This window comes from Castanea sativa, chromosome 10, assembly GCF_040712315.1.
Source record: "Castanea sativa cultivar Marrone di Chiusa Pesio chromosome 10, ASM4071231v1".
Taxonomy (NCBI): Eukaryota; Viridiplantae; Streptophyta; class Magnoliopsida; order Fagales; family Fagaceae; genus Castanea; species Castanea sativa.
In genome coordinates, this window is record NC_134022.1 from 5,323,058 (window position 1) to 5,395,146 (window position 72,089).

General features: G+C 36.0%; 1 protein-coding gene and 1 pseudogene across 4 annotated transcripts; one reads left to right on the forward strand and one right to left on the reverse strand.

Annotated features, from left to right (window-relative positions):
- The first annotated feature begins 19,859 nt into the window (after positions 1-19,859).
- Positions 19,860-29,098, forward strand: LOC142613560 (mitochondrial carnitine/acylcarnitine carrier-like protein). 4 transcript variants are annotated; one of them, XM_075785946.1, is made up of 6 exons: positions 19,860-20,008; positions 20,134-20,217; positions 20,304-20,410; positions 21,748-21,870; positions 27,691-28,082; positions 28,375-29,098. In XM_075785946.1, exons 5-6 carry the CDS (start codon positions 27,691-27,693, stop codon positions 28,874-28,876), a joined length of 894 nt encoding a protein of 297 aa, XP_075642061.1. In that variant the 5' UTR covers positions 19,860-20,008; positions 20,134-20,217; positions 20,304-20,410; positions 21,748-21,870; the 3' UTR covers positions 28,877-29,098. The 4 variants fall into 4 exon arrangements, with proteins under 4 accessions (XP_075642061.1, XP_075642058.1, XP_075642060.1 ...); XM_075785943.1 differs by lacking the exon at positions 21,748-21,870 and having other exon boundaries at positions 19,864-20,008; XM_075785945.1 differs by lacking the exon at positions 21,748-21,870 and having other exon boundaries at positions 19,903-20,012.
- Positions 29,099-31,176: 2,078 nt separating this feature from the next.
- Positions 31,177-33,271, reverse strand: LOC142612875 (phosphopantothenoylcysteine decarboxylase HAL3a-like; annotated as a pseudogene).
- Positions 33,272-72,089: the final 38,818 nt, after the last annotated feature.

The window sequence follows — 72,089 nt, forward strand, 5'->3', positions numbered from 1 at the left end:
TAATAATAATAATAATAATAATAATAATAATAATAGGTAAAACTGAGAGAAAATTCAATTAAGTGTTAAATTGGATTCCAATTGTTGTCTAATTTTGCACCACATGTCCTATTAAGGTTTTTGTAATTTTTTTTTTAGATGAGTTAATGAGGTGCAAAAGATGAAGGGTCTAATATAAATAAATCATTAAAAACTCAATAAACAAAAAAAAAAAAAAGCTCATGTGTATATCTAAAAGAAATTAAAATAAAAAAAAATGAGAGAGAGAGAGAGAGAGAGAGAATGTTTTGAATCCATACATGTATGTAATTGTAATTTTTTTATTGTATCATGCATATGCAAAGGTTATACACTAGAATATATTAATAACCAAAACTGAGAGAAAATCTAATTAAATTATAAATTGGAGTATAATTTTGAGCCACGTGTCTCAATGCGTCTAAATTCAATTAGATTCTAAATTAAATTTTAATTGGAGTTCAATTTTGCTGAATCATATATATATATATATAACTCGTGCATTTGCACTATACAATTACAAACATTTACTGTAAGTGCACAATTGCACCTGGACCCAAAGACGATCACGGGCTCAGGCCCAATGAACCTTAAACAATAAAAATTTGTAAAGTGTGGGCTTGAAACCTAGGTTAGAAGTACTGGGAGCTTGATAACAAACTTTTATATATAAACATAAGTAAACAACGAACAATAATTGCAATGAATTTCCTCGGACTCGAGCCGAGGACTACTTCTTTATTATTTCTACTTCTTCCTTCAAGATTACACTTTCTCAATTTCTTTCTTAGCTACCGCCCCCCTTTCTTTGGCCTTTACCCCCCTTTTATACTTCATTCCCTGATACTTTTTGAACAGTGACTAGAAGTTTCCACCTCACTGTTCAGGGGTCACCTCCCCATTAATACGGCCAGGGAGGTAGGTGCAGAGCCTTTAATGCGGAGGTGGCAGCCTTTACTCTTGATATTTTCTTTAATATCGATGCATCTAGAAGATTCAGGATGTCCCCTTTTATCCATTAGTCTTTCCAGAGTTGTGCCTTTGACCTCTATAACAAAATCTTGAATTCTCCTGGATCTGTCTGAGGTGAAATTCTCCCTCGGCTGTATCCTCGGACCCTCGGCGTATGGGCCAACTCATAGAGTTTAATCCTGGAGCAAGTCGGCCCTCCATGTTACAGTCCAAAGGCCCATATGCCCATTTGGGCCCTTCTACTCCCCACAATAGCCCCTCAAAACTCTATTTTTTCATCATCCGAGGAGAAAAATAGGGTTTTGATCCAACGAACACTTCCTCCACACTTTCTGCAAATAACCACAAGTGTGAAAACCGTTTCGCGTTCCGGAGGGTGACACTTGGCGGTTTTATTTTCAAAAACACGCGCATTTATTATCGTAAGTTACACCTTGTCCCCCACGTTCAACGGTGAGATGAGCATGCAACGGTCCTTATTATCCCATGAAAATTTGGGCGGGACAAATATAATTTCGAGGCCGCTTCTCGCACGTCGTGACGCTTCGGGAATCTGCGCCTTCATTTATTTCTCCAGAGACTAATCCCATCAAAATATCAGCAATCACCTTTTGTCTACACAACTTCGTGGAAACTCGCACAACTTCAAGTCTGTAAGTTCTTATTCCTTTTTTTCTCTTAACCCTTTCTCCTCGGCCCCTGTCCTCGGCTCTCCTTATAATCATTTCCCATTTTAGAATTTAGCCTTTCGTTCATATTTGATGGGAAAATTCAAGTGTCTAGTTGATACCGCCGCTGGAATGGAAGGCTTCAGAGCCAAGTATCACATTCCCGGCGATGTAGGTTTAAAATATTGCCTGGCGGAAGCCGTGACCGGCTCTAGAAAGGAGGGAGAGGTTATCATCCCGATGATAGCCTTTGTAGAGGGTGGGATGACCTTCCCAATGAAGCCTGTAACCAGGGAGTACCTTCGCAACCATCGGTTGTGTCCTGATCAGTGCCTCCCAAACGTTTTTAGAGTTTTGGGTAGCGTCGATGCTCTAAACGAGCAAATGGGTCTAAACCTCACCTGGCACGACGTCGTCTTTCTGTACGAGTCCCATAAACTCTGCAAAGTAGGTTACTACATTAAATCCCACTCCAGCGTCGTTAGGCTAATCTCCTGTCTGCCCAAAGCCAACAAAGGCATGAAGGATGACTACCTGATCGTCTCTGGGAACTGGCACGACGGCCTCCACTGCCCAGTTGAGTGGGGAGATCCAGGTGCGACACCTTAGGATTAACCTCCCCCCCGCACAAACTCCTCTAACACTCATGAAAATGCGTATTCACATGTATTCATGTTTATTTAGATTTATTATATGTTGTGTGAATCTGACCATGTTCGTTTGATTTGATGTCTTCTTTTACAGATAAGCAACACGTGCGCCTACGCTTAAGTCACTGCAACGTCGCAGATCTCAACTGAGTACTGCGCTTCGAGGTGTTTGTCAGCGAGGACCTATAACTCAGGGCTGCTCATCTGAATCTGGGGTACACTCCCATTTCTTCGGACTTCCAGGAGATAGAAAACGCCATAGTCGCGGGTGACCGAAGGCGAAGGAAGATAAACGTAGCCCGGCCCCACTTTTTGGACGACCACGATCTCCCTGATGCCCCTCACACCATTTTGTACACACAGCCCATAGCGGCAATTCCCCTCGCCGTGCACTCTCAGGCAACCATTTTTCCAGAAGAGCAGGTGTCTTCTTCACACACGCTAGACGATGAGATAGAACAGTTCCAATTTGAAGACACCGAAAGACCTCGAGGGAACCAGTTCGTCGTACTCTCTGACGAGGAAGAAGAAGCCACTGAGGCTTCTGGAATTGCAGGGTTAGTCGTTGCCCAACCAGAGGACGAATCCGAGGAGGATATGGACAGGATGAAGGGTCTCCTAACCAATAGAGCTGCGAAGGTTGTTGAGAGAAAGACAGGGGGTCCCAAGCTCTTTCATCCTTGCCACCTCCCCCTCCTCTAGCTGAGCTAAAACTTCCAGCCGAGGATCCCAAAAAGAAAAGAAAGGGGGAGGCCGAGGGGACAGGCGGCAAGGAACCAAAGAAACCGCGACAACAACCGCCAGCCGTTCAGTAGCAGAAGCTGGATAAAGGCAAAGGCAGGGCCCGCTCAGTTGAAAGCGGGGAGATTAGGGACAAGGCCGAAGTGCGCCGAGCACCGGCCACCTGGTCCCCTGACTTAAGGCTGGACGGCGCACCTATCTCCTGCCAGTCCAGTATTAGGGCAGTTCAACAAGGCCATGCCCACCACTTGGCCGAAGTGTTGGAGCGCCCTCTTCTGCTGCCCAAGGACATGGAAACCTTGGAAAAAATGAGCCAGCCACAACTATTCCTCTCTTTAAAAAGGGATTTAGCGCTGGTAAGTTTAACCCTTTTAGGAAGATTCCACTTTTAACAATATCAGATTATTCATAAGTGCCTTGCTATATCTGACTTCCTCTCACTTTACTGCAGGCCATTCAAGAAGTCTTCGTAGCCGAGAAATTTATAGAAGACACTCTGAAGAAGGCCAGAACTGAGTTTGAAGTCAGGCTGGAGACTGAGAAGTCTTTGGGCACAGCCCTTGTTGAAAATGAGAAGCTTACCTCGGAGGTGGCTGAGCTAAAGAGAGAGAAAAATGGGGCCGAGGCGAACCTGAAGACCATGGAGACCCAGATAGAAGGGCAGCGCAAGCTTCTTCGTGAAAAAGATGACGAGCTCTCCCAAGCCCAAAAGGAGCGCTCGGATTTGGAGAAGGAATTTGCGCGAATGAAGGAGGAAGTCGGCGCATTCCATCGTTCTCTAGAAGCCGCCAAGCAGGCGAGTTATGAGGAAGGGGTAGCAGTCACCGAGGAGCAACTGACAGAAGCCTTTGCGGCCTTGTGCCGGGAGTACTGTCAAAAGGTCTGGGGGGAAGCTCTGAACGTAGCAGAAGTTCCTCTATCCTCGGATCTGAGGAAGTCCGAGAATGTTCGGCTTCCCCTGGAGATACAGGAGATTGAAGAGGCTCCTGCTGCTACTCCTACCCTTGAAACAACTCTTCCTGCTCTTCCTCCCATGGTCCCAAAGCTAATTCCAGATCCTACAGAACCTTCAGGTTCCAATAAAGAAAAGGAAGGAGACGGGGATGCCGAGAAGGACCTGAGCCAGAATGTGGAGTCCAAGGTCCCTCCAACAAAGGCAGCAGACAAAGGAAAGCTAGTGCTGTCTCCCTTTGAGCTGGAGTTGAGAAAGACCGAGGCCACCAGCACTTCTCAGCAAGACCCCCCTCCAAAAGCTTAGGACCTAGCTTAGGACTTCTCTTTTTCCATATTTGAATTAAATATGTAATGTATATTCGAATGATTAATGAAGAACAATTTCATTTGATTCTCACCTATGTTGCATCCATTTTACTTTATTCTTTTTGTATTTGTCATAAAGATTGCCATTAGTACATAGTCAAAAAGGGACAGAACAAACAAATCTAACTCCAAGTATTACACAATCATAACCTCCACGCAGTCATTCGCATGTTTTAGCATTAAAAACTTAACAGAAGATGACATGGTTGAGATATTTTAAACAATGCCTTGGTAAAAAAAAAAGACCTTATATAACGGTTAAACCCTTATAATGTGTGGTTTTGTTTTTAGTAGGATGTAGGATCCGAGGACCATTCCTTACATAAATTTGCTTAACACTTAAAGATACAAAACTTTAAAATCCGATCTAACAAACAGTAAGGCACTAATTTCCAGACGCAATAAGAAATTAACTTTAATCAAGTTTGCGGTTCGAGAACAAGACTTAACCAAGTTGCTGTTTGATTATTTAGATCAGTAACTTCAAATGTTAATTTTCCCAAAGTAGGAGGTCCGAGGACCCGGCATAACTAAGGTTCTGTTTAACAAATGACAAGACATCAATTTCCACAAGGTTTGTGGTCCGAGGACTACACTTAACTGAGTTTCTGTTTGATTCTTAGGAATAGTAACTTCAAATGTTAATTTTCCCAAAGTAGGAGGTCCGAGGACCCGGCATAACTAAGGTTCTGTTTAACAAGTGACAAGATATCAATTTCCACAAGGTTTGTGGTCCGAGGACTACACTTAACCAAGTTTCTGTTTGATTCTTAGGAATAGTAACTTCAAATGTTAATTTTCCCAAAGTAGGAGGTCCGAGGACCCGGCATAACTAATGTTCTGTTTAACAAGTGACAAGACATCAATTTCCACAAGGTTTGTGGTCCGAGGACTACACTTAACCGAGTTTCTATTTGATTCTTAGGAATAGTAACTTCCAATGTTAATTTTCCCAAAGTAGGAGGTCCGAGGACTCGGCATAACTAAGGTTCTGTTTAACAAATGACAATACATCAATTTCCACAAGGTTTGTGGTCCGAGGACTACACTTAACCGAGTTTCTGTTTGATTCTTAAAAGTAGTAATTGCATGCGTCAGAGGTACTCATAACTTTGAAATGTTAACTGACAAAAGCACATTTTATTAATAATAATACCTTCTAAGATTATTTACATTCCATGGGCGTGGTACAATTCTTTCATCTAGGTCAGCTAGCCGATATGACCCTATGCCTGCTACTGAAACAATGCGATAGGGGCCTTCCTAGTTGGGTCCTAGCTTACCCCAAGCTGGGTTCTTAGAGGTGCCAACAACTTTTCTTAGCACAAGATCACCAGGTGCAAGTGGCCTTAGCTTCACGTGGGCATCATATCCTTGTTTTAGCTACTGTTGATAATAAGCCATTTGGACCATAGCTGCCTCGCGCCGTTCCTCAAGTAAATCAAGACCTTTCTCCAGGAGTCCCTTGTTATTCTTTGGGCTAAAAGAGCTCGTATTTAGGGTAGGAAAACCAGATTCCAGAGGTATCACTGCCTCGGCTCCATAAGTCATAGAGAATGGCGTTTCTCTAGTGGATCTACGCGGTGTGGTCTGATACGTCCACAGAACATGAGGGAGCTCTTCTACCCTTCGCATCGTCCAACCTCTTCTTGAGCCCGTTGACTATGACCTTGTTAATGGCCTCGGCTTGTCCATTTCCCTGAGGATAAGCTGGGGTGGAGTACCCATTTATGATACCCATGTCACCGCAATACTTCTTGAAAGCTTTGCTGTCAAATTGGACACCATTATCTGATATAAGTGTATGTGGTATTCCAAATCTAGTGACGATGTTCTTCCACACAAACTTCTTGGAATCAACATCTCTAATGTTTGCCAAGGGCTCCGCCTCGACCCATTTAGTAAAGTAATCCGTTCCTACAAGCAGCCATCTTTTGTTACCTGCTGCCCTCGAAAATGACCCCACTATGTCCAATCCTCACTGTGCGAAGGGCCAAGGACTGGAAAGGGGGTTAAGAACTCCTCCAGGTTGATGGATGTTAGGGGCGAACCTCTGGCATTGATCACATTTCCTGGCGTAGCCTTGTGCCTCCCTTTGCATATTGGGCCACCAATAACCCTGAGTCAGAGCTCTGTGGGCCAAGGACCTTCCCCCAGTGTGGCTGCCATAAATCCCTTCATGCAGTTCTTCCAGAAGTGCTTCCGTTGAGTCAGGGTGCACACACAGCAAGTACGGTCCTGAAAAGGATCGTTTATACAGTTTCTGATCCTTGGACAACCAGAAGCGTGGCCCCTTTCGACGTATCTTATCTGCTTCCGATTTGTCCTCGGGAAGGATGTCATTCTTAAGAAAAGACACGACCGGGTCAATCCAACTAGGTCCAGGCCTTACTAGATGGATGCGAGCCACATTGATGGGGGTAAGAGTTGGCTTTAGCAAATAATCCACAAGGATAATCCTGGGCAAACCTTGAGCCGAAGATGTTGCCAATATGGCGAAAGAGTCTGCATGGGTGTTTCCACTCCTAGGAATGTGAGCCAAGGCAAAGGAGTCAAATTCAGCTTGCTGACGTTTGACCTGGGCCAAATATTCCTGCATTCTGGGGTCTCTAGCCTCCATGGTCCCCATGACTTGGCCGACCACTAACTGAGAGTCCGAGAACACATGAATTTCCCTTCCACCCATCCTACGTACCATCTGCATGCCTACCAAGACTGCTTTATACTCGGCCTCATTGTTAGTAGCCGAGAAAGCCAATCTTAAAGATTTTTCGAAGACAATTCCTTCAGGGGATATTAGAACAAGTCCAACACCAAACCCTCTCTGATTAGCAGCCCCATCCATATACACTTTCCAAGCTGAGGGCACTGCGGCCGTGATCACTCCAACTGATTTTCCATCCATGTGTGCTTCTTTTAGAGTTTCTTCTAGCAATGGTTCAGTAAACTCCGCCACCAAGTCAGCGAGGACCTGACCCTTCACCGAGGTGCGAGGCTTGTATTTAACGTCAAAAGCCCCCAGGACGGTCCCCCACTTTGCTATCCTGCCTGAGTAGTCGGCACTACGTAGCACTGCCTTGAGGGGCAACTGGGTCAGGACAACCACGGTGTGGGACTGGAAATAATGAGGAATCTTTCGCGTGGCATGAACTACGGCCAGAAGTGCTTTCTCCAAGGGTAGATAACGCACCTCGGCTTCGTTTAAAGATTTTCTAACGTAGTATACCGGCATTTGCACCCCGTCATCATTCCTTATAAGGACCAGGCTGACCGCATGGACAGCCACTGCCAGATAAGCAAATAAGACCTCGTCCGCCTCAGGACGAGACGAAATGGGCGGCCGAGAAAGATATTGCTTGAGTTGTTGGAAAGCTAACGCGCAGTCCTCGGTCCATTGGAACCCTTTCCATTTGTTCAACAACTGAAAGAAAGGACGACATCGGTCAGCCGACCGAGATATAAATCTATTCAAGGCGGCAATCATTCCGGTTAATTTCTGGACTTCTTTTGGGTTCCGAGGAGGTTGCAAGTCCTGAATAGCCTTAACCTGTGTTGGGTTTACCTCTATGCCTTTATGAGTGATCATGTATCCCAAAAATTTTCCAGACCCAACGCCGAAAGAGCATTTTGAGGCGTTAAGGCGCAGCTTATACTTTCTTAACACCTGAAAGGTGTCAGCCAGGTCTCTCACGTGCGAGGGTATTGTTTTGCTCTTCACCACCATATCATCCACATATACTTCAACGGTCTTTCCCAGTTGCTGTTCAAACATTCTAGTCATCATCCTCTGGTAGGTAGCCCCAGCATTCTTCAAACCAAATGGCATGACCTTATAATGATAATTTCCCGTTGGAGTAATGAAAGCAGTCTTCTCTTGATCCTCCAATGCCAAGGGAATCTGGTGATACCCCTGGAAGGCGTCTAGAAAACTCATCCTGGGATGTTCGACAGTAGCATCCACCAGTTGATCAATACGAGGCATTGGGAACGAATCCTTGGGGCAGGCCTTGTTCAGATCAGTAAAGTCCACACATACCCTTCATGTCCCATTCTTCTTTTTAACAACAACAGTATGGGCCAACCACTCGGGGTAGAAAAATTCTTTGATAGCCTCAGCCCTCTTGAGTTTAAGAACCTCTTCCTTCACAGCCTCAGAATGTTCTCTGGAAGATCGCCGAGGTGGCTACCTTCTCGAAGCAATAGCTGGGTTGACATTTAAATGATGACAAATGAAGCTCGGATCAACGCCTGGAGCTTCATAAGGATCCCACGCAAAAACATCAATATTGTCCTTTAAAAATTCTAACAATTCCATCTTCTCTTGGTGCGGCAAAAGTATACCGACTTGAAAGAACCTCTCTGGGTCTCTGGCTACTGGAAACTTTTCTAACTCCTCACAATGTGTCTCCTCTCCTGTCACCATTCCGGATGAATCAGGAGCTACTAACTACTATAAGTCTTTGGTGAGTAAAGCCGAAGGCTCGGCTTCTATCTGATGCAGTACTGCTGCCGATATGCACTGCCTGGCCACCGATTGGTTGCCGAGGATTTCCTCAACACATTCCTTCGAGGGGAACTTAACTTTAACATGCAAGGTAGAGGAGACAGCTCCAAGCACGTGCAGCCAAGGCCTGGCGAGGATGGTTGTATATGGAGAGTACGCGTCAACCACAATGAAATCCACTTCAACCGTTTCTGAGCCGGATTGAACGGGCAAACGGATCTGTCCCTTCGGCACAACGGCTCTCCCTTCAAAGCTTATAAGTGGCGAATCATAAGGAGTAAGATCTTCCAACTTCAACCTTAACCCCTTAAATAGATCAGGGTACATGATATCTGCACCGCTGCCCTGATCTATCATCACCCTCCTCACATCGTAATTCCCTATCCTAAGCGTAACTACAAGGGCATCTTCATGGGGCTGGATAGTCCCTACCTTATCCTCGTCGGAGAATCCTAAGACGGGCAAAGTGCCCTTCATCCTCTTCGGCCTGCTGCCCGCATCCTCGGCCTGAGAATGGGAAACCGCCATCACCCTAGTGGGACCTGAGCCGGTCCTACCAGGTGCAGCGAAGATAACATTGATTGTTCCCAATGCCGGCCGAGACGAATTGTTCCTCTGATTGTTTGAGCCGGACTGGCTGCCTTGACCAGTAGGTTGACACAAGTGCTGCTTCAGTTTTCCTTCACTGACAAGCTGCTCCAAATGGTTCCAAAGGGTCCGACAGTTCTCGGTAGTGTGGCCCACATCCTGATGGTACTGACAAAAGAGGTTCGGATTCCTCTTCGCAGGGTCTCCTGCTATCTTAACAGGCCATTTGAAGAAGGGTTCCTTACGAACTTTCTCTAACAACTGATGCACTGGTTCTCAGAACACAGTGCTCACGGCCTGAGGTGCTACCGAGCCGGACTGCCCAACGTAATCTCTCCTCGGCCTGTTGTTGTGGTACCTGTCCGACCTGAAATCCCTTCTCTCCTGCGGGATAACCTTCTCCTTTCCCTTACCTTGCTGTTGGTCTTCCTCCACTCTCTTATACTCGTCAATACGGTCCATGAGGTGACGTACACTACGGACGGGCTTTTTAGTCAAAGAATTTCTCAGGTCGTGATCAGTAGGAAGGCCTACCTTAAAGGTATTAAGCGCCACCTCATCAAAGTCGCCATCTATTTCATTAAACATCTCCCAGTAACGGTCGGAGTATGCTTTCATCGTCTCCCCTTCCCTCATGGTCATGGATAACAGCGAGTCCAATGGCCGGGGTACTCTGCTACACGTAATGAACCACGAAGCAAATGCTTGAGTAAGCTCCCCAAATGAACATATAGACCCCGCTTTAAGGCCGTTGAACCATCTCATAGCAACGGGTCCCAGGCTAGAGGGGAAAACTTTACACATCAGGGTCTCGTTGTGAGAGTGCACTGCCATCCTCTGGTTAAAGTGACTCACATGCTCCACCGGATCAGTCCGGCCATTGTATATGGTAAAAGTGGGTTGAGTAAACCTCCTGGGAAGCCTACCCTTCTCAATCCTCCGTGTAAACGGAGATTTGGAGAGTTGGTGCAACGCCCTACTCATAACATCGTTGCCTAAGCCCCTAGAACGAAGCTTCTTACGTCTGCGGGTTGGCTGGTCGTCCTCTTCACCGGAGGACGTTGCACTGGTGGGGGAGCGCGACCTTAAGCTGTAGCCACCTCCCCTATCCTCCTCCGAGGAAGAATTAGACGAGGACGGTGAAAACCTTCGTTTAGCACGGCGCAACTTCCTCTTCAAACGATTGATTTCCCTCTGCATGGACTCAGAACCCTCCTCGTGGGTAGTGCTACCCCCACCATGAGTATGGCTAGCCCCTGGGTATTTTGTGTGGACGCTTCCCTCACGATCCCTTCGACGTTCAAGACGCTCGAAATGATCCTCCGGTTGTGATCCCTGTGACTCTGCATGGTGAGCACCTAAGCCTGCCATAGTATCCCTACTCTTCTAGACTAGATTTCCCACAGACGGCGCCAATTGTAAGTGCACAATTGCACCTGGACCCAAAGACGATCACGGGCTCAGGCCCAATGAACCTTAAACAATAAAAATTTGTAGAGTGTGGGCTTGAAACCTAGGTTAGAAGTACTGGGAGCTTGATAACAAACTTTTATATATAAACACAAGTAAACAACGAACAAGAATTGCAATGGATCTCCTCGGACTCGAGCCGATGGCTATTTCTTTATTATTTCTACTTCTTCCTTAAAGATTAGACTTTCTCAATTTCTTTCTTAGCTACCGCCCCCCTTTCTTTGGCCTTTACCCCCCTTTTATACTTCCTTCCCTGATACTTTTTGAACAGTGATTAGAAATTTCCACCTCACTGTTCAGGGGTCACCTCCCCATTAATGCGGCCAGGGATGTAGAGCCTTTAATGCGGAGGTGACAGCCTTTACTCTTGACATTTTCTTTAATACTGGTGCATCTAGAAGATTCAGGATGTCCCCTTTTATCCATTAGTCTTTCCAGAGTTGTGCCTTTGACCTTTATAACAAAATCTTGAATTCTCCTGGATCTGTCCGAGGTGAAACTCTCCCTCGACTGTATCCTCGGACCCTCGGCGTATGGGCCAACTCATAGAGTTTAATCCTGGAGCAGGTCGGCCCTCCATGTTACAGCCCAAATGCCCATATGCCCATTTGGGCCCTTCTACTCCCCACATTTACAATTATAAATATATAGGTTCAAATTATATCTAGTGGAGTTACAAATTTTTTTAAGCCTTAAATATATACATGAGTTTTACTTTTATTTATATATTTTAGATATACATATGATTTTACTCTTTCTTCTTCTTTTTTTGTTTATTGGGTTTATTTTTATGGCTTATTTATGTGAATAATGCTAGAGATACAAACTATTTTACAAAAAATTTAAAAAATTGCAGATGTAGTGGGTGATTATTGGTAAATGAAAAAGTGATATTAATGGTGGGTCTAGATAAAAATCAATAAGAGGTTGGCCATATCAACATTTAGTAAAATGACAAAACTTAGGTACAGTATTTTAGGTGCTATTTCTTAGGTTCCCATCTTAATATTCAGCTATGTGGCTACTTAAATTAAAAATATACTTCTATCTTGTTAGAAAAAATCCACATGACAAAATCTTAAGAGGAGAACTTAAGGAACAGCACCTAAGTGTTGTACCTAAATCTTGCCATTTGTAAAAATATTGTAAAATAGTTTGTGATTGTAGTATTACTCTATTTATATTAATCTTTTTGTCTTTTGTACAACATTAATTCACTTAGAACAAAAATTTATGTAAAAAAAATAATAAGACACATGGTGCAAAATTAGACAACAATTAAAATCTAATTTAAAATCAAATGGATTTTCTCTCAGTTTTGACTATATATATATATATATATAGAGAGAGAGAGAGAGAGAGAGAGAGAGAGAGAGAGAGAGAGAGGTTTTTAAGTGGAAACAAAAAAAAAAAACTTACAGTACAATTGAAGTGGAAAAAAGAAATTATAGTTATCATGATCAAATGGGGGAAAAATTGAAAAAAATAAATTAGCATGACAATCGGTTGCTCTTATAACTTGGATTCAGATCCTCTAGAGTTCCTAGGAACTCTACCAAGTAGAGTTCATTAAATCCTAACCACTCTTTAATGATTTAATGGTTTAGATTCTGCCATGTCAGCATTTCATTAATAATATTCTTAAAATAATAAAATAATATTGTAAACAAAACAATTAAGATGATTGTTAATGAAATGCTGACATGGCAGAATCTAGACCATTAAATCATTAAAGAGTGGTTAAGATTTAATGAACTCTACTTGGTAGAGTACCCTAGGAACTCTAGAGGATCTGAATCCAACTTAAATGGGCCTTATTTATGTTCTTTATTAATAGCAATCGGTTGATTTTATATTTACAATATAAGTGAACAAAATTTATAAATTCAATGGTTTAATTGGAAAAAAAAAATTCACAAGAATAAATTATTATTTTTTTCTGGTGGAAAAAAAAAAAAACTAACAGTAAATATGGAAAGTGTCAAATTTTCAATAAACCTATATGGCAGTCCAAACGCCCTCTATTCAAACTTTATCACATTAACTATATAACTTACTAGTTACAAATACATTATTACCAAAACATACAAGGCCTTCTCTTCTTTCCCAACCTTTCTTCTCCCTCAACACCTCTTTATTATAAATATTTATTTTTTACTCCCTCAACATATTTACGTGTTTATATATGTTCTCTTTTTATCTTTATTATAATCAACAAATTTAGTATTTGTGACAGTAATTTTTTATTTTCCACTGCATATATATTTTTTCTCTACTATCAAATGTTCTCTCCCTCTCTCTCTCTCTCTCTCTCTCTCTCTCTCTCTCTCTCTCTCTCACACACACATCTTGATCTTTGATTTATTTTAATGATTTGCATTTTATAGACTGCTTTCTAGTTGAATGATAATCTAAAATTTTATTTTCCAATGTATTTTTGTTTTTTAACTCTACTATAATAGGTACTCTCTCTCTCTCTCTCTCTCTCTCTCTATAATCTTGATCTTTGATTTGTTTCAATACTTTGCGTTTTATAGATTGCTTTCTTTGTATATGTAAATTTGGGTTGAAGTTGAATGATCATTTTACAACTAAAGGTCTCTCTCTCACACACAAAATTTGCTGGGTCATAATTAATATTATCACTAATATTATCAATTCAAAATAGCAATCACACACAAGAACATAATTATTAATGTGGAAAAACCCTTTCTACTTGAAGAGAAAACCACAGGACAAACTCCGAATCAATTCACTATTTTCAAATCAATTACAATAATTCTCAAGTTTATGCCTAACTTGAGATTCACCAAATACAATTATAAATCTAGTAGTATATGTCTCATAGCTAAAGAAAATCCGCTTGTTTTCTTTACTCTCCACACATTAATTATTTTTATCAAAGGCGGCAACACTTTTCTTTCTCATTTCTATTTTATTCTCCACGCATAGCTTTCTCTTAGTTGTCTTCATTTTCTTTATGTGGCAAACCTTGTCGCTGCTCTCTTTTCTTCTCTTCTACGTGGCACACTAAAAAACCACGCATAAACCTTGTTTATATAACCTAGCCACCTCGTACTCCTAGTAGCACACAAATATAACCTTACTTAATATCTTTTTTATTGGAGGTAAATTTTGATAAATTCAATATTGGATTACATCTTCCTTTTATATCCTTTATGCTTGAAAATTTATAGAAAATTAAAGATCAATAGTTATGTCATCAATAAATTGTAAGTTTTTATAGTCTAAAACTATGCATAAAATATAAGCTTATAGGTCATATAGTTATTTTATAAACGTGGCAATAGACTTAACTTTTAGCCGTATTTTAAAAATGCAGCTATAGGTCAGTGCATTAAGCTGCATTGCTTAAAAATGCGGCAATAGTCTAGCTATAGCCGCGTTTTTTTGAAAATGCGGACTAAAAAAGTGGCTATAGAATGTGTTTTTAGCGATGATCATATACTGATATCTATATAAAAAAAACATACACTAATATCAAATTATTTCATTTCTTGGCCAAATAAGAACGGTCTTTATTATGGTATTGATTACTTTGTATCATACTATTGAGTGGAAAATCACTAAACATAACTGTAAGGACACAAATTGTATCTAAGCCCAAAATAGGAAAGGCAATAGGCTCAACGAGCCCAATATAATGAATTTGTAGAGAGTGGGTTCAAAATCTCGGTCCTAATGAGCTTGTAAGTCAATTATAATGGGCTAAGATCACAACAGAAACAGGTTTGTATGAAGTAAATTGTCCTTGGACTCAATCCAAAGAGGCTAGTTCTTCTTTATATGTCTTTCTCCCTTAATGACAAATTACAAATATTGTTTCTCAATCTACAGTGTTTTCTTCTCTCTCCTTTTTTTCCCGATCCCTATTCTCAGGGACCTTCTTCTATTTTATACTTCCTCTTTCTTCTCATTTCCTCCCTCCACGTGTAGGTCTAGACTGCTAGTGTTGATACTTGTCCAATCAGCACATTTCTGAAGTCTTTAGGTAATAGCTGTAAAATTGAAAATCATTGTTCAGATATCACTTCCTCATTAATACGACCAGAAATTTGAATATAGAGTATTCAATGTGGTGGTAGCAACTTTCTCTTAAATATTTCTTAACCATTCCTGTGCTCTGTGCCTTGTGCCCCCATGAAACATATCCTCATCAATAGGACCTCCTAGAAAATCATTCTAGACAATAGGACATACCATCTGACATTTGCTTCGCTTAGCCAAGGGGACACCCTTCCTCGGACTACCTACCTTAGCTTCTTCGGTCGTAACTTGCTTGTGGACCTCTAGGTCTGACATCTTTATTACTGTTAATCTATCCTCGGACAAATGAACAACTTCAGACAAAGCCCATGACTAGGGGTGTCCAAGAAGACCCGCCACCCGCCCAACCCGGCCGACCCGACCCGAAAACCGGCCGATCCGACGCTGGCGACGGTCGGCAGCGGGTCTTCGCCCATGAAACCCGATACCGACGGGTTTAAGCAGGAAAACCCGATGTTCAACCGTCCCGACCGAAAAACGCATTGAAAGGTCAGTTTTCTGCCGATTGGAGGGTTAGCCGGCCACATTTTGTTCAATCTGTCAAGATTTGCTGAGATCTTGTTGCAATCTCGCCCGATCTCTTCGCGATCTCGCCCCATCTCTTCACAATCTCTTCGCCTTACACTGATATTTCGCCGGACTCTTCGAGATCCGGCCTGATCTCGTTGAGATCTGCCGAGATCTCTTCAAGATCTGGCTAAATCTCGTTGAGATCCGGTCAGATCCTGCAAAAACCATAGATTTTGGCAAAATTCAGCGACGATATCAGCAAAATCTGGCGAGATTCACATAGTTCAAACCCACCCGATACCCGACCAGAAACCGACGAGCTCCGACCACCCGAACCGCTACCTCCGGCGGGTCGGTGGCGGGTCCAGATTTAAGAAACCCGAAGTGATCAGGTCGATTCCGGGTTGGGCACAAACCCGACCCGTGGACAGCCCTACCCATGACCCAATATGCATTTTTAGGCCTTTTTATCCCTACAATAACTAACTTAGTCCTCAGGTGCACCTAATTGTTTTTCACATTATGATATTTAGAACCCTATGAAGCTCTATATAAAACAATAAAAAATAATAGTAATCATATAAAACTCTATATAATAATAAATGTAATATTAACAGAAATGAACACTTTCTTAAATATTATCTACTTATATAATATTCACAAATTTATAAATTAAAAGAAAAAAAAAGTGCAAAGCACGGTTTAACAACTAGTTTTGCAAAATTATGGACAACAAAGTTAGATTTCCTATAAGTATGATTTATAGTCCATTCAATAAAAAAATTTAAAATTATTTACGTTTCTAGGGGTAATATTAATTAAAGATTAAATTCTATAAGGATGGGGTGTAAAACCCATGTTTTACACAATCCAATAAGTAATTATCACATCAGCATTTTACTTAAAATTCAATACATCCTATCACACTTAATAATATCTCAATAAATTCCCAATTTGGTTGGATTTATATATGGGTATTAGAATTGATTGAGTGTGATTGTGTTTATTTTTAAATATGTGAAAAAATGATGTGACATGTTGGAATTGAAGGGGTTAAACATGGGTTTTACACTACGTCCTTATAAAATTTAATCTCTATTAATTATAGCCCAACGTGGATAGGTTGATACATTTTAAAGAAGTTGAATTACAATAAATGCATCTTCGTCAATGATAAATTAGAAATGGAAGATCTTAGAAATTGAATAATTAACAAAAGTATATGGATACTGCAAAATTTCACTACATTTTTTTTTTTTGTTTTTTGTTTTTGTTGAGAAACCAAACTTGATGATCAATGTTATTGCAAGATGAAACATCAGTTACAACGAGTCACACGTGACTAGTGGAAAATGCACCTAGTATCTGGACATAATTTAAATATTTTTTTAGCGAATTTTTTTAACAGATTAGGTCACGGGTTATCCGGGTTGGGTTGGGTTGACCCGTAAAAAATCGGATTGGATCACGGGTCAACCCATTTTTGCTTTAGGTCAAAAAATTGGGTTCGAGTCAGATATTTTTCGGGTCGGGTCGGGTCAGAAAATTTTGAACCATATTTCCATGTCTAAGTGGAGCTATGTTGTCAGGGGTGGATTCAATCCAGACCTGCAACTTGTTACCAGAAATTGCCTTTATGGCTAAAAAATGGCGCAATCGAATAGCCTATGCGATTGAGATGAGAGAAATTACAAAAATGAACAACATCTGCTAACACAAGAACATCATTAATCATATGACCGTACTCCAGATTTTTTGTGCTCCAGCTAAGATGACCTTGATTATTACCTCAGCATCACCTTCAAAGGAGCACTTGAAAATACTCAATTCTTTTGCAAAAACCAGCGCCCTCCTGCAGGCCAGAACCTCAACCGTAGCAGCAGAGGTAGGTAGAGGAACCCTTTCAGACATGGCATCAACGAGACTATCTCTATAATCACGCATAACAACTTTTTTATTTTAAGTTGTGAGTTTGGGAATAATTTTTATTTAATTTTTAACTTGCAGTAGATTAATACCTCAATTTTGTGATAAAATGTTAAAAATTTTGACTGTGATCCAAGAAGAACTCAAAAAATAATACATTTATAAACATTAATTTAATTCTTAGATGCTCTTTATGTAAAGACCCAAGTCTGGGGTGGTATCAAATAGCCTTCTAGTAGCTGAGCTCATCCATCAGAATTCAAGACAATGGGATAGGGAAAAAAGTCTTTGATCTGTTTGAGACTCAGTCAGCTATAAAGATTCTCAATATCCACATTCCTGCCTCCTCAAGGGATGACACATTATGCTGGGGTTACAATCCATCAGGTGAGTTTACTGTCAAATCAACTTATAGATTAATAATGCAAAAAAACAGCAACTCATTGAAGGCCGATGCAAGAAGCTGAATGGAAGAAGTTTTGGAAAAGCAAAATACAGGAGAGGTTAAAGCTCCTTCTTTGGAGAATAGTATGGAAATCACTTCCTGTTCGGGAGATCCTGAATAAAAGATTTCCAATTCCAGACTTGTGTTGTCCAATTTTTGGGGAAGAGGAAGAAACCATTGAACACATCTTCATATGCTGCCCCACACAGTTCAGGTTTGGGCAAACTCAACTTGGTCTCTGAACATGAAAGCTTTTAAGGATATGAATATTGATCGGTGGATAAAAGTATTAATTGATCCCAGTGAAATTTTGAGAATACAAGGTGGGGAAGCAATGGAGTCTAGTATTTTTGCTGCTGTTCTTTGTGACCAAATCTGGATGAATAGAAATAAAGCAGTGTGGGGCAACCAATCGGTATATTCAGTCAAGCTCTTTAACCAAATAAATAAGGTGTTTATACAACACAAACAAGCTTGGCAATTGACCCTTGAGAAAAAAGAGAATTCCTCCTCATGGAAGCCTTCTCCTCTAGGATGGATCAAATTTAACTTTGATGCAACAGTGAAGCTTGCTAAGGTGGTGTTGAAAGTGTTTTGTACTTTGTATAGATAGCAATGGTTCCATAATAGTAGCTCAGACTCAAGAAGAATGCCCAAGTAAGCCTATTTGAGCAGAATCAAAAGCTGCTCTACTAGCAGCTAGATTAGCTCGGCGAGAAGTCTTTGATAGAGTTGTGTTAGAAGGAGATGCTCAAGCTGTGATAAAAGCTATCTTAAACCTATCTGCAACTCCTCATTGGTCCATCAGTGCTATTCTAGAAGAGACTTGTGTTATTTTAAATTCTTTTGTATGCTGGAATGCTTGTTTTGTTTTTAGAGACTCAACTTTGTAGCTCATTCCCTAGCCTAATGGTGTTTTTTTGGGACAGATTTGGGACCCCCTTCTGTAGTTTCTGAGTTTGTAGAGGGAGGAGTTGGTTGAGTCCCATCCTTTCTTTTGGTTTTATTTGTTTGGTGTTGGTTGCGTTGTTTTCCTTTCTCTTTTAAGGCAATTTCTTATTCAAAAAAAAAAAAAAAAAAAAAAACAAAGCTTTAACCTTTTCATCTAATCATTTTTATCTTATATTCTGTTTTTGTGTTAAATTATTTACTATTTTATTGGCGTGGTGTGGATTGTGAAGTGTCGAAATTTGACTTTTTATCAAAGTAACCTCCACTACTTGGCATTCTAATTCAAATTGGATTTTTTTTTTCGGAATAATATAACCATTTTTCACAACCTTCCATTTAAAGAATCTATCCTAAATTTGGACTCTATTCTACTTCTACGGTTCTAACACATCAAAATAGTACGTACCTATTGGTTTGAGAGACGATGAGTGGGATCAGACTCAGATTACCTACCTCATTGACAGCTCTAGTGGGAAATATCTTGGCTGTGCCTGGAATATCACTTGGCCCATTCATAGCTCCTAGTCCCTTACCAAAAAAACACTCACTCAGACTCACTCTTACTCACTTAATATTGTATACTCCTTATTTTAAAGAATATTCCTTTCAACCTACCGCATGATAATATTCCTTCGACTTACTACGATAGTTTTATAATCAAAATAACTAATTATATGTATTTTTAGTCATAGGTGACGAACCTTTTAAATAAATTATATAAGAAATCTAGAATTCTATCCTCTACTTACACCAAAAGTCAATTGGTGTCTTAGTCCATCAATTAAAATAACCATTCATATGTATTTTTAGTCACAGGTGACGAACCTTTTAAATAAGTTATATAAGAAATTTAGAGTTTAATCCTCACTTATACCAAAAGATAATTAGTATCTTGGTCTGATGGAGTATACGCTATAGATTGAAAACCTAAAAAAAAAAAAAAAAAGTTATATAATTTATTTAAAAATATTTCACAGATGGTTTTATAAAACTCAAACCCTTCACTGCTGTAAAAAATCAATAATAACCAAACAAGCTATAAAACACTAGTTTCCATCTCCAATTGTTAGACAGAGAGAGAGAGGGAAACACACACGTCCAAGACCAACCAGCAACCACATCTCTCTCTCAGTCTCTCATTTCTTCCTTTGTCTGGAATCTACGCTTAGAGTTGGTTGGTTGGCTTTCATTTTTTTTTTTTTGTCGTACCCAACCTCTTCTCTTGTGGCTCTCACTTCTCATACAAAGTACCAAAAAGATTCCTTAATTCCCTTTCATTTGTTGTTTGCCTTTACACAGATTCTCTTATTCCTCGGCAACCCATTTCAGAGTTCCATCCAAAGCCTCCTTTTCGGGACCCAATTCATTCTTTTCATTTCATGGGTATGTATATATAGCTTACTCTTTCTTTGTATATTATATATATTTCTATACGTGGATCTAATACTTTTCTTTTTTGTTTTAATCAGATTCTGCTGTCTGAGATTGGAGGCCAACATTCTTGCTCTTATTGGGCGTCCAATAATTTTCGCTCTTATTTCTTTGGATTCTTTCGGTGACTCTGAACTCCGCTCCAGTATGCTTCCTACTCTTGTTCAATTGCTTTGCATTTTTTATTTTGTTTTGGGTTCTGTTCTTTTAAGAGTCATATATAAAAATGCATTTGTGAATTTCTTTTAGTTGTTAAGATAAGCATTTAGAATTAATGCCAAAAAAAAAAAAAAAACTTCAATACAATAGTTCATTAGTTGCAGGTTGTGTCTTTCATTGTGGATTGATTGGAAACATTTGATGTACCCAGTTCCGATTCTATGACAATGGCACGTTTAATGTGTTGAAGCTGAAATTTCAGTATGTTTAGTGCAAATTTAGATATGGTTTTCAAAAGGAGCTTTGGAATTCAGTTCAATGTGTGTGAAAATTATTGGGGTGTAGTAAATAGCACAGAATTTTCACTGTACATATTTGATTTTGTTAAGCATCCATGGTAAGAAATCAATTTTGTTACTAATGTCACTGTATTGGTGTGTGAAAGGAAATGAAGATTCTCTTTTGATCTTTCTAGAGCAATTTAAAAATACTAGAGCATCTCAAGCATCTACATTTCCACTTATGTAAATCTCATTTTATTATTAAATGTCCTGTTTTGAACTCTTCCTTGTAGAGACTTCTAAACCGATATTTTCTCTAAGCTTAGAAAACTATCCCTTACTTTCTGTGCATATAGGATTTGATTTAATCTGAGATCAGAAGTAAATTCCCTGAGGCTTAGTTGCACAGGCATCCTCAAAACTTTGAAGTTCAAAGAAGTTTTTTGCATGCTTTAATCTATTATGATAGTTTGGGAAAATAACAATAAAAGGATTACAAAAAAAAAAAAAAAAAAAAAAAAATTTACTATCTGCAGTGAATGAAAATTATCTTGTAGAGGTTCTTGTGCTCAACAACTCAGCTAAATTCAAAAACTGTTGGTTTCACAACATTTGTCCTTGATGGCGAGAGATGATGGATTGTAGCTCAATTTCTTAGAAGAGATGTCCATATTAACTTTTCCATCAACTAAACCTTAAAGGGTGGAGATGTATGTCGAACATGCATATGTAAGTGCAATTTCGTGGTAATAACATGTTTTCATTTTGTTTTGAGGGGGGAAACTGGAAAGTTGAAATGTTGCTGCCTAGGAAATAGAAATACAGAGAGAGAGAGAGAGAGAGAGAGAGAGAGAGAGAGAGAGAGAGAGAGAGAGAGAGAGAGAGCATGATAATTATAAACTGCTCGAGTAAATTAGAACTAAAGATTGTGTCATTATTAACTTCAGGTTGGAAGGATAGAAGCTGGGTAGATGAGCACACCTTTTCATTTATTCCTTAAGCCAATCAAATTACGTTTTTTCTTACATAGATGAATGGATAGGTATAAGGAGTAGCTTGTCTCTGCCAAGAAATGGAGGGAAGGAATGGTGCTATGTATTGCAGTAAAGAAAAGAGTTGGTAGGTTAATGAAGAAATAGCAATTCCTTCAGCATCCTTCTATTTGGTAAGCACCAATGGTCATGTCTCATGTGTAGAACCTCAGCACCATGTTAGACAATGGGAGTCTTGGGGCAAAGCATTACTGCAATTTTTTATACTAAAATTGAAACACTCAACTTTGTAATTTGTATTCCAAGTACCCTCTCATATCTATTCCTGGCCAAAAAATTTCTTTACTCATGTATATATCAGAAGTAAAAATGATAAGAGACCCTTTTACTATCTTTCTACTCCAACCACCTTAATATTAGTGGGGAAGATCCTTATGTTCCTGCCTATGCATCACATGGACTTACACTTGTAGCTAGCATAAGACCAAGATATTGTACTAATGTTACTGATTTTCCATGTGCAAGTTAGAAAAAGAATTTCACCCATTGATTCTCTGGCTGTTCAGAAGCAGGAGACAAGAGAAGCAATATTTTTTTAGATTATCATTGTTATTTTTGTACTAAAGAGGTAACATTAGACATCTTATGGGATTAGGGGAAAACTATTATAAGCATCTCGCCTGTTATTACTTCTCCATTCTCTCCCATTTTCAACTCTCTTTGGGCAGACGAAGAAATGTGGGGCCTATTTTGAAAGAACCCTCCTCTTCCTTTGCAATCCCTCCATTTTTTTTTTCCCTTAACAGACATTGAAGAAATACAATCTCTCAATCCACCCTTTCATTTTCTCCCCCCATCCCCTAAAGAAAAAGAAAAAGAAAAAAAGTGTCCCTAAATAAACTTGTTCGCGCCTAACCTACTTTTGATTGGTTTATTATATATTCTTGATAAAAGCCCTTATTAGCAACTATAGCACTGTAACTTTTGAAACTCCTAAGTTTCTTGCCATAAAGGCATAAAGACTCACTTGTTTCAGGTGTTAATGTAAACGTTGTATGTAGGCAAAGTTTTCAGAGGCTTTTTGTAACTACTATGACGCAACATGAACCTTAACCTTAACCAAGCTTGTTAGCAATCTAGATTGAATCTTTTAGTTGCATAGATTCATTAATGAGCTCAATTGTGCTGGCTGGATAGTTGGGCTCATGTTATATAAATTATAAACCTCTCAGGCAACATAATCATCTACTAGACTCATTCTTCATTTTGCTTTAGATTGATTTGGAACTTAAAAAAAAAAGTCCTTTGAGTAATATTTATCTGACTCATGTAGTTGAAAATGATTTGGTTGTGTTGAATGTAGCTAGCTCTCTGGCCAATGATCTATTGATTGTGTTGTGATTATGTGTTAGCCCTACCAGGGAGAGATTGTGGTTAAACTATGAGGATCATTGGATTTTCATGTCATTTTTCTTTTTCCTTGATAGGTAAGTATTTCAATTTTATGACATTACATGGATTTTCATGTCATTTTTCTGTATGATTCCATCAAACAACTCAAATTTTCAATTCAATGCCATTGTTAGAAATGGTTCTAGGAGCAGTGACATAAATTTTTTAGTTTTATGTGCACGTAGATGTGAAAATCCTGTAAAAAAATATAATACCAAACACCACAAGACACAAAAACTAACGTGGTTCAGCGAACTCTATGCCTACATACATAAGTACTTTCAGCCAAACCCCAATATTAGGAAATAATGCTCAATCCTCTTAAACACAGACTAAAGACTCACCAATGTTAAACCTCAATGCAGCCAAAGATACCTCACGTTAAAGTACTAGACTACTAGATAAAACTGTTTTTCAAATCTCTCACACATGGAAAAAGCTACACTACCACTTATTTCTTTTTCTTCTCAATATTGGATTAGTACTCTCAATGGTAATTGTACGGTCACAATTCGCACCCGACCCCATTGTATGGAGGGTGCAGGCCCAAAAAGCCTTATACAATGAAATTTGTAGAGAGTGGGTCAAAGGACTAGGCTTTAGTAAGTGGATAACAGTTAAAATGGGTTTTTATGACAATCAAATAGAAATGAACCAGGTTTGTACAAGTGAATTTGTCCTTGGCACAATCCGAGGAGCTCTGTTCTAGTGGATGAGAATGGTTACGAGAGTTGTTGAGATTGCTACAGTGCTTTCTCTGTTTCCTCCCCCCCCCCCCCATCTCTGGGGCCTCTACCCTTATTTATACATCTCGTCCTTTATCTTTACCCTACACGTGGGCAGTTGATGGTTTATGCTGATACTTGTCCCATCAGCCCCCTCTAGAAGTCTTCTGGGGTGGTTGTAAGGTTGCAATAATACTGTTCAAAGGTCACCTCCTCATTAATGCGGCCAGAGAGTGAGCTACAGAGCATTTAATGCAGTGGTAGCAGCTTTTCCCTAGATATCTTTAGAGTTCCCATCTTTCTTGTACGTTTGTGGTGCACGTCTCTATCACTAGAGCTTCTTGGAAGGTCACTTTGATCATTAGGATCTATACTCGATTTGCGTTTAGCTTATCCGAGGAGATACTCCTCCTCGGACTTGGACTACTCATGCTCTCGGCCAAAACCCCAAAACACAAATTCATTGATCTGGGCCCATGACCCCATAGTGATTATTCCACCTCCTTATTGTTCTTCCAATTAATGTAGGATTTCAAGATTAAAATTCTTCTTTTTAATTTTAAATTTCTAAACCAACAAAGAGATCTTGAGACTTATTTCTAATCCCCTCATGGTTGGACTTAACAAAATTTCCACCTCTAGTCATGAGGAGGTGTCTTCACTTCTGTACTTTGGGTTACCTCCTTCGCGCCCTTCTTATTTGTAGAGATCAGGGAAGTCCAGGGCAAGCCAAGCACTCAAGCAAGGTGAGGTGCCACTACAGCCCTTTGAAGCCTTGGGGTGAGGCACCTTTAGTGGGGTGCTTGTCTTTTGAACCTAGGTGAGAGCTTGATGGCCTTAAACAGATTGTAATGCTTTTGAGGGGAGAACCTTAATGAATTCAGCAAAAAAAGAAGGCAGTTTCATAATTGGCAAAGAAGGGTAGATCTATGCTTTAATTCTAATTAGTAGGTGTCTCTTTCTTTTGCTTTCTTCTCTCTTTCTCTAACCTCTCTTTCTTTTCACATGAATTTAGATTTAAAAAAAAAAGGTTTCTGTCGTATAATCTTTTGACTTTGCTCTCTTTTTTACTTTTGAAATTTTTTATAAAAGATTGTTGAATAGTTTATTCTTAGATTAGTTAATAGAGCCTCATCCCAATTGAAAAATTCAAATCATGCCTAATAAGCATTAAATGCTTATTATTTGGGTTCGTTATATGTTGATAACTATATTTAAAGGTACCTTGCTTCACTTGGGTGAGCCCCTTTTTGGTGTCTCGCACTTCAGGCGATAGAAGATTTGTTGCGTTAAAGTCGCCTTCCACCTTTAACTGCAGGGTTAGAGATGCTCCACCATGGTCTCAACAAGAGTTGTGATCAATTAATATCAAGAAATACTTGAAATTCTCGATCAAACTTTGCTTTGCACCATATTAGTTACGTTTTTCATAAATCCTACTCACTTATAAGAAAAAAATTCATAAATCTTACTCTTTTTAATTCATTATCATCTTTCCTTTATGATGCTTTAACCAAATGATTCTCTTAGTGTTTTACTCCATTCAATTGAATTTTAAGTATCTCACCAATTAACTCGTACAAATTTTTAAGTTCACTCTACTTTGATTACCACCAAACCACATTTACTAGCTTTCATAACTTCACCTCTTGTAAAATATCCATAATCTATGGAATCTAGTCAATCAAAAGAAGTTAAAAATCTTCCAAATTTCACCTCTTTTATATTATCTATCAAATGAATCTAATCGGTCAAAAGAAAATAATATCCTTCCAAATTCTAGTATGTCATGTGTGAGCCCCTCTTCAACGCAGATCAAACCCAACTGTTTCTTTAAATACAACTAATCTCTGTGCGACTTTGACATATATATTTTCTCTAGCATTTCCCACCATTATTAGGGAGGATGCTCATTTAAGGCATTGTACTCTACCTTTTGAGCAAGAGTCAAAGGAGATAGTCTTTCATCTCAAACTCCTTATTCATTATTGAACATTGTGGCCTGCTTCTTCATTTCTTGTATAGTTCCCCGAACAAACTTTGTTGCACCCAAACAAATTTGATAGTTTTTTTTTTTTTTTTTTTATTTTTAATTTCTTAAAAATTTTATAAATAGGTAAAACTTTATTGATAACGAAACAAAAGTAGCTAGGTACACTGGACGTGTATGGCTGGTACAACAAAGTAGCCATCTTTGATGGTGCTTTGACTAAAACTCAAATTATTATTCCCATCAAAGAGTTCCACCTCCAACTTTGTGTTTGTCATCTAGGATCCTTAACCAACAATTGATAACATTTTATTTTGAGATGCTCATAAACAGAATACTAAGACCGCAAGATGCAACATAATGTGGTTCAAGTAACTCGATGCCTACATTCATGGGTAATGCCAACTAAAATCTACTATTATCGCCATAGATTACTACACTCACAAGTAATCCAATTTTAATATTTTTTTTAGTTGTGCCAGAACCCCCGAAAGTGTTGTGGATTGTAAGAAACTTCAGTTCAACTTCTGCTGTTGATTCTTCTTGATGTTGGGAGGCACAAGCTAGTAACTTTTATGTAGTTTCTACTGATAATATTAAATAATGATCCATTTTGTGAAGCTTGTATTGCCAATTGGATTCCTTTTCTTTTTATAAATAACGTAAGATATTTTATTATAAACAAAAAAGGCAGCCAAGTACACTAGAAACGTACTATAGTGGTAGCAATCAAAAAACCAAATTACAATGATCAACTGGAACAAAGAGGGACAAACAAGAACATGATGGCAAAACTAGACTCCATTCAGGGAGAGTACGTAAGAGGAAAGACTTTATATCCAAGATAGACCGTTCACAATTCACAAAGCATCTAGCATTCTGCTCTCACCATAAGCACCAAAATAATCAATGTGGCACAAGCCTCCAAAAATCTATATTTGGTGTCTACCGAACTTGCCCTTCTAGGAAGCTAACAGCTCAATAACTTTATATGGCATAACCCAATGGATACCAAACAAATAGAATACCATCGACCATAGCTAATATGCTATAGGACAATGAAGAAAAAGGTGATCCACCGATTCCCCACACCTTTTGCAAATGTAGCACTAATCTAGCACTACAAAATGCCTCTTTTGAAGATTATTTGTAGTTAAAATGTTACCTAAAGTTGCAGTCCAACAAAAGAGTGCTCCTCTAGAAGGAACCTTCAATTGCCTCATCATTTTCCAGGGAAAAGAAAGGACAGAAGAAGGGGATAAAGAGTGATAAAAACCTCGAACCTCAAAACCTCTCTCTGCTGGCTTCCAACAAACATTGTCAGCCCCAACACCTCACACATCCTTGGAATAAAGCACATCCAAAAACAGAGCCAATGCTTCTAACTCCCAATCCTGCACTGGACAACAGAACTGGATGTCCCAATGAATCCTCTCATTAGAGAAATGCATAGCCTCCAACACAGAATACTCCCTTGCCTGACTAGTACTATACAACTTTGGATTCCTTTTCTGTTCTCTAAGTACCCAGTTTTGTTTTCTTGAAAGCTTCATTTTTCGTACTATTGCTTAAAGTGTTCATCTGGTAATATATATTTTTGATGCATGGTCATATTTATATGTTATTTTTCAAATGGATGCTTGTGTAAAATTGCTGTTATGTTTTCTGCTGCAAGCCTAAAGCTCTAATTAGATCTATTCTTAGTGTTGTTTATTTCAATAATAACCCTCTCTCTCTCATGGGATAAAGATAAATTTTTTTTTTTTTATTGATGATATTATTTTGTGTCCATTCAAAGATGTTTCTTTTAACATTGAAATTTGCAGATGGGGGATGTAGCAAAGGACTTAGCTGCTGGCACTGTTGGAGGAGCAGCCCAATTGATTTGTGGTCACCCCTTTGACACCATTAAGGTCAAGCTCCAGAGCCAGCCTGCTCCGCTTCCAGGCCAACCTCTCAAGTATGCGGGTGCAATGGATGCTGTCAGGCAAACATTAGCTGCTGAAGGCCCTAGAGGTTTGTACAAAGGTATGGGGGCTCCATTGGCCACTGTGGCTGCCTTCAATGCCGTCCTCTTCTCAGTGAGGGGACAAATGGAGGCATTGTTGCGGTCTGAACCTGGTGCCCCCCTTACAGTTAACCAGCAAATAGTCTGTGGGGCAGGGGCTGGAGTTGCCGTTTCCATCTTAGCATGCCCCACTGAATTGATCAAGTGCAGGTCAGTATTTTAGTCATTTACTTTGCCTGTCCTTGTAATATATGATCTAATTTTGAAGTCCTGAGATTGAACTTAGATATCTTTTCGAATCAAGCCAGTTTATCTGATTTATTGAAGTATGATTCAACAGTTAAGTATTGCAAAATTTCAACTGTTGAGCGAATCATGATCTTTTCATAAATTGTACATAATTTTTCTGATATTGTTTATGATACTCTTTAAATTCTATGGGAAACTCTTCAAACCTTCAAATTTACCTGCTAACTGCTTTGGATGTACTACTAAAAAACAGGTTGCAAGCCCAGAGTGCATTGGCAGATTCTGGTTCGGCTGGCGTTGCAGTGAAGTATGGAGGACCAATGGATGTGGCCAGGCGGGTTCTTAGATCAGAAGGGGGTGTAAAGGGTCTCTTCAAGGGACTGATTCCCACTATGGCACGTGAGGTTCCAGGAAATGCAGCAATGTTTGGTGTCTATGAAGCCTTGAAGCAGTACCTTGCAGGTGGCCAAGACACATCAAAATTGGGAAGAGGCTCTTTGATGTTGGCTGGAGGCTTAGCTGGAGGCGCCTTCTGGTTCTCAGTCTACCCTACTGATGTTGTGAAGAGTGTAATTCAGGTAGATGATTTTAAAAATCCCAAGTACTCGGGTTCCATTGATGCTTTTAGAAAGATCCTGGCCTCAGAGGGAGTAAAAGGCCTGTATAAGGGCTTTGGACCTGCCATGGCCCGAAGTGTGCCTGCAAATGCTGCATGCTTCTTGGCATATGAGGTGACAAGATCAAGTTTGGGTTAATTGGTTCTTTGGTGCCACTGGTTGATGATTTGCTTGAAAGTTTATTGTTTGATCTTGCTTATCTCAAAGCAATCATCAAACCATTGAATGGTGTTGTTTAAAATATTTTTCTGCAATAGTGGCAAGCTCTTACTGTTCTGTAATTTTTGATTTGGTTGCTGGAAGAAACATTGTTTCACCAATTCATATATAAAGGCACCAGGTGCTGAACATTTATTCTCAGTTTCTCTCGAGTGACCATTTATGTGATAAATATATACTTGAATTGAACCTCGATTTTACTGCATATCAATGAGCACATTGGATACAGTCCAAATTGACTTTTTCCCAAAGAAATGGGAAAATGATGAAGGTTTCTCTTTTATTTTTTTTAAAGATTTATATAAGAAAAAACTTATTAGAAATATAATATTCTTACTCTTTTTTTTTTTGAGAAACAGTAATGAAAATAATAATATTCTTACTCAATTTTAGTTTCATTGAAAATAATTGAAGTAAGTCAAAAGCCAAATATAATAACACACAACTAAGAATATAAAAAATAATAATGACTCTACACTTACGTCAGAGGAAAATAATTTATTATTTGTCTAATCACTGAAGCAACCGGTTCATAAGTTTAATTATTTTCATTTTAACAACTTGTGTTTCTCTTTTTAATGACATTTAATATAATTAAATTTGATTTTCTAAATATACATGTATTATAAGATATTTTCTTATAAAACGTTTGTGTCCAAAGAAGCTAAGGTTGATACAAGATGACCTCTTGGCCATCCAGAAGGTCAAGGACTTTCTTGAGTGGTCAATCTTACCGTTGTGGATGAAGGAGTGGCTAGCATACACTCATTGGTCAATCTTCCCAATCTATCGAGACCAATACTTGATGTATTCGAGACATAGATGGTGTATCTAAACTATTTGACCTATGTACCTATATCTCTCTTTCTCTAATTGTAAATCAACCAAATTAAGCTCTATAAACACATTTAAAAAAACTCATGCATGGATGAAGTAAACTTATCACGAGTCACAACCTTCACTTGGATACCGAATGACATTAAAATTCCCTGCCAAACACCATGGCTCCTCCCACCTTGTCATCTCTTCTTTGGATTTGTCCATAAACCATCTCTAAGATTATCCTCATTAGTCCCATTCGCCCACTATAAGCCCATAAGAAATTGTCCTCTTATCCTCTACATTATTCAAGACGCAAGACAAAGAACTAGTCCACTAAAGCCTCCATTTTTCTAACACATTCCTATCCCAATAGCAATATGCCTCATGCTATTTGCACAACTTCTAACACCACCAAGTCTGCAATGGGTTCCTCAAAATACTTCTAACAGTATTATACTCCATAAGATCAATCTTTGACTTTGTAAAAAAAAAAAAATCACATTTCCATAACCTAAACATGTTCTTTTCCTTTGATCTTTTGCGAGGGTGTTCAATTCTCCAATATTCCATTTAAAAATTACTACTACTAGTAGCAAGCTATACTTCATCATTTACAGTGGAGAGAAAATTCATACGCAACCCATAGCTTAGGTTGGCCTCACAGTTGGGGGATGGGATTGGTCGACCAAGCAGCATGGTCACCACTCCCCACCCTTTTAAGTAGCCCTCTTTGCGAGGCTCCCTCAGTTGTGAATATTATCATGGTAAAGGAAGAGCTGGTTAACCTCAATTCTTAGTCTTGTAACCATTTTGGTGGCTGTCAAAGAACTGTTCATTCTATTAGATTTTGTTGCACTGATTTGGCTGACAAATTTATTTTAAGCCCACTAACCAGATCCATAAATCCCCTACTGATCTACTAGCTTTGGTTTCACAAATATTGACGGGGAACCATGATCATAGCTGAATTGCAATTCATTTTTTTTTTAATTATAAATTAATGGCAATTAACTCCAGCTTAGTAGGGGTGATTTTGAGTTACGGGTTGGTTCATTTGGGGTGGTAGTTGATTTGCTGTTTGGACTTCGGCTAGGTGGTGGTGTGGTATTTGGTTTTTGTGAGAACAACAAAACCAAGCATAACTGAAAACATGAAATATGCCAGATAGAAAAACCATGCTTATTTAATTCATTGTCATTCCTTTCCATTCATTTCTTTTCTATCAATTCTATTCTATTCCATTGCTATACAAGATTTAAAGGACAACAACAAATCTAGCATGTTATGCATAAAATGTAAAACAGCTCTTCCCTTACTCCTAAAAATAGAAGCTCTTTTCTTTTCTTTCTTCCTTTCTTTTTTTCTTTTATCAGTAAATGACAGCTTTGCAATTCTAGTTACTGAATATTACTGCCACCTTGTTGAATCTTTGACTCTAAGAAAAGCCTTACTGTTGAGTATATTACAGAAGGTTCAGCCATTGCACCATTGCCATAATCCCTACAAGCCAGCCTCTTCGTGACAGGAGGGATGAGAGAAATACCAAGCTCATCAATTAGCATGAGATGTTCTGTTAAAGGATTGTTCCACATAAATGTGTTCATGTCAGGTGCAACAAAAAGTGGCCTGCTGTAATCCCATGCTCGCACAATGCATGTCAGTAAATTGTCATACAATCCCCCCGCTATCTACAATTACATCACAGCAAATATTTTAGAAATATGCAGGGATTAAACATTTGATTTGAAAAACTTTTGAAAAACAAAATTCAGAAAGAGGTGTAGAGAAAAAGCCCATAGGAGCCAGATGATGTCATTCTAGACAGTGGATGTACCTTAGACTCACAGTCTCTACCACTTCAATTAACATGCACACATATACATAAGTTTGTTTTATACACAAAATAAAATGGTAAATTACACCAACCTTGAGATTTCACGAAATGACACTCCTCCAAACTATAAACAAAAGGACAATCCCCACCTTGACATTTGTTCAAATGCAACCAATAAATCCCTAATTTCACTTTTTTTTTTTTTTTTTTTTAAGATTTCTAATTCTTTATATGAAACATACACTAACCGAATACAAGCACTGGCGGAGGGAGGGGCTATGGCCCCCTGGATTCTAAAAAGTCCCTCCTCCATCTTATAATTTGTGTGTGTGTGTGCCTCTCTCTCTCTCTCTCTCTCTCTATATATATATATATACTAATGCCCCCCCCCCCCCCCCAAGATTTTAGAATAATTGTACCATATTTTAGTTTGGTCCCCCTAAAAACAAATTATGGCTCCAACACCGTACAAGTATGGTTCCCCCTATTTATAACCTTAAAACAGGAGCCCAAACAAATTCACAACATAAATACATGGTCCCAATCATTGCTTAGATGAACATGGAAAATAACTTACTCCCAATAACCATGAGTCTGTCTGTGTCATTAATCACAGGGTTCTTAGACCACAAAAAATAAGCAAAGACAGTGAAATGAGCATTACTTAGCCATAGTACCTTCGCATGCCTACAAGAGAAGGTACAACAGGAGCAAGGTGGGTTGGTAGTTCACAATGCAAAAAATGGATCCTTTACGCCCAAAACAGCATGGAAAGGTCACAAACAAATGTATTCCCTAAAGAATGGGAGCAAGAACAAGGAAATGAAGTAGTATTCTTTTGTATATAGCATGAAATATCTTTTAACAAGCTTATTCAGAATGAATTTCAGATCTTCAATGCATACATTTACAATTTTTTTCACCATTTAGTATTGTGAGAGATCTATCAAAATAATGCATTTGTTTATCAAATCAATGAAAGAACTAATTTTCAATGATGAACCAGACAAATAACTTGACCTAGTTGCATAATGAAACAGACATATTGCTAGTACAATTGGCTCCCACAAATAATAAGTCCTCTTAAACTAAGAAACCACTTTTATGCATTCTCTGTTCCTTTTAACTCATCATTTTCAAGAACCAATTTGGGGACTAGAGGTACTAAATTTCCAAGTTGTTGCAGTAATCAATACTTTTAATGAGTGTTGGCCGTTGCTAGTAACATGGACTCACCTATATCATACCGTTTCCAGTTTCTAAAAGTTAACAGCAAGAGGGACAATTTTTCTGAAATTTCTCAATCATAATACCTTGCCAAGTGTGTTGGCTGACAATGGAGCAATGACCATAATATCAGCCCATCGGCGTAGCTCAATGTGAAGCACATTATCACCAATTTTCTTCCAACTAGACCATTCATCATCCTCTGTATAAAGAAGTACATCTTTAGGAAGAGATGCCCTCTCTATGAAATGTAAAGACGCTGTTGTGGCAACTGCTCTTACTTCTGCTCATTCTGAAAAACAATGGCAGAGATTTCCAAACTTTATCCCAGCAACACTTCCACTAGCAGCAAGTAGAATCTGTGGCTTCCTGGGAGCAGCATTGATGTGCATTGGCTCCATTTCTTCACTTACAGGTTCTGAGGATGACATAACCTATTCAAGAGGTGCCAACAATATTCTTATCAAAGACTCAAACAGTATCTCAACATAGAGCCCACAAGCAAATCAACTTGTAACAAACCTTCGACTAGAATTCATAATACCTTTGCAAAAAGAAATGCTTTACAAAGATTCTTATGAAAATAGAGCCAAAATCTGAAAAGGTTTACACATTATCAAGAGATACAAGCACAAATCAATTGAAAATAAAGAGAACAACACTTGTGCATGTGTGTGTGCGCGCGCAGGGGTACATGTGTGAATTAAAGGTTCATTAATAATGCATGAAAGCAATTATTGATTGTTCCATTTCATTACTCCATGGAGAATAAACACTCTTGACAACAACAATAAAAAGTAAGGGGAAACCAAATGTTATAGAGTCAGTATATTGAAAGCATCTCTAACCAAAATATATGAAACTGAAACATAGTTGCTCTAGGAGGAGCCATGAATGCAAAGTTATATGGATGTATAAGCTCAAAAAGCTATTTGCCCATATAAATAGTTTGGGTAGCTTAAGATTTCAAATGTATAAGTAGAGCTGTAAGTGAGTCAAGCCAAGCCAAGGATAAACAGTTTATATTTGTATTTCGTATGTGTGCCAATCTCACGCACATGACCAAGTTCAAGCACATGCTCAATCTTGATTTTTTTTTTTCTTTTTTTGTAAAACAACCTCAAACTTATTCATGAGATTCTTAATTACTCTTCATAAAAATATCAAGACTATATTTTCTTTTTTATCCTTTCAGAAATCTGTTTTAATTATTAGTTACCAGATTAAAATTATGATCTTATTGTTTGAATTAATTAGATAGACTAATTTTCATTTATGATCTTATAAATTTCAACTAACCTATGTTGTATGGTTACAAGTTAAAAATATTTTTCTTAAAATAAATAAATAAATAATTTGCTTCGATTTGATTTAAAATAAATAAATAAATAAATAAAAAGAGAGTAAAAAGTATACAAGACTGATCATCGATTTAAATACGAAGCAGGCTAAATTCAAGATGGACAAATAAGAAATGGATTTAGTTTAGCGAAGTCAATTAAGGGTCTCTCTCTCTTTGTGGTTATTTCTATTGTTTATTTGCAAAGCCAAAGATGAATGATTCCCGTAGTTATTTTAATTTGTTCATCAAATCAACTCTAATGCCTCTTGATGTTTGGTCCAGAGTTTCACATTCTTTTCAAACTGAGCATTATAATTAAGGAAAATGCTAGGAACACCATTACAATACATTCCCAAATCTTAACTACCAGTAACTCACTTGCCTAGCATAACAACTAACTACACATCAACTAATTTGACAGCTAACACTGCCACATACACAGTATTTACTCTTATCAACTTCATGGTCGTGCTGCACCTGTAGTCCTTGCCATCATCTCCAACTCTCTCATGCGCCTATAGGAATGTGGGCGCCTCCTCCTCCGTGCCACCCAAATCCAAATGCAGAGGCAGATCAGGCATAGTAGCACTATGACTGGAATCACAATCCAGAGCAAGTAGATCTGGGAATCTACTGAGATGCCATTGCCAACTCCTGTAGGATCTGAAGGATGCTTTGGGGGAAGTAAGGGCAGAAGAATGTCTGCAGGTACATCCCATGGATGCACTGGTACGATATCATCATCCATAGCTCACTCAAGCTCTCTGGAACTTGGCCGAATGGCTCTGGTATTCTCTCACTGTGACTGTGTGTTTGTCGCTTGTCCAACCAGTTAAGAGCCTACGAGGTTCAAGAAAGAATGTACATTATAATTTGTTTGACCTCTTCATGAACAAGAGATTCTAAAATAAGAAGGTTACAAAACATTAGTTACTTCTAGGTGTGTTCCCCAATTGATCCTATTCTCTTAAATCAGTCTATATTTTTGAAACTACATAATATTCGTTTTGTCTGAGTCCATGTCACAATACCTCATGATATTAGAGCAAACAGTCATAATTCCAACCTACTATACTGCAAAACGAATATCATGTAGTTTCAAAAATATGATGTAGTTTAGTCATAATTCCTGAAATGTTTCCTACCTTCTAATTTTTTGAACTGTAAGATTTTCACTTTCAATTATATATATCAGAAACCATGGAACGTATATAAGTAGTATAGCTTCAGTGGTAGGAAGAGGAAAAAGAATAAGGGAAAAACAATATAGATTCAGCAAATTAGAGTAACCATAGTGAGAAGCAGGAGGAGCACTAAACACCATCAGGAACCATAGTTTGCTTTCCATAAAAACACAAGCAAGAATTCCAAAAAGACTAAACTACCAGAAGACAATCAACAGCTTCAATATCAAAATTCAAACAACAGTGGCAAATCCCCAAGATTTAATTAAGCTTTATTTTTTAAACTTGTCAAGGCCAACAATAAAAACTTAAAACCTAGATCTATTCCGGCATATCCAATTGTTTTCTACTTCTGATTATATATAGTGACAAAAACCACATATTTGAGGGGGGAAAAAAAACCCTTTGTTTAGTCAAGCAACAAACATCATCCATGGCCAGAGCTTTCTTCCACTCAGGTCATGTTCTTAAAACTTCAAACAATACTTTCATATCCGTCATAACTAAAGTCAACCACCCTGAATCAGTATATCAGTACCAACCCATAAGTCTTTGCAATGTATCCTATAAAATTATTTTGAAAATTTTAGTCAACAGACTTAAGCCCCTTAATGGGCATCCCATTAATAGTTTTCACCCTCAAAGAGGACTGAGACAGGGAGACCCACTGTCTCCCTGCCTGTTTCTCTTTTGTGCCAATATTTTGTCATGCAAATTGTTGAAAGAGGAAGAACAGAAACACCTGCTCTTTGCAGATGACTCACTCTTGTTATTCAAAACTAATCCCTTGTCCCTCTCTACATTCAAACATTCCCTTGAGTGGTATTGAGTCCGTTTGGATAGAATTTATTGTTGAAAACTAAAAACTGAAATCTAAAAATACTAGAGCAAAATAATTTTTAAATATATGAATAGTACTGTTGGACCCATTTTTAATAAAAAATTGTTGAAAAAGTACGTAAACAGTGCGCACTGTACATTTTGTCCCTGCAGTGGAAACAGAAAAAAGAAGAAGAAGGAGAAAACGCAAAAAGCAAATGCAACAATTATAATTTGTATCCAGACGGATACTTATTAAATTGATATCATTGCATGCTCAGGTGGCTTCTGACTGTAAAGAATGGCTTTGCTTGTCTTTGTATGCCTAGTTCGAATACTGAAGCGCATATGCTTGGTCGTTGTACTAATCATGTAATTTCCTTTTTAACTTTGCTCTTGTTACGCATTTTTGCTTTGATTTTTGTCTTTATACCGTGTGTAACTAGCTTCATTATCTATACCCGGCCCAAACCCAGACCCGACCCGACCCGTTTAGAGGCTAATATACCAAAATACCCTATTCCCTATACATATATATATATATATATATATATATATAAGTTAAAAACAAAAGAACCCTAATCCCCTAGTCCCATTTCACTCAGCCGCAGCCTTCACACCTCTCCTCTCCCACTCAGCTACTCTCACTCTCCTCGCATCACTCTCATCTCCCCAACCTCTGATCTCTGTCACCACCGGCCATCGCGGGCACCTGCAGCACCTCCGATCAGATTGTTTTTTCTCTTTTTCTCTCAATCTCAGCTCACACGGTCTCGAGGGCAAAACCCATCAAACCTAAGATCCATGGCGGCCCACAGCGAGAAAAACCCACGGCCCTACAGCCACCGGAATCCCACAACCTGAAATTCGATCTGAAACCCACAGCCGTCCGATCTGAAGCCCATGGCCACCGATCTAAAACCACGCCCACCTGATCTGAAACCCACTGCCACGCCGATCTAAAACCACGGCCATGGTTGCGGAGACCGCGGCGGCCGTCGGGCAAGGGTTCAGCGCCGGCGGCTTTGAGTTCCTTCTCGTCTACTTCTACTTCCATTTCTTTTCTCACCGCTTCCCTTTTTGGGTTTTATTCGGTTTTGTTTTGTACGTTCTCTTTGGTTTATTCTCTTCTCTTCTCCTCTGTGAATTGTGATTTCATTTGGGTCACGGACTCGAACTCGAACTCGGTGTTGTCTTGTCTACATGATAACAGAGAACGGGTTGTTTCTTTGACTTGGACCCTGACCCGCCTCCCATAATTTAAGCCCAATTACAATCCACGCCATATTCCTTCATTGTCCTTCATTGGCAGTTTTGGTTTTGATTTTGATTTTTTAGATGTAAATTTCTGTGCTTTTGGTATTTGTGATCATCTGGGGTGTCTGATAAAGGTTAATTCTAATTGGGTTTTAATTTTTTGGTGCTGCGGTAAATGAGACAGAGTAAAGATTCAATCTTTATCTCAAAAAAAAAAAAAAAATCAATCTTTGTCTCAAAAAAAAAAAAAAACTCCAACAATCATCCAACCATTATAAAGATTCAAACTTTATCTCAAAAAATTAAAAATAAAAATTCAGATAAACTCTAACTTGCATCCAGCAAATAAGATAAGGTTTACGGATATACCTCTGTTTTGGCAAGATAGAAACAGAGTCGTCTCTGAACTTGTTTTCTGATCCTGTCCGTGAAGCTTTTTTTTTTTTTTCTTGGGGTTAAAATTTGTGAAGCTTTGAACTGTTTCACATTTCCCTCCTAAAAGCTTTGAACAAGATATACCTCTATTTCACTTGTTCTCTGAACCTTTTGTGAAGCTTTGAACGTGAGAGATAGGCTAATACACCATTGTTTCACTTTTCCCTTCCAAAAGAAAATTTTTTTTTTTTTTTCTTCAGTAGATTTTGTCCGATTGAGCTAAACAACTCTCCCAGTTAAGTGCTTAACTCCAGTTAAAGTGTGTGTTTCCCTTTTAAATGACGTGACAGTATTTTGAGCGTTGATGATGTTTAAACAAATCTCCACCGTGAAATGGACCCTCTCCATTTCAAAGTGAAATGGAGAGGATCCGGATCCCTCCTAAACATATATGCAGTATGATCTCACTATTTGACAACATAGAACAAAACAATCGTGGCCCTGCATAGTGTATACGCATTGCCCATTTCGCAATTAAAATATATGGAATTCTCCATCAACGTCTTTCACGATTAAAATATAAAAAATTGGATGACAGGTATTGCAAAGGATTTTATGATGTTTTCCTTTTGTGTGCACCACAAATGGTTTGCCTCAAAAGCTGCATTGCCAAGCAATCTTTAACATGCCTGCAATTGCCTTAGCTGAAACTCATTCTTATCTGCTTATAGGTAACTCATTAAGCCTTGAAGTATTCTTTTGCTAAACCATGAGAAGTTACATAACTTCTTTCTATTTTTGTTAATTATAGTTGTAATTAACAAAAAAAACCACAATGGCGATCGCAATCGCAACCACAGCAGTACAAGTACTTATAGGTAGTGCTTCAAAAAACGCAGGAAATTCATGAAATGTTAAATCGTATGAACAAATACAGCAAAATCTCCTAGATTTAAACAAAGTTTGGACGATCTAATGAAATAATTACTTCAATTTCGTATTTAATTAAAAAAAAAATGGAGTAGAGTTATAGGTAATCATCCAAAAGCGCGGGAAATTCCTGAAAAATCAAATCGATAAACAAACACAACAAAATCTCCCAAAAATCAAAGAAAATGAAGCTTGAAGGAGCAAATTAAATAATTACTTCAGAATAGAGTAGAGATTCAACCTTCCAAATCAACAATCAATAGGTACAGAGAATTTTCCAATTTCAAAATCAACAATCAACAATCAACAATGAACATTTCATAAGAGAGAGTAGAACCTGTAATCAAACTAGTGGAATCAGCGGTGTTGGAGTTGAGATAAGAGGAGACCTTCGATTTTTGAATTTTTTGAGAAATGTGCGAAAGGAAAATCAAAGAAATGCGGTGAAATCGACGAGAAAGTGGGAGAAAACAAAGAAACACAAAAATTCAAAGAAGAAATTAGGTTTGTGACTAGGCAATTCCAATTCTTATCAATGCGATTGCGAGATGAAGAAAACACACCGTAACCGAGAGAGACGAAGTCACGAAGAGAACACCGAGCTTAGATTGAGAGAGACAAAGAAACATAGACGAAGAAATCAAGAACTTGAGCTTGAATGCTATGTGATTTAATTTTTTTTTGAAACTGAATGCTATTTGATTTCCATGATTGCCGAGATTATATTTGTATTTGAATGCTATACGAAACATTTTTTTGGTAAACAATGCTATACGAAACATAAGAGCTTAGTTTTGTTTTTAAGTGAAATTTAGAGACAATGAGATTTCATGTAATGGGAATACGAAACATAATTAGGGGTAGTCACGAGTTGGGATTAGATTAAATTTACTGGTATACTTGTATCTTGCTGCAGTAAGATATTTTCTATTTTAGTCCAGTTAAGGGAAACTGCCATGGGGCTTCGCCATTATTGGGTGGTGGTCAGGTGTGTTAATGCTCTTTTAAAAAGGCAAAATAAAAGATAAAGAACAGAAGTTACCTTGTGCTTATTTACCTTTTAGATACAAACTTTTTTTTTTTTTTTTTTAATATTTTGAAACGCTTTTAGATACAAACTAGTACATTACTTAATACAAAAGATTAACAATACTTATTGATTACTATTGAGTACTGATTACTCTTCACTTATGCGTTTTTCCCTTACGAGATAAAATTAGTTGGAATTTTATACTCATAAATTCCAGATTCATTAATTTTCCAATATTATAATACCCACATTAATTGTGTACCATCTTTTGATTGATCATGAAGAAAAGTCAAAGCTCATAAGGACGTTTCTTCTTCTTCTTCTTCTTCTTTTTTTTTTTTTTTTTTTTTTTTTTTTTTTTGAAGTGGAAAATTTATATCATAAAACCAGTAGAGTGTACTCAAAGACAAACGCAATAGGAAGCTAGGCCAAAGATAGCAAGTCCTTTTGGACTAGTGTAGCAACAGGAGGGGTAACCCCTTTCCACAAACAGGAAGTTTCATTTCTATGCGCAAGCTGAGCCAGCTCTTGTGCAATTACATTAAGGTCTCTATTCAGATAATTAAAAGTGCAGAATTCAAAAGTCTCACTCCTAAGTTGAATTCCTTGCAATATATGGCCCGAGTCACTTCCTGTGGCATTGTCGTTTATGGCTTGGATCACAGCAAGTGCGTCACTTTCCAACATAACACGAGACAAGTGCAATTCCTGGGCAAGTACAATACTTAATACAAAAGATTAACAATAATGGCTATTGAGAACTGGTTATTTGTTCACTGTAATAATAGCTATTAACTATTTATCATTCTTTGTCAGGCACTTATTGAGTACTAATTACTCTTCACTTACACACTTTTCCTTTATGAGATAAAATTAGTTGGAATTTTGTACTCATAAATTCCAGATTCATTTGATTTTTCAAAACCAGGTAAAAAACAAAAACTTTCTTTGAACAAAAAGGTTGTAGTAGAGGTACTTTTAGTACAAATCTCCGAGACACGAAAACCAAATAATATAAAGTAAGATAAAATTATCAAATATCATGAAAGTTGACCATAACTGTGAGAAAAAAATATTGATGTAGTAGATTTCACCTGGCTGATTTTTTTTTTTTATTTCTCCTTTCAACTAACGGGAAAGGCAAACGTGACCAATTGTGGGTCACATGGCTCACTTATTAGACTTCCTAAGCTCCCGTGATTAACTTTAGCAGCGTTTTTTTTCCCCTCTTTGTTACGGTTTCCTCACGTTTGGTTTTCGCTCTTCAATTTGCTCTGTCGCTACTATTTTTTCTTATTTTTGATTTATAGCTCACATTGATTTCGAAGAAGCAGAACAAGGCGTTGGCTTATATATATATATATACACACACACTTAAAAGTGGTAAATTATTACATTAATAACAATTAGTTGCAATAATTTATAATTTCTAGTTGTAATAGAGGCATTAAAACTAAATTGCATTTAGAATTTTTTTTGCAATAACTTAAATTGAAGAAATCGTTTTAATAACTCGATACCGATTATTTTGCAATCTATTACAATAAAAATTTTAAAGTAACAGCTTATTGCAACAAATATATATATCATTGCAATAACTAAATATCAATTATTTTATAATCTATTGCATGACAAATATGAAGCTGCAACGAATATATTATTACAATAATCTAATACCAATTATTTTACCATCTATTGTAATAAAAAAATATGACACAATTATCTATTACAATGAAGAAATCGTTTTAATAACTTGATACTGATTATTTTGCAATCTATTACAATAAAAATTTTAAAGTGACAGCTTGTTGCAACAAATATATATATTATTGCAATAACTAAATATCAATTATTTTATAATCTATTACATGACAAATATGAAGCTGCAACGAATATATTATTACAATAATCTAATACCAATTATTTTACCATCTATTGTAATAAAAAAATATGACACAATTATCTATTAAAATGAAGAATACCAGAGCCATTCGGCCAAGTTCCAAAGAGCTTGAGTGAGCTATGGATGATGATATCGTACCAGTGCATCCATGGGATGCACCTGTAGACATTCTTTCGCCCTTACTTCCCCCAAAGCATCCTTCAGATCCTACAGGAGCTAGCAATGGCATCTCAGTAGATTCCCAGATCTACTTGCTCTGGATTGTGATTCCAGTCATAGTGCTACTATGCCTGATCTGCCTCTGCATTTGGATTTGGGTGGCACGGAGGAGGAGGCGCCCACATTCCTATAGGCACATGAGAGAGTTGGAGATGATGGCAAGGACTACAGTTGTAGCACGACCATGAAGTTGATAAGAGTAAATACTGTGTATGTGGCAGTGTTAGCTGTCAAATTAGTTGATGCGTAGTTAGTTGTTATGCTAGGCAAGTGAGTTACTGGTAGTTAAGATTTGGGAATGTATTGTAATGGTGTTCCTAGCATTTTCCTTAATTATAATGCTCAGTTTGAAAAGAATGTGAAACTCTGGACCAAACATCAAGAGGCATTAGAGTTGATTTGATGAACAAATTAAAATAACTACGGGTATCATTCATCTTTGGCTTTGCAAATAAACAATAGAAATAACCACAAAGAGAGAGAGAGACCCTTAATTGACTTCGCTAAACTAAATCCATTTCTTATTTGTCCATCTTGAATTTAGCCTGCTTCGTATTTAAATCGATGATCAGTCTTGTATATTTTTTACTCTCTTTTTATTTATTTATTTTAAAGCAAATCGAAGCAAATTATTTATTTATTTATTTTAAGAAAAATATTTTTAACTTGTAACCATACAACGTAGGTTAGTTGAAATTTATAAGATCATAAATGAAAATTAGTCTATCTAATTAATTCAAACAATAAAATCATAATTTTAATATGGTAACTAATAATTAAAACAGATTTCTGAAAGGATAAAACAGAAAATATAGTCTTGATATTTTTATGAAGAGTAATTAAGAATCTCATGAATAAGTTTGATGTTGTTTTACAAAAAAAGAAAAAAAAATCAAGATTGAGCATGTGCTTGAACTTGGTCATGAGCGTGAGATTGGCACACATACGAAATACGAATATAAACTGTTTATCCTTGGCTTGGCTTGACTCACTTACAGCTCTACTTATACATTTGAAATCTTAAGCTACCCAAAATATTTATATGGGCAAATAGCTTTTTGAGCTTATACATCCATATAACTTTGCACTCATGGCTCCTCCTAGAGCAACTATGTTTCAGTTTCATATATTTTGGTTAGAGATGCTTTCAGCATACTGACTCTATAACATTTGGTTTCCCCTTACTTTTTATTGTTGTTGTCAAGAGTGTTTATTCTCCATGGAGTAATGAAATGGAACAATCAATAATTGCTTTCATGCATTATTAATGAACCTTTAATTCACACATGTACCCCTGCGCGCGCACACACACATGCACAAGTGTTGTTCTCTTTATTTTCAATTGATTTGTGCTTGTATCTCTTGATAATGTGTAAACCTTTTCAGATTTTGGCTCTATTTTCATAAGAATCTTTGTAAAGCATTTCTTTTTGCAAAGGTATTATGAATTCTAGTCGAAGGTTTGTTACAAGTTGATTTGCTTGTGGGCTCTATGTTGAGATACTGTTTGAGTCTTTGATAAGAATATTGTTGGCACCTCTTGAATAGGTTATGTCATCCTCAGAACCTGTAAGTGAAGAAATGGAGCCAATGAGAGAATACCTTAACTGGTTGGACAAGCGACAAACACACAGTCACAGTGAGAGAATACCAGAGCCATTCAGCCAAGTTCCAGAGAGCTTGAGTGAGCTTGGTTTCTGATATATATAATTACAAGTGAAAATCTAACAGTTCAAAAAATTAGAAGGTAGGAAACATTTCAGGAATTATGACTAAACTACATCATATTTTTGAAACTACATGATATTCGTTTTGCTTTTTGCGTAACACGTAGTGCGTGTACTACAACCTTTTTGGTTTTTACTACCTCGAATATCTTGTAGCAATAAGCTATTATTTCACAAATTTTATTGCAATAGATTAAAAATAATTAACAAAAATAATTTGGGTTAATTTATTACGACGATATCTTCATTGTAATAGATAATTGTCATATTTTTTTATTACAATAGATGGTAAAATAATTGGTATTAGATTTATGTAATAATATATTCGTTGCAACTTCATATTTGTCATGCAATAGATTATAAAATAATTGATATTTAGTTATTGCAATGATATATATATTTGTTGCAATAAGTTGTCACTTTAAAATTTTTATTGTAATAGATTGCAAAATTTTTACTGGTACGATATCATCATCCAAACGTTATAATACTTATTACCTTTTTTCTAGCATGCACATCATAGCTACAAGAGCTAGCAGTATGTAACTCATCCTGTTTAGAACGACGTTCTTTATTCTTCTTTGACTCTATCTACATTCAACAAAATTACATGTTTATATACAGTATGCTTTAAGGATCTAAAGCCACCTTTAGCTAAAGCCAAACCTATGAAATATCATTTGGTATCTATTGGAAACAAAAGTAAAAGAATGAGAGAAACTACATGATGATAAAGAGTAACAATTTGATAATAAAAGCTTCACTTGCATCAATATAATGGACATCAAAACATTAAACACCACACACTTGCCTTTGTTTTTGAACCTTGAGACAAACTAGCATTTACCACTTCTAAGACTTCTACCAAATTAAACAAATATGAAATATGAAACACAACTTCTCATTTATACCAGTTTCACAAAAAACCCACATAAAACTAACAAATACTATCTGAAAGCAATCCAATATGTATTCTCTTAATTTCTCAATAATCATTCTCCTTTTGGTATGATCCATGATGGAAAAGAGAGAGAAAAAAAACATACCACTGCATCATCAGTATACCAATGATCGACAAGTATATCCCAGTCTTGTGCTATGCATCCCTTGGGTGGGTTGTTCTTTACCCGTGTTTTGTTTCTTGAATGAGGTATATAATGTCGTTTCTTCATCCTAGACTTATGATCCCTCCAAGCCTTTCCAATTTTTTGCAAGGTAAATGTCTTCAGAGCCGCATATGCAATAGGATTAACAGGGACACTGTATTTTTGCTGCAATCAAATAGTTGAGTTATCAAATTACAAATGTGTTCATGCTAAATTACTTATGTAAAACTTAGTACAAAATATCATAATTACAAGTATTATAACTTCTTTAATACCTTTACAACACGCCAACACTCTTCTTTAAGTTCTTCTGGCATGTCCTTCCAATTAAGATATCTAATCGGACATATGTGTGGTTTCCGCGCAATTGTACCCAAGAAACCAGTGAAAGTCCTCGCCCCATCATCAATTTGCTGATGCAAACTATTTAGTGACAACTCAATTTCTTCGTTAGCAGGAAGATCCCAAACATCCAAGTACTTGCTTGGCTCGCGAGTGACACATACAGCTGGTTGCACATCTAAATTTTGAAGGAGACAATATCAACCAATGTCAAGCAACAAAGCATGAAAACCATCTAATAGGATGAGTCTAAATATTCTATTAAACAAGTGGTCATTACTTTGCTTATGACCAATTAAAAACTTTGGTTCAATTAAAAAATTGAACCATGCAAAAGCCCATTTGTTTCATAAAATTTAATATAAGGGTTCACAACTTATATGCCCATACCTTGTGTATGAATGGTAAACTATTGAGTAAAAAGCTCATACCTTGTATAGAAGCTTCGTGCGTTTCTTGGTCCCCCACTTCATCCACATCTTCTGAAGCAGCTCTTTCCAATGTTGAACTCTTAGAACGTGTGCGTAGATTTGTCTTTCGCCTTCCCATTTCAAGTGTCAAAGTCTGAAATAAACAAGTATATAAGCACAATGACAAGTAATAGTACAAGTAAAACTTCTCATATAGCAAATCTATATAAGACTACCCTTAAACAACACAAATACAATATTTTCAATGAGAACCCCAAATATCACTATTATTTCAGCAGCATATAGTATAGTATACATGTTAGAAAACATTAATAGGCATCCAATTGATCATAATATCTTGAACATTTCAAATTGCAAACACAAGACCACAAATTTCAGCTTCTAACAATCACATTAGAGAACATAGAAGGGAAACTAAAGCAAACAATTACACCATCAAAATACCCAAAATAAGTTAAGGTTTCATAGACTCATACCCAATAGTATAAACTAGAGTCATCACCACTAGACTCATCATCACTAGACCCATCATCATTGGACCCATCATCATTGGACTCATAAATATCATCACTAAGCTCTTCATCATCGATAAAGTCTTCTTCAAGCAATTCATCCTCACTAATCAACGGTGTATCACAAATGATTCCTTCTTCATCAACTCGAGCCCAAGCATGGTTGTCATTTGCATCATCACATGCATCATTAGTAGTTACATTATAAGGGACATTCTCCATATATGTATCCACTTCTTCATCATCATCTATAGCTTTAATACCAACATCAAACACCTCCATAGGTTTTGTTTGGACCACCACCATCCAGTCTTTATGTCTCACATCCTCCACGTAAAACACTTGCAAAGCTTGAGATGCTAATACATAAGGTTTGTCAATCAATCGATCGCCCTTGTGTATCAATCTTGAAAAATTGACAAGAGGAAAGCCAAAGTCATCTTTTTTGAATCCTCTCCCACTAATAACGTCAGCCTATTGACATTTAAATAATACATATCGATACTTGTCAGAGTAATTCAATTCAATAATATCGATTAGTACACCATAATAAGTAGCACCCCCTTCCGTAACAACACAAACTCCACTATTTTGAGTTTTCTTAGTTGTCTCAAAATCTTTAGTGCGAAACTTCAAACCATTTATGACATAACGTTTGAACCATTTTGCTTCATTATCTAGATATCGAGCAAACCATCTAACTTTATCATAGAGTTCCTTTCTCTTAGAGGCATCCATCGACATCACCTATAATAGAGGAAGACTTTTATTATAAGTATGATATCTAAAGTGTTACAACAAAAAATACAACAATATATATATATATATATATATATATATATATATATATATATATATATATATATATATATATATATATATATATATATGCTTTACTTACATATTCCCTAAACCAAGGGCAGAATTCCTCTATGTGTTGCTTTTGAATAACATCATCAGTCACATGAAAAGGAAAACAGGCCTTGATCTCCGCTATGTGTACACTGTGTAGACAAACGTGTTAGTGTTAATCTAGAGTATTGTATTGGAATGTCGTTAAAGGACACGTAAGGACATATCACTTACTTGCGAAATGGAGTGATTTCTTCACAATTGAATAGTACATAACGATGTGCTTGGATCCATGAATTTGAATCTAGTGTAATGCTCACCACTGCACCCATGGATTCCTCAACATTCCTTACAGGCCGATTGAATGTAGTTTCAACAGATTTAAAATAGCGTGAGCAGAATGTTAAGCATTCCTCTGCTATATACCCTTCTGCAATGGAGTCTTCTGGATAAGTTTTATTATGTACGTAAGACTTAAGTCTTGACATGTACCTATTGGAAAACCCAAGATCAACAGTGGGAAATTGGTAAGTTAAACAAAACCAAATAGATCAAGTTAATATATGTGTTACCTCTCTATGGGATACATCCGATGGTAATGAACTAGGCCAGCAACTTTGGCTTCGCTAGCCAAATGCATGACTAGAAGTACCATCACTGTAAAAAAAGAGGGAGGGAATATCCTTTCCAACTCACACAATGTCATTGCAATTCTCTTTTCAAGAGCCTCAAGTTCCTCCGCATTTAGTACTTTGGAACATATCTCCCTAAAGAAACAAGATAAGTCAATTAAACTCCTACTCACTTCAGGGGGCAAAGATCCACGTATTGCTATTGGAAAAAGCTGCTGCATTAAGATGTGATTATCATGGCTCTTCATCCCACTAATCTTGCGTTCTTTCAGTTTAACGCAACGTGAGATGTTTGAAGAATATCCATCTGGCACTCTTACATCTTTCAAAACTTGCAAAAAACTATCCTTTTCAGTAGCATTCATATGGTAGCAAGCATGTGGCATACGTGTTTGATCATTCCTAACATTTTCCAAGTGAAGTCCACTTCTTATACCCATATCCTTTAAGTCTTGGTGTGCCTTCAAGTTATTCTTTGTCTTGCCATCCAAATTCAACAATGTGCCAATTATATTATCCACTACATTCTTTTCGATATGCATCACATCAAGATTGTGACGCAACACATGGTCCTCCCAATAAGGCAAGGTGAAAAATATACTTCTCTTCTTCCACACAGTTAAGGCCTCCTCCCCTCTTTTTCTTTTATTGGTCAAATTAACTTTTTTCTTCCCAAACACATGTTCGGCTACAACATCCGTTTGTAACATGATTTCCCCTCTGAGTACTGTAATTGGAGCTGGTCTCATATCATCATATCCATCAAATGATTTTTTTTGCTTATGAAATTTATGATCTCTATCTAAGAATCGCCTGTGTCCAATGTAACTAAATTTCCTTCCATATCTTAACCAACAAGACTGACTATCATAGTTACAAGAGGGACATGCAAGTCTCCCTTTGGTACTCCAACCCGAGATATCACCATATGCAGGAAAATCATTTATGGTCCACAATTATGTAGAATGCATTTGGAATGATTTTTTGGAAGACACATCAAACGTTTCTACTCCAATATCCCATAACTCCTTTAGTTCTTCTACTAGGGGTTGTAAGTACACATCTATATCGTTTTCGGGTGAGGTTGGATCGGGAATCAATAAGGATAGCATGAAATAAGACTTTTTCATGCACATCCATGGAGGGAGATTGTATGGGATCAAAATGACAGGCCATGTACTATGAGTAGTACTTATATTTCCATACGGATTGAATCCATCAGCTGCTAATCCAAGCCTTACATTACGAGGCTTGGATGAGAGTTCTATGTACTTAGAGTCAAATGATTTCTAAGTTCTAGAATCAGTAGGATGCCTCATTAACCCGTCATTCACACGACCATTAGCATGCCACTTCATATGATTGGCTGTTTCAGGAGACATAAATAGTCGCTTCAATCTTGGGTTTAAGGGGAACCACCGTAGGATCTTTGCAGCTTTCTTTTTTTCTTCTCTTGGAGGAAGCATTAGTACTTTGTTGACCTTTAGACTCATTACTTTCCCATCTTGAAAGGTTATAGTTTGGACAAGTTTCAAGGTTCGCATTGTCCTTCCAATATAAAATACAGTCTTTAGGACAAGCATGAATCTTCTCATAGCTCAAGCCCAGATCCTTAATAATCTTCTTAGCCTCATAACAATCTTTTGGCAACTTAGCATTTGAAGGAAGAAAGTCAAGCAAAAATTGCAGCAACATGGTAAATGATTTGTTGGTCCAACCATTAAGACACTTCATGTGGTACAAATGCACAATGACTGACAATTTTCTAAAATGCTTACAACCTTCATAACAAGGTTGATTAACATCTTCAAGCAATTTCATAAACTAAAGTGCATCTTCATTAGGACCTTCTGCAGGACCTTCTGTGGGTTGGTGCACACTAGGGACTTCTTCCGTTGGCCCAGATGCCATATCTTGTATGGGGAACATGTCATGCAACATGTCACGAAGATCGGCATACTCTGTCGGGTTTTCTTGGACATGACTATTAGGAGTTTCAGTAGAAGTCTTTGCAGACGATGATTCCCCATTAAAAATCCAAGGGATATAACCCCTACAAATCCCATTTGACACTAAGTGAATGTGTACAACATCTCTAGGCAACGAATCTGTATGCACGCATTTTTTACACGGACATGAAATTGTTCCATCTGGGTTTGCATGGTTAGATGCAAAATTCAGAAACTGTTGGACTCCATCTAAATATTCTCGCGACCTTCTATTGGTAAGTTTCATCCAACTCATATCCATTGCTATAACGTGGTTTACAAGAAATACCTATAATGTGATTTCATGAAAACACAAACCAAGAGTTAACACACATTCCATTTACACAATTTCACCTTAATTTAAGAAACAAATCATCTTTAATCATTCACTTTTAGCTATGTTTCTAATCAAACAATGAATTTAAATGCATAGAGAAGTTATCAATACATTTGGTAACTATAACATCTTTAGGACTAGCAATATTCTTTAGGAATGGACATCTCTTTAAATATGCAATTCCATTTTAGCGTTCCACATGTGTGAAAAAGATAGAGAGAAGCCCTTAAAATGAATTAATCAAATAAGAACAACTCAACAACAATCATCCAATATTACACAAAACAGTCAGCACTCCCAATATCAACTAAAACCACCTTATTACTCCATGCAAGCCACCTGCTTGCCCCAATTCAACAACCCACCACAAACAGAGAGAGAGAGAGAGAGTACCTTAAGTCTTTCACCAACTTCACTTGCTTTGATCACACGAACTTATAGTGCCTCTTCTTTTTGCAATCTGCCAACAAGAAAAGAATATATATAAACCTAAGTTAATTTTCAAACAAGACTCACTTCAAAGCAATTCAGCTGAGAGTAAGTCACAAAGGAAGCATATCTACAAACAACACAAGTTTGTGTTGTGCAAGATGAAATATAAAACAGCTTCACAAGATCTTAGCAATATAAAAGCATATTAGGATTTTCACAAGATCCTTAGCAATATTAAAACATAAAAGTTTGGTTTATTCTTGAGAATTTTTTTTACAGAAAATTAACAAGATAAGTCAATCTCATTTTAACATTTAAAATTAGTAATTTTACGTCAAACAATCATTTTGATGAAGTTACTCAAAAGATACAGGTATTATAGTACTATACCCCCTTTTCATGGTTGGTTGATAAGATTGCTCATGCACGATTGGCATCTAAACTGCTAAATGGCCCAACAGAAATGATGTTGTGATATTCTAGCATTTCTTCCTTAACCTAGGAGAAAAATGTTCATATTCATAAGATGTCTATATAAAGATATCTTAATAATGAGATCACTCCAAATCCAAATCAACAAAAAACTCTTAAGGAAGTTGAGCTGTGTACTATTGTTCAAAAACAAAAGAAAACATGCAAGCGTATTCATGCTATCCAAATTCCAAAGAATCAAAATTTCAATAGCTATTCCAAACGTAAAGCATATTTGGTTTGGACACTTCAATGATTTAATAGGTATTCCAAGCGTATTAATGCTATCCAAGTTCAATCTCACCCACTATTTATATAGTCTTCCCCTTTGGAGAAATACAATATGTGGGCCCAATACCACAATGGTTGGCAAGAAAAAGTATGGTTTTTCTTGCAAACAAGACAAGTATGATATAATGTAGTCCACTGATATGATATAATACTATGAATATAATTTTCAGGCAAAGAACTAAGGAAGTCAACAATATACATCATGATATATTTACAATACATTGACAATTGCATATAGTTGGCATGCATACCCAATTCATATTTTTACCATATTTTATGATTTTTTATCTTTTGACTCATTAAAACAGCAAAATGCTTTAAATTGTGGAGCAAAAAAATTTATAGTAATATTAAGAGGATTATCCATCCCACTCATATGATAAACCTCATTCAAGCAGAGAGAGAGAGAGTGATGGTGTTACTGGTATCTGGCAGTGGCAATTTGAAGCAATAACTAACACCAAAACAAAACTTATTCAAAGAAAGGGAAACAACCCTAAAGAAAAATAAAAAATGTACCCTTTTCAATCGGCTCTAAGCAGAGATCAACTTGGAAGGATCAGTTCTCAAAAGAAGAAAGGAAGCCTAAGCCCAATTTGAATCAAAACCCTCAATCACATAAGCAACCCAAGTGAGGCCCAACATAAATTTACTAACCAGCCACCTAAAAATTAGATTCGGACCTTCACTTCCACCAGCCCAATCTGAAATACACCCAGCTCAAGCCCATCTAATTTTAGACCAGAAACGCTTGGCCCGTTATACCAAAACTCAACCCAAAGCAAACCCACTTAAGGAATAAAAGGGCCCAAATCCATTCAAGAATAAACCCTTAAGTCCAAATTAGTCCAACCAAGAATACACCCAAATATCACTATCATTCAAAGTCTTGGCCTAACCAAAAACTCTCCCATACCTGCTCTGTTTATATTTAAACCAAAAAAAAAAAAATTATAGGAAGTGGGATCACACAGCCTTGGTGATTGTCAATTAGTCATACATGAGAAATTGATGATAATAATACACAAATGGAAAGGAGGGTGGGAGACAGAGAAAATGAATTTGTTTTATGAGAAAGTTCCAAATTTTGATAAAATGCATAATATCATTTTAAAATAAAAGCTACAGGGCACACAGTCACTTGTCAAACCTATGAAACAATTCATGCCACTTTCTATTTTATTAAGGTTGGTGGATCCAGCAAAAAAGCCTGTTGGAAGAGCCCAATGTGGAATCCTCTAATATAAACTCTCACCAAAAAAAAAAAAAAAAACCAAAGCTTTGGGTTTTTATCTTTTTCAGTCGTCGAAAAAGGCCTAGTTAGACTACAAAAAAAAAAACACCTGAAAGGGCGCCATTGGCATTTCTCGAAGTTCCAACATACTATAAAAAAGAAAAAAACAATTTTGGGTTTGAACATCCTGTTCAGGAAGGGATTTGTAAGCTCTTTAACTGTAAGTCATATCATGGTTTGGTCAGCTTCATATACACTCCACTCCATATATTTCAAACTCAAATTATTAGTAAAGAATATAATAATTAAGAATTCAAGCTTATTCAACATTTAAAAAAAAAAAAAAAACGTAAATAAAGAAGAATGAAATATATTAAAAACCTATAAATTATGCATACAACTAATAGCAGCAGCATTTTCAATGTATTTTCGAAAAAAAAACTAAGACCTACGCTTATCCCAATTCCAAAACCCTCCCCAATAGAAAACTAGTTTAAAGCTCAACTACATCAACCTTCGTGATTAGGAAGCTAAAATTTGAAGCTCTTAGGGAAAAACTCTACAATTCACTAATCATGCTTTATAAATCTACCACCTTAAAGCACCGTTTAATGCAATTTGTCAAACACTCAAAAGCCAAAAAAGCTAAAGAGCTTCTCAGTTAAGATTCTATATTACAAACTACTAAAACTCTATAATTAGAACTCTCTTCCTAAAGTAATGCCAAACATGCATATAATTTTATCAATTTCATTTGATTGTCAAAACTGTTGGTAATTTCTCAGTGGAATATCAAGTTAAAAGTTCAATATTGCAGATAGATCATATAAAAATAAGTTAACTTTTTAGAAAAACATTCCAAAAAAATCAGTGAATAGAAAAATCGAAAAAAATAAAACCATTGTGAATGATCCAAATGCAGTATACCAATAGCAGCAAAACAAAAAACAAAAAACAAAAAGTTAAAAGAGTAAGCTTTTAAACTAGTGAATCCTGGATAAACTTCCACATGTTAGATGCATTTCAACTTGATGGAACCTAAGATTTGCCAATCGAGGATCTCCAACACCAACACATGTGCAACAGATGACGACCTCAACTTTGAGAAATCTCCCTTTCAGTTGCCCGCTTCTGTGCTTTATATTTTTTCTCATCATTGCTAGACAATTCTCCTATACACATTAGGAGAAAGACACATATAAGTTTTGCAATCTTTTAGATTCATCTAGCTCAATTAGCAGCAAAAGGCACAAATACGTGCATAACAAAAAATTATCTAAATAAATCTCTCTTTCTCTCTCAAATCTTCTAGCTTTCAGCCTCTATGTTTCTGTTTCAGTTTGATTTTTGGCCCAATTTGATAATGATGATGTTCTTCCAGAATAATTACAAAAAGAGAGATATAATATAATATAATATTATATTGATTGGTATTTTATTATTATTATTATTATAATAACAAAGACAAAAGGGGTGGGGGAGTTGGGAGGGAAAGGAAAAGAAAGGAGAGGAAAGGAAAGAAAAAAAGAAGTAAAAAAGGGAGGGTGATTGTGTAATGTGCTGTGTGCAGTGGTGGTGGTGGTGGACCGGAAATTTGATGGAATCTTTGAAAGACAAAAAGAGAGAGAACAAAAAAGAAAAGGAAAAAACAAAAGCTTTATTAAACAAAGCTTTTTTTCACACAAGGATTCTAATTTTTCTTCATCTCTGCTTTGCCTCTTTGATTGATTTCCATCTCCTAATTATTATTCCCTCTCTTTTGAACTCAACCCAACCCTTTCCTTTCCTTTTCTTTTTAACTCCACCCCAATCACGTCTCCTCCAAGTACTAGTTCATCATCTAACTGCTTCATCTTTATTTTACGGCTAAGATTTTATTTTCTTCCTTTGACAGTGTGTACTCAATTACATCACCACACTATAACCTCTACATTTTTAATATTTAATCTAAATTATAAATTAGATCAATTTCAACAAAAAAAAAAAAAATCTTCTAGGTAGTTCATACGATTTCTTAAACTAATGACGTGTTTGATTGTGCTAGAAAATGCATTTTAATTTTAATTTTAATTTTGAGTTTTTTTTTTTTGGTGGGAAATTGGAAAATAGTTGTACAGCTGGGGTGTCAAAAGTCTAGGAGAGTATAATCTATACTACTATTTAAGGGGCTGCACCCTGTTTGGATTCCAAATTTTAAATGCCTAATGTACCCTTATCATAACCACTTACAAGTTTTCAACTAACAAGGATAAATATGTAAATTAAAACTCTTACACTTTAAAAACCCATAAACTCACGTACGCTTTGCAGTTTCTATTTCACTTTCTCTCTCTCTCTCTCTCATTCTTTTTTAGATTGAAGAGATTTAATTTAGCTCTAAATCCTCCTTTCCTTTTCTTTAGATTAAAGACATTTATTGTCAGAGGCTCCAACAAATTTACAGGTTCTATCTTTTGCAAGTTCCTTTTTGTTTTCTTTTCTTTGGTTTATGATTGACTTTCTTTGAGGTCTTTTTTTTATTTTTTTATTTATGTATCACGTTAACTCTTTTTTTTTTTTTAAATGTAATTTTAAAATGAATTGTCATTTTATGTTATAGGTATTGTGATTCAAAGACAGGGCTGCCTTATGCTACAAAAGAAGCATTCAATGCCTAAGGCTCTAATATTCCCTCAGAGATTTTTCTTTTAAAAAAGAAAAAAAAAAAACTTCTATTCTTCTCTGGAAAAAAAAAAAATTGTAACTCAATTACCTCAAATCTATTGTAGCTGGCCTTAACCAAATAAAAACTTCCTCTTTATTTTCACTATAAACTATAAATTCAAACTATCTGTTTGATACCAATTTTGTTGTCTCCGTTCGAATTTCGTAATTTCTCATTCTTATTCAGATCTTCTATATATGTTTAGCATTGGATCTTACGTCTGAATTTATTTGATCCTTCTTGATTATATCTATACTACTATTTAAGGGGCTTCCCCTGTTTGGATTCCACATTTTTTAGTTCAAAAATACCCCTACAGTTTTATATTTAAGTAGAGACAAAACTAAAGGACAATCAGGTAAAAACTCATTTTTTTAGTTCAAAGATGCCCCTACAGTCTTATGTTTAAGTAGAGACAAAACTAAAGGACAATCCGGTAAAAATGCAACTCCAACTCTCATTAAAATATTACCTAAAAAATAGGACCACTCTCCTATTAATTTTTAAATTGATTTATTCACTTATAAATTAGATTTTTAAAATAAAAATCATATATATATAAAATAATTAAATACAATTTTTTTTAACAAGAACCACTAAAAAAGAAAAGTCTCATTGCACGCGCGAAGCGCGTGTGATGAGACTAGTAGTTACTAATGAGAATAAGCCTGACCTTGTTCATCTTTCAATTGTTGTAACTTGTGAAACTCACTCTTTTCAGATGTGTCAAGATGTCGAACCTGCAAGAATGTAAAACAGGCTAAGAGTAAAACCAAATGAGTAAAACCAACTCACTAAAGCGAGATATCATCAAATATATAGTCACAGCCAATCATTCAAAATAGAGAACCAAAAAAATAGAAAAGAGAAAAACTAGGAAACTTGAATTTATAAAATTTATAAAACTTGAGTTATGAATTTATAAAATTTAATATAATTATTGCTATACAGAAAATAGGACTTTTTTTTTTAAAATGGGAAGGGGGGCAAGAGAAAACATGCATATAAAATTTTAATTTTTTTTTTTCCAAGCCCAACTCTGATGCCATCCCAGTTTACTGGTTGCATATCCAGTGGCCTCTATAACAGCATTTTTTTGCACCAAATCTCATTCAGTTTTTCCACTTATTCCATAAGCAACCAAGAAGCATCAAAATGTGAGAGAGAGAGAGAGAGAAGAATCAGAAGGTGAAAGAAAGAGATTGAGCTCTGAAACTGAGAGAGAAAGAGAAAGAAATTGAGGGATTTGTTTACTTAAAATAATGGGGGTTTTATTACTTAAATTGATGGCAAAGTAGTACACGCCAAATATTTATATTTGTATCTCTGTGTGTTGAGGAATAGTTGGAAATAAAGGCGGTGCAACAAAAAAGGTATTAATACAGGAAATGATGTTCTTTAATCAAAAGGCTTCCTGCAATAACCTATTCATCAAAAAAAATAAAAAACCCTACAGTACTTTTCCTGCATACCCATAAGAATCAAACCTACCATGTTGATCCTAAACCATGATTTATAAAAAAAAGAAAGATAGAGAAAAAGAAACTCACCTCTTTGCCGAAGTGATGATGTGAAGAGGAGATAACAGCAGCAGGAGAAGACGAAGTGGATGATTTTTTGGTATTGTTTTTCTCAATAACACTAACAAATGGACAATTTATCTAGTTCATGGACCTGAACAAAAACAATAAATTTCAATCACTTGAACTTTGAAGATCTTTACTCAAAACTAACACAAATAATAATAAATTTAATCCAAAATTAAACATAACAAAAAACTGTGCTTAGATTCTCCAAGTGAAACCATTAACAACTTACAGAAATAATGGCATATCTGTTTAAAAAAAGGAAGCATATTGTCCTAGTCATGGGAATATAATGGCACTACAACTAACTATTGTTAAATAAGAGCATAAGCCACAACGACACTTATACTACATAATCTAATAGTCACATTGACAACCACTAGAGAAAAAGTAAATAATCCAACAAGAAAAGCAAAAAACAAATGAAGTTCGCAGCCATTAGGGCTGTAAAGGACAAACATTGAGCTACACATTTTCAAAGATATAAATTGTAAACCCCAAAAAAAGGCCAAGACAAGAATGAAGAAAAAAGAGGTACAATCACCAACACAAAATAATAATAGCCCTTTGAATACAAATTACAAGGATTTAAGCATTTTGATACAATAGACAAAAAATGCAGGCAATATAAAAACTAAATTTTAATTAAAACTCATAAAATTCCAAACTTACAACTAACAGGTGAAAAGTTGGTATTTTTAAACATACTTGCAAAGATCCCTGTGCCATGTTGGAACATTCTTGTATGTCAGCCAAGGAGTAACATCAAACATGATAATTGCACATTGCCCAAGGATACTGCATGATGAACAAGCTTTTTAATACAATAACCACAACAGACACATTACACTTACAAGATTCCAGACTTTGGTGATATTATCGAACAGCCAAAAAAAATTTAAATAAAAAAAATTAAACAATATTTTTATTCAAACACAAAAACCTTTTAACACTTGCTGTTCAAGAAGTCAAGAAGTCAAGAATAATGGTTAAGGAGGAAGACAAAAACCTTTTTATTCATCCTCTTGGCCTCTTTTGTTCGGTCTCTGTTTCTTTGTTTTCTTTTTGGTTTTGTTTTGCTTTTATACTTTCCTGAATGGACCTGTAATTAACATGTCATGAATTTTGATATATTAGTTGGTGTGTCTCTGCATATATTAACAAGTATGAAGTATTCAATTGTGATTGAGAGAAGGGAAAAATATTAATTGAATACAAACCAACCTGTAGCAATATCTTCAACCTTTCCAATGGAGCAACAGCTGTGCGTGACCTGCATTGACATGAAACTTTTCAGTCAATATAAAATGAAAATGGCAGTACCATTAAACGTAAATGAGAAAGAAATTCACAGCATGGTCTTGCAGGCATCAATCAGCTATGCTAATAGGAAAAATCTGAAATATTTCCACTATAAGTTCAAAGTTAGTGATTTTTTTTTTTATATAAATAGAGAGAAAATTTACACACACACAATGGGCCTTGAACCAACTACCTCACCCTCTACCTAACACTTGCATGGGGGAGGAGGGGTTAGTTGAGCTAGAGCTCATTGGCCAAAATTAGCGATACCAGAGTTATGGAGGAAACAGAGTTTTTCTGGCCGCCATCTGTTATGGAAATTTAGGGTCCTTGGTAGAGTTAAACTATGGACAAAGTTTTCTGCCTAAAAGAATCATATTCTAAAAACATCAAACCTGTAGATCACATTATTCAAATTCCAATGCCCAATACATTTTCTAAAACATCATGTGAACAATCTCCATTAGAAATACCAAAAAATATCACAAACACATATAAATTTCAAGTCTTGAAGCAATGAGTCCATTACTTATAGTTGTTTATATAAATTACAGAATACAATATCCAAATAGAATTACTTTTTTTTTTTTTTTTTCATTTCTTTCTTATTCCATCATTCTCAATCAATAACCAATCAAAATCTTATATATCCACTTTAGGAGAATAAATAAATATATATATTCAATGTTAAATTTTCTTTTTCTCAGCAACCAAATAGCAATTTTTCGTTTCCGCTTCGGTTAAAAGTAAAAAAAAAAATTCATATAATCAAAGAAGAAGAAGAAGAAGATGGAACTGACAATCCTCAAAGCTAAGCATCTGCCTGAACTGCTCCACAATCTAACAGCACCTGAATTTCCAAACACCAACATGTAACTATTATAAAGTGTGGCCACTCCTCTCATATATAATCTATAATCAATAAATATAAAACCAAAGACATTTGACTTTTAGTCGATCTCAAAAAAATCTACCACATAAGCATTTGAATCTTCACAATTTTTACACGTAATTGTTCTGATATATATATTTATAACAGGTTTTAAATCAATTTTTTTTCCTTAAATGATATAAGAGGCAATTCCATATACAAACATAATCAGAATAATTATCAAATTTCATAATCAAACCACAAAAATAAAAAATAGAGAAAATCATTTTTCATTAAAACTTCACGAGCATTACACAGTTTAATGCCTAGTAAGAAATCTAGAATAGAAACTTCATATATATAGAGAATTTTCTAGGGAAACAAACAGAAAGTGGTTAAGTGACCTTGCGAATGAAGAGGTGAGGGGACTGAATCTCAAAGGTGAAAACAAAATCAGGAGCACCAGTCACCACGTGCACATCATGCCCCGCCAGAATCAGCTGCCGAGCCACCTACACTCATATCACCATCGCATCCCATTCAAATTTCATCAATGTATTCTTCATATATATATATACAAGAAAATTTTGCAACATTTCAATAATAAAAACAAAACAATGTGATCAAGCATCAAATCGATTTAATAAATCCATGGGCATATATAAACCAGCGATGAGAGACTTGCAGATACTGAGAACAGCTTGGCTGCGAGAGTTCACGACGCCTTCTCTCACAAGCTTTGCCTCCTCTGCTAAGTTCACGATGGTTGACACTGCCGATTCGCTCGAAGCGGCGAACCGTCAGATCGAGACACGCCCTCTCTTGCTTGTCCCTCTCTCTCTCACCGATTTCCCATGGGTGCGAGTCACAATGCTTCGGCGGTTACTGTGGGTCACTTGGTCATGGTGGGTCACAGTTTGGTGGTGGATTGGATTTGGTGGTGGGTGAAATTTTGTGGTGGCTGGATTTGGTGGTGGTTGTTTTGTGATTTGGGGATTTGGTGGCTGGGTTTTTGTTTTTTAATTGGTGATTGGTGATGGTTGGGTTTTGTGATTTGGTCCTTGTTTTGTAGTGGTGGTGGCTAGTGGTGGGTTGATTTTGGGTTGGGGTTTACGGTGGTGAAAGGTGGGAGTGAAGAGATTTTTTCAGAGAGAGAGAGAGAGAGAGAGTGTGTGTGTGTGTGGGGGGGGGGGGGTAAAAACCATAAGGCGCTAAATGAAAAGGGAAAAGAAAAACCCGAGGGAAAATTTAGGGCTAGGCTTGGCAATTTAAGGCCTATTGCGGCGGGTCATTGGCCCGCTGCTATATCTAAGTTGAAGGCTGCTATAGGTCCCCTATTGCGGTGGGTCATTGGCCCGCTGCAATAGTTCGTCGCAATAGTTCGCAATAGTTCTGGTATATTGCGGCGGGCCAAAAACACGCCGCAATAGGTGACTTATAGCGGCGTTTTTAGTACCCGCCGCAATAGGCCCGCCGCAATAGGCCAGTTTTCTTGTAGTGAGTTTTAACTCAAATTTCCACTGGGTGCTCCAATTTCCATTCAAAAGAACAAATATATTATTTTGTTGTAGCATGAAAATATATTAAATAAATGGATCATGAATGGCTGTTTTATTATCTAATTTACTTACATCAAGCAATAATTTTAGAAATATACTTTTGGGTTTTATTATTATTTTAGCTAGCTAAAAATAATATTTATGAATTGTGAGAAATTACTATCAATGTTTTTGATTTTCACTTCTTTATATATTTTTTCCCCTATAAGAGAGCGTCTTTTAGGTTTTTGGGCTATATAATTAACGAGAAGTAGTCCTCTCTTTTTCCTTAAACCTTGTCCTATGATATACGTGGGATTCATTGTGATTTTTGTTTTAAACAAGCACTATTACTAAAGTCAATACACTCACAATGTTGTTGAATTTCTATCAGTAAATATTTCAATGAAAAAAAAAAAATACCTTAGAGAATTTATATAAGAAAATAGTTAAGTAAATTGTATTTTTGAGTTTAATGGATAAAGTATTACCTGAAATATTAGAACATCAGTAACAATTGGTTGTCCTTTATATATAGAAGTATTGGTGTAAAAAGAACCAAAGTGTAAAAATAACCAAGGTGAAAACGAGGATGCATTTGTACAAACCCTGGCATATAGAATTGAAACAACCGGTCTTCTGAAAATTATTTGCCTGTAAACATAGAAGTGAAAGTAGAGATATATTCATGAAAGTTTTTTTTTTTTTTGATACAATTCATGAATGTATTTATATATATATTTTTGAAAGGCATGAAAGTATTTATAATAGGTATAGGTAAGGGGAAACATAATTTGGTTCTTACTGTCCAATATGCAGTTATTCGTGTACGAGTATCATTGTTTGTATATTCCTGGGTGCACCTAAATAATCATTAAACATTATGAGATTTTCTTTTAAATTAAAAGAAAAAGTAAATAATACTCAATAGGGAGCTTCTAAAAATGTGATGACATACATGTATGTAAATATTTCGTTTTGCACTAGATTATTTATACGTAAATATTTTTTTCAGACACATTATCTTTAAAAGTTTTTTTAAAAAAAGACTAAATTGTATCTAGCTAGGAAAATTATTGAATATTCTGAAGTACTGTAAATGCGTACTCCCTCTCTCACATGAATTGTGGATCTTACTATGAATTTAATTAGTGGGACCCACCATCATGTGAGAGAAAAATATATATTTATGGTATTCCAGGAGCATTCAATATTTACCGCTAGTTCTATGCTGTGCAAAATGGTAATATGCTGTGCAAAAAAACCTACTCCATACTCTCATAAATGTTTATTCTTCATTAAATTAATATTAGAGAAGTGTATTGCTGCAAATGAAAGGACAGTTAAAATATTATGACATCAATCCACATACATCAAACTGAATGTTGAAGAAATACAAAAATATAATTTGTCACTTACTCCCCAACCAGCTTGTATGCTGTTAAGTTGTCCATTGAGTCCATTTTGAACCCAAATTTGAGCCAGACTGAATTGTTCCTCTTCCACTGTTGGATTTGCCAAAGAGATGAGTGCTAGAGCTCCATGAAAAATTGCTCCTTTCAAATTTGTGGTTAGTGTAGCAAACTAGTAGCAACAATAAATATTCAATTTTCGACTTTGTTTAACATAATTGTATCATCAAAATCTACCATATAAATACTATGAATTACTAAATAGATATTTTGTCCAAATATGCAATTCACAATGTTTTTTATATGCCGATACCGTCATATATCAGAAAATTGATATGTTCTCATAAAACGTGAGTTCATGCCTCATGAAGTTGATATGTTCCTACTAAACATTACATAAATGTACCCAGGATATAATAATATGCAAGGACAATATTATAATACCCACATTAATTGCGTACCATCTTTTGGTTGATCATGAAGAAAAGTCAAAGCCAAGTGGATCGAATCCAGAGGGTCACTGTAGTTTCCGGAGAAGTTGGATTTCGAGCAAAGTGAAGCGTTTTTTGTGGAAGGCATGTAATGAGGCATTTCCCACCAAAAAAGAACTTACGAAAGATAGAGAAATATTTTGCAATCTAATTTGTGTACTGATGCCTTGAAGAGGTGCCTACTCGATGTCGTTGGTTCCCTCCTATAGGGACTTTTTCTAAAGCAAATTTCGATGTAGCGATTTTCGGAGAATTGCAGACTGCAAGTATTGGTGTTGTCATCAAAGATTTTGCAGGTCAGGTCATTGGCGCTTCGACACAGAAAATCTCATCACCAAGTTCAGTGGAAGAAGTATAGGTGCTAGCTAGCTTGCAGAAGAGCAGTGATGTTTGCTTAACGAAGTCATTTTTGAAGCCGATGCACAAATTGTTATTAACCTGTTGCAGAATGAGGATGAGTGTTTTGCTGAATTTGGTAGGTTATTAAAAGATTGTAAATTAACTCTTGATCTCTAGCTTTAGAGGAGCCAATTTTAATCATGTAAAACACGACTGCAATGCAGTTGCTCATGCACTTGCCAATAAGGCAAGGTTTATAGAGTTACAAGTTTGGTTAGAAGAGGTTTATGGTGTGTTTAAATATCGCTTATTTTGCTGAAACTGAAAAATTATTACTAAAAGTACTGTAAATAAAAGTAAAAATTAGTTGAAATAGTACAGTGAGGCCTATAAATAGTAGTAAAAATAAGCTGAATAGTAAAATAATTTTAATTTTTAATTCTAAACCAAACGCATACCTAGAATGATGTAGCTCCCATTGCGATTTGTGATATTTCATTATTTCCTAGAATGTCATTAACATCATTGAAAGAGTAGGAAGTCTCAAATGTCTAGCTAGCTATATATATATATATATATATTTTTTTTTTTCCTCTTAAAAAAATATTTGTAACTTCCAGCAAAGTCAAATGTCTAGCTACTCAAAGGTTGTCTAATATCCTTTATAACTTTAGCTAATGATTGTCTAATATCCTTAATGCACGGTATAGATTGTTAGCATACAATTTCCGTAATTATTCTGTTCACAAACTCAAACATTTTGAATAATACAATAAGCAAATAACAATGTTGATACCAATAACCTTGTTTATTGATAGTCAAGCTCTAAGTTTAGTCTTTAAATTGGATTATGTTATAGAGAGTGACTGGATAAGTGTTTATTCATATAACACAAAAATGATTAAAGTTAGGTTTGAGAAAGTTTTGGTATTGAAATTAACAATAGTAACACTTAAGAGATCAAGATTAAGTTAAAACTTAAAATAATTAGTCACACTAAGCTTGCAAGGACATTTCTTAGTGTTAGAATATAAGCCCAATGAATTTAAGCCCTTAGTTGTAGGTTATTTGTATATCACACATTATTTACCTATATATAAGGTAGATCAATCTAATTTATTACATACAATTTAATATATAATCTTCCAGATTTTAACACTTAGAAACGTGCATCCTTGTATGATTTGAGGCCTAGTAGTGCATGTAAGCTCTACTATATAATCATTGTTTAGGGTGATCTCTGGAGATAATTTTTCCTCTATATTCTTGGGTGCATTGATTTTTTTTAAGCCTATGATTCACATGGCTTAAAAGCTGATTTGTCAATGTTAAATTATCGATCACCGGATTTAAAATTAAATGTTGTATGTGATTCTAGTCCCTCAATGCAGGTACATTGAAAACATTTATATTTATATTAGCACATGACATGTCTAGAACATATATTAGTAGTATTTAAATGTTCAAGTTCATGTACACCTTCTTCTCCAAAAAAAAAAAAAAAAAAGGTACATATACACCTTACTTCCATAAAAGTGAAAATAATTAAGAACAAGGTTTATCCACTTCTCTAAAGATTTGGGTTTAATCAGTTGCTAATTTGAGTCAAAAAAACATTTAAACTTGAACTGAAATGAAAAACTATTAAGTATATTTTGGTAGGAATGTGGTTTTTCTTTTTTTATTTTTCTTTTTAGGTTTAGGGGGTATTTTAGTCATTTTCTAGGTTTTGAAGATATTTTGGTCATTTTTTAGGCTTTGGGAGTATTTTGGTAAATTTTTGGGTTTAGGAGGTGTTTTGGTAATTTTCAGGTTTTGGTGGTTTTTGGTAATTTGGGTTATTTATAATGCACAATTTGATAAGAAAAGAAAAGTAATTACTTTCTCAATCTACATGCTCACAATTGCACGGTATGGCCTTCTGACATGGGATTTCTAATTCTATGGTGAGATTTTTGTCAAAACATCAAGTGCAAATACGATGGCTCTAAGTCTGACCACAATAATCCTCTTCTCATGGCCATGGCCATCAAGGGACTGATTTACGACGAGCTCAGCAGGGTTTTTATTTTTTATTTTTTTGGCATTTTGGGTACTTTGAATTTCTGTTTTTTGTTCTTCTTAGGCTTTATTTTGTCTGTTTTTTTGAACTAAAAATACGTAAAACTGATTTTTAGCATCTTGGTTCATTTGTAACTAATGTATTCAGGGACGGAGGCATTCATTGACCAAGGGGGGCAGTGGCCCCCCCTAATTTTAAAAAAAAAAAATTATATATATATATGCATTAATTTTAGCAATTTTGTTCTATAAAATTACATTTTACCCTATTAACAATATTATTGAATCTTTTTAGAGTAACGTTAAAGATACAAACTTATTTACAATATTTTTATAAACTGTTGAGGTACAAATTCTTATTGGTTCGCATCTGGGTTTATTACTTGCATAACTTTTTTACTTATCAATAATCACTCACTATATCATCAATATACTTCTAGCACTTTTCTCATTTTAAAGGCCATTAAAATTTTATAGATCTAAAATCTAAAACAACATATACTAGCCCAAAAACATTTGTGCAACAACAAAAATCACCAATAGCAAAGCTAAAAAAAATTAAGTCTAATTAACCAATTTTACTCAAATAAATAATTTCCCTTTAAAAAGTTTTAAATAGAATAATTTTGTCTTTACCTAGCAAATGCACACATTAAAAATTAAAAAAAAAAAAAACCTCCACAACTAAGAAGCTGCCAAACTAGAGGTCAAAGTCGCCCCCCTTAACTTAAAATCCTAGCTCCGTCCCTGAATGTATTAGCTTGTATATAATGAATTGCTTAGAGGGGTTTTGAGTTTTGGGATTCTGGGCATTAGAAAAACTATAGAACTTTTTTAGGTATTTTTATTTTTGGGCTACCTGGTGCTTTGCCATCCGGGTATATGAAAATTTTGCCTTTAGGATGATTAAAAGTTTGTATTAATTGAATTTAATTTATTTTGTAATGTTTTAGTGGGAAAATTGAAAATGCTTGTGAATATAGTTTGAAATGTTATCCCAAGGGCTGTTATGCTCATAGTGTACAAACTAAAGATGTTCCAGTATGCACTTTCATGCTTAAGCATTATATAGTCTATAATTGTCTAAGCTGTGTATTGCATACAAAACTCAGAGTGTTGGGTAACCTATAGTTGTCCTCTTAGCTAACTCTTGCTGTTGACAGTGACCAAAAACTCTTCCCTTGCTATAATGAGTAATCTTCCCTCACCTATTAATTTTTTCTTTTATTATAGCTTGTTTCTTCCTTTTTTTTTTTTTTTTTTTTTTTTCCAATCATCTGGAGAATGCCTCTCTACAATTATTTTATGGTGAATGTTGTTCAATGAATTGATGAATATCGAAACTTAGATTCATGAGATGTGCCATTTGTAGGTTGCTTTTGTTAATAGATTTTGTTGTTTGAGTATTATTTTTGGTGATTGAACTGTCATTGGATGCGACTAATTAGTGATTAGACTTGTCCCATTGATGTTAGTTTGATTTGGAATGTGATAATGTAACCTTATTTTCTTTTTAATCTCCAATTTTTTCTTTTTTGGGTTTTCTTTTTAGTCTCAAATGTGATAATATACCTTGTGGAGAAGTTACAAATGTTGCAACATCTGAAACTTTTCTTGGTTCTTGAAGATTTGCAACCATCATGTATATGGGTTTCTTGGTATTTTGCGGCTCACACTCTCCACAACATCTATTTATGAATTATTTTCAAGGCTATTTTGCTAAAATCTATCTTGGTTGAATTTTTGATTTGTCTAATGTTTTTTTTATTTTTTATAATCATTTTATCTCTGATTTTTTTTTATCCTGATTTTACTTTTAACTTTTTAAAAAATGATTTGTTTGAGCGATCCATATTGACACTTGCGAAATCATTGCCCTCAAGATTGGAGGTCCTTTTTGTTTAACTCAATACCTTATGAGTCCATGTCACATAAATGAGCTCTTTTATGGTAATAAAATCTATATTCTTAGACTTTTATATTTGAGCATTTTGATGAGTTAAACATCTAAAATTTCAATATTTGGGACGAAGAATTAAGCAATAATAACTTCGAATCTTGATTTTTTTTGGGGGTTCTTTTATTAAAACTCAATTAAGGATGGTGTCTCTATAAATTACTTACATTTTAAAACCTGGATATTAACATTTTGAAAACTATCTATATACCCGACTAAATATATTAAATACTAGACAAATAACTCAACCACTATATATTATCACTTCAAGCAACACAACAAACTACTATAATCAATAAATAAATGTAAAACCAACAATATCAAGGCACTGCTATCGACAAATATAAAAAAATAATAAATAACATCAAACCACCCTTGTGAATACAATCATGCAGTGAGAGGCTGTTGCCGGAGTCGGGAGTGGAGTGGACGCCAAGCTGACCTGTCAAGGAGAAGTGGATCTCTTCTGTTCAACTTGGCAAGTTTAGTGACTTAGGCTCTGTTTCGTAATGATGTTTAAATAACGAAAACTGTTGTTTAGTTGTTCAAACACTACAATACGTATATTCATACATTTTTTTCATCTATACGTATTTTTACAAAACTAAAATAATATTACTAGAAATCTTTTACCAAACGGGCCCTTAATCTTGAGGTGGTTTGATTTTCTAGGTACTACAGAGCAAGAAGCCAGGAACCCGTAAGGAATTTTCAGAGAAGAATTTGCTAAGTAACATAATTTTAGGAAAAATTTGTAAAAAGCGTTTGACCAAACTTATTTAATTACATGGCACTTATCACCGTGCACCTTTGGTGCAGTAGTCACTCCACGAGTATAAATACTTATAGGGTGTAGGGGGTAAGGGTTAGGGTTGAAGTCTCTAGGAGGAAACTTCACATACATATACATCATACACATATACACTTAGATTAAACTAAAGTAGAAATTCTATCTTGTATAAAAAAATAAAAAAAAAATTACGTGACACTTTTCTAGAAATCGAGTTCCAAGCATTATGTTTGATTAGATTGCATAATGCTTGGAACTTGAGTTTGGAAAACTCGAGTTCCATAAAAAATGTCATTCAATTAAATACCTTTGACTTAGTGTTTTTTTTCCCTAAATTATTCATAAAAATTATGCTATTTGGCCAAACAAAAAAAAAATGCCGGATTTTCAAAAATCAGCCACTTTTTCTTTTGTTGGATATATAGGTATTTTGTAAATTTATTTTTATAGAAATCCGAAAATTTTGGATTTATTTTTCTTGTATTTGGAGCTTGGATAGTCCGTAGGCCTAGGAATGGGCCATTTTTTTAAGGTTCTTTGTTCTAGTTCAATTTTTTATGGATCAGCTAATTTTATTTGGGTTGTTTGTGCCGGTTCAACTCTTTTATTGGGTTTTATTTTTTTTGCTGGAATAAATCATGAATTCAAAGGATTATCTTAAGGTCTAAATTCTAAATTTTGTCGTTCAAAAAAACTTTCTAAAATTTGAGAGCGGTTCAATAAGGAAATTTTTGTCTAATTTATAAATTTGCTTCTATATTTAATTGGAAATTTTAAAAGTCAGGCAGGGGCCACCTAGCTTAGATTTGCCTCTACATTTTTTATAGTAATATTTTTGTATTGATAACACAAATTGACTATATGCAATTTCGTAGAAGCCCCAATGATAGAAAAAGGAAGGGCAAAGGAGCTCAAACTTGCCCTAGGACAAAACCAGGAATCGAACTTGGGGGCCAAAGTTTAAAACAAAATTTTTTTTTTATGAAAATAAAAAAAATTATGATACTTTAACCAAATGATTCGCTTAGTGTTTTACTCCATTCAATTGAATTTTAAGTATCTATAATGTTTCAGGATGCTTTGTTTTTATCCTCTTATTAAATAAAATTGCCGTATTTCTCATCAAAAAAAAAAAAAAAACTCATACAAATTTTTAAGTTCACTCTACTTTGATTACCACCAAAGCATATTTACCAGCTTTCATAACTTCTCTTGTAAAATATCCATAATCTATGGAATCAAGTCAATCAAAAGAAGTCGAATTCCTTCCAAACTTTTCTCCTCTTTTATAATATCTATCCAATGAATCTAATCAGTCAAAAGAGAATAATATCCTTCCAAATTCTAGTATGTCACGAATGAAAAATTATTGTGTACCCTCGGAGTACCATAAATGCATACTCTCTCCTCTCACATGAATGGTGGATCACACTAATTAAATTTATAGTGAGACCCATTATTCATCTGAGAGAAAAGAGTATACATTTATAGTACTCTGGAACTACTTAATAATTTTTCATCTAAGCCCCTCTTCAATGCAAAGACAACCCAACTGTTGCTTTAAATACAACTAATCTCTAAGCGAATTTGACATATATATCTTCTCTAGCATTTCCCACCATTATTTGGGAGGATGCTTGTTTAAGGCATTGTACTCTACCTTTAGAGCAAGAGTCAAAAGAGAGAGTCTTCAATGCCTTCGTCTCAAACTCCTTATTCATTATTGGACATTGTGGCCTTCTTCTTCATTTCTTGTATAGCTCCCCGAACAAACTTTGTTGCACCCAAACATCTTTGATAGTATTTGTAAAATTTTAAATTTTTTTATAAATAGGTAAAAATTTATTGATAATGAAACAAAAGTAGCCAGGTACACTGGACGGATTCAGATCCTCTAGAGTTCCTAGGAACTCTACCAAGTAGAGTTCATTAAATCCTAACCACTCTTTAATGATTTAATGGTTTAGATTCTGCCATGTCAGCATTTCATTAATAATATTCTTAAAATAATAAAATAATGTTGTAAACAAAACAATTAAGATGATTGTTAATAAAATGCTGACATGGCAGAATCTAAACCATTAAATCATTAAAGAGTGATTAGGATTTAATGAACTCTACTTGGTAGAGTACCCTAGGAACTCTAGAGGATCTGAATCCACACTGGACGTGTATGGCTGGTACAACAAAGTAGCCATCTTTGATGGTGCTTCGACTAAAACTCAAATTATTATTCCCATCAAAGAGTTTCACCTCTAACTTTGTGTTTGCCATCTAGGATCCTTAACCAACGACATTGATAACAATTTATTTTGAGATACTCATAAATAGAATACTAAGACCACAAGATGCAACGTAATGTGGTTCAAGTAACTCTATGCCTACATTCATGGGTAAAGCCAACTAAAATCTACTATTATCGACATAGATTACTACACTCACAAGTAATCCAATTGTAATATTTTTTTCAGTTGTCCCAGAACCCCTGAAAGTGTTGTGGATTGTAAGAAAATTCAGTTAAACTTCTGCCGTTGATCATTCTTCTTGATGTTGGGAGGCACAATCTAGTAACTTTTATGTAGTTTCTGCTGATAATATTAAATAACGATCCATTTTGTGAAGCTAGTATTGCCAATTGGATCCCTTTTCTTTTTATAAATAACGTAAGATACTTTATTAAAAACAAAAAAGCCAGCACGCTAGGAATTTACTATAGTGGCAGCAATAAAAAAACTAAACTACAATGATCAACTGGAACAAAGAGGGACAAACAAGAACATGATGGCAAAACTAGACTTCATTCAAGGAGAGTATGGAAGAAGAAAGACTTTATACCCAATATAGACCATTCACAATTCTCAAAGCATCTAGCATACCACTCCCACTATAAGCACCAAAACAAATAATGCGGCACAAACCTCCAAAAATCTATATTTTGGTGTGTACCGAACTTGCCATTCCAAGAAGCTAACAGCTTAATATCTTTATACGGCATAACCCAATGGATACCAAACAAACAAAATACCATCAACCATAGCTAATATGTTATAGGACAATGAAGAAAAAGGTGATTTACCAATTCCCCACACCTTTTGCACATTTAACACCAATCTAGCACTACAATATGCCTCTTTCAAAGATTATTTGTAGTTAAAATATTACCTAAAGTTGCAGTCTAACAAGCGCTACTCTAGAAGGAACCTTCGATTACCTCATTATTGTCCAGGGAAAAGAAAGGACATAAGAAGGGGATAAAGAGTGTTAAAAACCTCAAACCTCAAAACCTCTCTCTGCTGGCTTCCAACAAACTTTGTCAGCCCCAACACCTCACACATCCTTGGAATAAAGCATATCCAAAAACAGGGCCAACACTTCTAACTCCCAATCCTGCACTGGACAACGAAACTTGATGTCCCAATGAATCCTCCCATTAGAGAAATGCATAACCTCCTACATGGAATACTCCCTTGCTTGACTAATACTATACAATTTTGGATTCCTTTTCTGTTCTCTAAGTACCCAGTTTTGTTTTCTTGACTGCTTCATTTTTAGTACTATTGCTTAAAGTGTTCATCTGGTAATATATATTTTTTATGCGTGGTCATATTTATATTTTATTTTTCAAATGGATGCTTGTGTAAAATTGCTGTTATGTTTTCTGCTACAAGCGTAAAGCTCTTATTAGATCTATTCTTAGTGTTGTTTATTTCAATAATAACCCTCTCTCTCTCTCTCTCTCTCTCTCTCATGGGATAAAAATAAATAAATTTTTTTTTTTATTGATGATATTATTGTGTCCATTCAAAGATGTTTCTTATAACATTGAAATTCGCAGATGGGGGATGTCGCAAAGGACTTAGCTGCTGGCACTGTTGCAGGAGCAGCCCAATTGATTCGTGGTCACCCCCTGAGACACCATTAAGGTCAAGCTCCAGAGCCAGCCTGCTCCGCTTCCAGGCCAACCTTGTTGGAAATAAAGCAAAATACTGATGGGCCTTTCCTCAGTTACTCTCACAAATATCCACACACTACTTAGTGTGTAGAAGAAACTCACACTCACAAATTAAATAAAGAGAGAGAGAGTGGAGAGGGAAGAGTTAGAACTCTTTAAGGTTTTGTATTTCTCTTCAACTCTTGCATAGAATTTGACGGATGAATGAGTTTATATAGTACACCATCCAACCTTTAACTCTCACTACATTTATTTTCTAACTCTTACATTCATAAATCTCAAACTTCAATAAACTTCCCACTACATTAACTTATGAAACTCACTTATTTATGAAGGATTAATTACAAACAAGTTTAACTTCTAACATCCCCCCTTAAACTTGTTTTCTTGATTACTCCAAGTAAGGCTCGCAGCTTGTTGAATGTGTCATACTTGAGTGGTTTAGTGAGTATATCTGCAACCTGATCATGTGACTTCACGAACTCAAGATGAACTTCTTTTCTTGCAATACATTCTCGAATAAAATGATACCTTGTGTCGATATGCTTGCTTCGGTCATGAAAGACTGGATTCTTTGCAAGAGCTAATGTAGACTTATTGTCCATAAATATCTTCGTAGCTTCTTCTTGAAACATTTGCAACTCTTTCAATAAACTTCTAAGCCATTTTGCATGACAAACACTGGAGGTAGCAGCAACGTACTCAGCTTCACACGTGGAAAGCGTCATGATTGGCTGCTTTTTGGACGTCCATGTAAATGCAGTATTACCCATATAGAATACAAAACCAGTAGTACTCTTTCTATCATCCGTATCTCCGGCCCAATCACTAT

Bases quoted from the DNA above. Each gene is read 5' to 3' on its own strand.
- LOC142613560 (XM_075785946.1), top strand. From the start codon at position 27,691: ATGGGGGATGTAGCAAAGGACTTAGCTGCTGGCACTGTTGGAGGAGCA. The intron at 28,083-28,374 runs GTCAGTATTTTA...ACTAAAAAACAG, and splicing joins ACTGAATTGATCAAGTGCAG to GTTGCAAGCCCAGAGTGCAT.